General features: G+C 46.8%; 2 protein-coding genes across 2 annotated transcripts; one reads left to right on the top strand and one right to left on the bottom strand.

Moving 5' to 3' along the window:
* Window positions 1–1,420: 1,420 nt before the first annotated feature.
* On the bottom strand, window positions 1,421–16,166 carry LOC121328380 (netrin-4-like). The gene is made up of 10 exons (XM_041273011.1): window positions 15,107–16,166; window positions 11,808–12,334; window positions 9,683–9,952; window positions 8,040–8,166; window positions 7,361–7,549; window positions 6,758–6,971; window positions 5,024–5,157; window positions 4,085–4,153; window positions 3,757–3,927; window positions 1,421–2,844 (listed from the first exon to the last, which is right to left on the bottom strand). Exons 1-10 carry the CDS (start codon window positions 15,171–15,173, stop codon window positions 2,708–2,710), a joined length of 1,905 nt encoding a protein of 634 aa, XP_041128945.1. The 5' UTR covers window positions 15,174–16,166; the 3' UTR covers window positions 1,421–2,707.
* A 2,436-nt stretch (window positions 16,167–18,602) lies between these two features.
* uroc1 (urocanate hydratase 1) lies at window positions 18,603–58,700 on the top strand. Its single transcript, XM_041274736.1, is given in 21 exon segments — window positions 18,603–18,956; window positions 21,628–21,758; window positions 25,605–25,698; window positions 27,144–27,203; window positions 33,886–34,014; window positions 34,509–34,570; window positions 35,761–35,827; window positions 35,915–36,058; window positions 40,411–40,499; window positions 42,122–42,184; window positions 44,600–44,779; window positions 46,585–46,682; window positions 47,345–47,417; window positions 48,816–48,852; window positions 48,855–48,942; window positions 53,227–53,297; window positions 53,608–53,706; window positions 55,166–55,265; window positions 55,648–55,729; window positions 57,682–57,781; window positions 58,220–58,700. Coding segments are annotated over 21 exon segments (2,034 nt in total). The 5' UTR covers window positions 18,603–18,830; the 3' UTR covers window positions 58,361–58,700.
* The last annotated feature ends 2,248 nt before the right edge of the window (window positions 58,701–60,948 follow it).

The following is a 60,948-nucleotide window of genomic DNA, read 5'->3' as shown; positions in this document are numbered from 1 at the left end:
TATATAATGAGTGAGATGAGCCTCGCAGTGTAGAAATCTCTTTCTCGCAGTCAGTGTATTCAGTGTGTGTGTGTGTGTGTATATATAATGAGTGAGATGAGCCTCGCAGTGTAGAAATCTCTTTCTCGCAGTCAGTGTATTCAGTGTGTGTGTGTGTGTGTATATATAATGAGTGAGATGAGCCTCGCAGTGTAGAAATCTCTTTCTCGCAGTCAGTGTATTCAGTGTGTGTGTGTGTGTGTATATATGAATGAGATGAGCCTCACAGTGTAGAAATCTCTTTCTCGCAGTCAGTGTATTCAGTGTGTGTGTGAAATCTCATATATATTACTCACTCTACTCGGAGTGTCACATCTTTAGAGTGTATAGCGTCATCACATAAGTCACACACAGCCACACAGTGTATATATTACTCACTCTTTCTCGCAGTCAGTCACATAAGTGTGTGTGTGTGTTTGTGTATATATAATGAGTGAGATGAGCCTCGCAGTGTAGAAATCTCTTTCTCGCAGTCAGTGTATTCAGTGTGTGTGTGTGTGTGTATATATAATGAGTGAGATGAGCCTCGCAGTGTAGAAATCTCTTTCTCGCAGTCAGTGTATTCAGTGTGTGTGTGTGTGTGTATATATAATGAGTGAGATGAGCCTCACAGTGTAGAAATCTCTTTCTCGCAGTCAGTGTATTCAGTGTGTGTGTGTGTGTGTATGTGTGTCAGTGTGTGTGTGTTTGTGTATATATAATGAGTGAGATGAGCCTCGCAGTGTAGAAATCTCTTTCTCGCAGTCAGTGTATTCAGTGTGTGTGTGTGTGTGTATATATAATGAGTGAGATGAGCCTCACAGTGTAGAAATCTCTTTCTCGCAGTCAGTGTATTCAGTGTGTGTGTGTGTGTGTATATATAATGAGTGAGATGAGCCTCACAGTGTAGAAATCTCTTTCTCGCAGTCAGTGTATTCAGTGTGTGTGTGTGTGTGTGTGTATATAATGAGTGAGATGAGCCTCACAGTGTAGAAATCTCTTTCTCGCAGTCAGTGTATTCAGTGTGTGTGTGTGTGTGTATATAATGAGTGAGATGAGCCTCGCAGTGTAGAAATCTCTTTCTCGCAGTCAGTGTATTCAGTGTGTGTGTGTGTGTGTATATATAATGAGTGAGATGAGCCTCGCAGTGTAGAAATCTCTTTCTCGCAGTCAGTGTATTCAGTGTGTGTGTGTGTGTATATATAATGAGTGAGATGAGCCTCGCAGTGTAGAAATCTCTTTCTCGCAGTCAGTGTATTCAGTGTGTGTGTGTGTGTGTATATATAATGAGTGAGATGAGCCTCGCAGTGTAGAAATCTCTTTCTCGCAGTCAGTGTATTCAGTGTGTGTGTGTGTGTGTGTATATATAATGATTGAGATGAGCCATCGCAGTGAGATGAGCCTCGCAGTGTAGAAATCTCTTTCTCGCAGTCAGTGTATTCAGTGTGTGTGTGTGTATATATAATGAGTGAGATGAGCCTCGCAGTGTAGAAATCTCTTTCTCGCAGTCAGTGTATTCAGTGTGTGTGTGTGTGTGTATATATAATGAGTGAGATGAGCCTCGCAGTGTAGAAATCTCTTTCTCGCAGTCAGTGTATTCAGTGTGTGTGTGTGTGTGTATATATAATGAGTGAGATGAGCCTCACAGTGTAGAAATCTCTTTCTCGCAGTCAGTGTATTCAGTGTGTGTGTGTGTGTATATATAATGAGTGAGATGAGCCTCGCAGTGTAGAAATCTCTTTCTCGCAGTCAGTGTATTCAGTGTGTGTGTGTTGTGTGTATATATAATGAGTGAGATGAGCCTCGCAGTGTAGAAATCTCTTTCTCGCAGTCAGTGTATTCAGTGTGTGTGTGTTTGTGTATATATAATGAGTGAGATGAGCCTCGCAGTGTAGAAATCTCTTTCTCGCAGTCAGTGTATTCAGTGTGTGTGTGTTTGTGTATATATAATGAGTGAGATGAGCCTCGCAGTGTAGAAATCTCTTTCTCGCAGTCAGTGTATTCAGTGTGTGTGTGTGTGTGTATATATAATGAGTGAGATGAGCCTCGCAGTGTAGAAATCTCTTTCTCGCAGTCAGTGTATTCACAGCATGGCTAGTTTTATGATAATGGTGCTCTATGTCGACACACTGTTTTACAGGCACACTGTTCTGCACAGTACCTCCATTACAAACCACACTACCTCCATTACAAACCACATCTCCTTGCGAGGATGTCCTGGATACACATCAGAAGACACGGAATGTTTCAGAAGGGGGATTTCAGAGAATTATGTTTCAGAAGGGTGATTTCAGAGTCGTGTTTCAGAAGGGCGATTTCAGAGTCGTGTTTCAGAAGGGCGATTTCTGAGTCGTGTTTCAGAAGGGCGATTTCAGAGTCGTGTTTCAGAAGGGCGATTTCTGAGTCGTGTTTCAGAAGGGCGATTTCCGAGTCGTGTTTCAGAAGGGTGGTTTCAGAGCAATATTTATCAGCAAGTTTAAAAAACCCTCAAGCAGGCTGTTGCCTTTCCTTATCTTGCTGCACCACTGTGACCATCAGAACACATTTTAAAAAAGAAACGAACGAATGAACGAACAAACAAACGATGTAGAAAATAAACATGGTTTTAGTTCAGGTGGGAATGCCCTGGTCCTGCAGGACTGCGACAGCCTGGTCTCAGTTCGGTAGCTGCAGGGGCGAGGGGGGGGGCTCACTTGCACCCTGATTGGAGGATATCCACGACCTGCTTCCCGACAGAACCCTTCCACGGCTTCACCAGGCTGTTCATGTTGACCAGGAGCTTGCTTGTCCTGAAATCCTCGTGTCCAGCGATCAGGTAATCCGTTCCTGTTAAAACATGGAGCCACATGTCAAGCATACCGTGTGTTAGAAACCTCATAGGTCATCTCAGCCAATCGGATTCCAGTATCGCTGCCCAATGGTAAGATTCCCGCTAAGCTTCGAATCTTCAAACTCCCGATGTTCTTTGGAGTTGATAATGTCTATAACACCACCCATGCTTTCTAGATAATACATTCCCATGAAGAGCAACAGCACTGAAGATAGGTTACCTGCAGGGTAAATATACTTCTAGATATACTTCTCAGCATGCTGCTCTATTGAGTGCTGAAGTACAAGAGTAAACCCCAAAGCCTCTTAAAAGAAACTGCCTTGAAAAATAGAACGAATGCAAATCGGGCTTAATTTTCTGAATTAGGTTAAGGAGGGCAATGGGTTTATAAAGTGTGTGTTAGCTAACACTTTAAAAGCCTTTCTCTTTTTCATTTGTAGAGTCAGATTATTTTACCCAAGTTTTCTCCATATTTTAGAATTGACAATTTTATGATCGCTCATAGCAGCATTCACCTCTTTACACCCAGGACAGCAGAAGTCGGCTTGTGAATCTGCACTCCCCTGACTCCCCCTGTCTTTACCAGGAGAGACAACTGGGTTCATGAGGTGAGATTGAGGTATCTTACCTGGGTTCATGACAGGGCAGGGGAGATGGAGGTATCTTACCTGGGTTCATGACAGGGCAGGGGAGATGGAGGTATCTTACCTGGGTTCATGACAGGGCAGGTGAGATGGAGGTATCTTACCTGGGTTCATGACTGGGCAGGGGAGATGGAGGTATCTTACCTGGGTTCATGACAGGGCAGGGGAGATGGAGGTATCTTACCTGGGTTCATGACAGGGCAGGGGAGATGGAGGTATCTTACCTGGGTTCATGACAGGGCAGGGGCGATGGAGGTATCTTACCTGGGTTCATGACAGGGCAGGTGCAGCCTCTGTTGGTCCAGGACTCTGGGTAGATGCTCCTGTTTCCCGGTGATATTTTCACCTTGCCTGCCCTCATGACCTTCTTCACCTTGACGATGGCCTCTGCGTGCGTGCCCTTGTCGTGGGCGGACAGAATCTTTGCCTTGATCACTTTCCAGAGAAAGAACACGTTGACACAACGTAACATACACTAATTCATCCAGAGCAGCAAGAGCAGCTAAACCACTGACTTTTAACACAGGTAAAGAGATGCTTCTGGAAATGCACCTTTAGACACACACACAGACCGGGACACGCACACACTTACCGTAAGCATATTTCATCTTGCAAAAATCCGGGATGCCTCCAAGCATTTTCTCTTTGCATATGCACTTCTCTAGCGTGCCAAAACCAGAAAGCAGAGAGTGAGCGGGGCGGGGAGAGAGGGGGGTAGACAGAAATATTTGGTTAGGTTTGCATTAAACCAGACGCACGCATGCACAGTATGTCACAGGTATGCAGCCGTGCCCTGGGGAGAGCGGTGGAATTCCTCTGCTCAGGGATTGACTTCAGGAGCAGCTTCATAGGACAGAATCGCGTTTGCTTTTCACTTCGTTTCAGATTGTTTTTGTGTTTTCTGGTCATATATTGTTTAGGTTTCAAGCTTCAGTCCATCCGTAACTCCCACTGAAATGGCATTGTGCTTTAAAAGATGAGCGTGCCAATACAACGAAGCATGTCAAAAAGAGCACCTACACAGTAACCACTCCACTGACTGTCAGTGTGGCAGATTTCCCCTGAATCACCTGTCTGTGAGGACCGTCGGCTGATTGGACCCTGTTGAAATGGCTTTAAAAATCAGTCTGATTTGTTTCCATTAGAAGCAGACCAAGATCAAACTGGTCAGAACTCTGTCAGCTCTAGTTAGGCTTCGCTGTCATGCATTGTGATTTGCATTAACTTTGACAGAACTGATGCAAAACCCTTCTAAAAGTTTACCACAATATATTTGCATCACCATTTTTCATTTAACCTTGGTTTTCTCATGCTGTTGGACTGTATTGACTGCTTTTCCATGGGTTCCCGAGGCTTGTCTTGTTATGTTTTGCCATTGCTTCCAATGGTTTCCCATGCTTGCCTGTGCTTTACTACATTTTGCTATGCTTTTGCCACTGTTTACCGCAGTGATTTTTACAAGGGAAGGGCCATATACAAAAACATGGAGTGTAATAGACAGGGTGCATTATTCCTTGTCTCGTTCACCTACCAGGGTGCCTCAGGGCTGAAAAACCCTGCTCATCCTCCCAGGTCCACTCCCCTTCACTCTCATTGGTCGGAACGTGAGTGAGGTCAGGAATGCGCCCTCCAATAGGAACACTGAAAAACGGCTCGTGGTCAAAACTGCAACAAGGGCGAAACAAACAAACACATAAATAAATGCATGAGCCTTCCTGTCTATCTGCCTCTAGAATGCAGTCTGCTTTTGCACTGCACAGCTAGCGTACAGCACAGTGCTGTTTTCCTGTCCTAATCTATCTGCCTCTGGAATGCAGTCTGCTTTTGCACTGCACAGCTAGCATACAGCACAGTGCTGTTTTCCTGTCCTAATCTATCTGCCTCTGGAATGCAGTCTGCTTTTGCACTGCACGGCTATCATACAGCACAGTGCTGTTTTCCTGTCCTAATCTATCTGCCTCTGGAATGCAGTCTGCTTTTGCACTGCACGGCTAGCATACAGCACAGTGCTGTTTTCCTGTCCTAATCTATCTGCCTCTGGAATGCAGTCTGCTTTTGCACTGCACGGCTAGCATACAGCACAGTGCTGTTTTCCTGTCCTAATCTATCTGCCTCTGGAATGCAGTCTGCTTTTGCACTGCACGGCTGCAGCATACAGCACAGTGCTGTTTTCCTGTCCTAATCTATCTGCCTCTAGAATGCAGTCTGCTTTTGCACTGCACGGCTAGCATACAGCACAGTGCTGTTTTCCTGTCCTAATCTATCTGCCTCTAGAATGCAGTCTGCTTTTGCACTGCACGGCTAATACAGCACAGTGCTGTTTTCCTGTCCTAATCTATCTGCCTCTGGAATGCAGTCTGCTTTTGCACTGCACGGCTAGCATACAGCACAGTGCTGTTTTCCTGTCCTAATCTATCTGCCTCTGGAATGCAGTCTGCTTTTGCACTGCACGGCTAGCATACAGCACAGTGCTGTTTTCCTGTCCTAATCTATCTGCCTCTGGAATGCAGTCTGCTTTTGCACTGCACAGCTAGCGTACAGCACAGTGCTGTTTTCCTGTCCTAATCTATCTGCCTCTGGAATGCAGTCTGCTTTTGCACTGCACGGCTAGCATACAGCACAGTGCTGTTTTCCTGTCCTAATCTATCTGCCTCTGGAATGCAGTCTGCTTTTGCACTGCACGGCTAGCATACAGCACAGTGCTGTTTTCCTGTCCTAATCTATCTGCCTCTGGAATGCAGTCTGCTTTTGCACTGCACGGCTAGCATACAGCACAGTGCTGTTTTCCTGTCCTAATCTATCTGCCTCTAGAATGCAGTCTGCTTTTGCACTGCACGGCTAGCATACAGCACAGTGCTGTTTTCCTGTCCTAATCTATCTGCCTCTGGAATGCAGTCTGCTTTTGCACTGCACGGCTAGCATACAGCACAGTGCTGTTTTCCTGTCCTAATCTATCTGCCTCTGGAATGCAGTCTGCTTTTGCACTGCACGGCTAGCATACAGCACAGTGCTGTTTTCCTGTCCTAATCTATCTGCCTCTAGAATGCAGTCTGCTTTTGCACTGCATGGCTAGCATACAGCACAGTGCTGTTTTCCTGTCCTAATCTATCTGCCTCTGGAATGCAGTCTGCTTTTGCACTGCACGGCTATCATACAGCACAGTGCTGTTTTCCTGTCCTAATCTATCTGCCTCTGGAATGCAGTCTGCTTTTGCACTGCACAGCTAGCGTACAGCACAGTGCTGTTTTCCTGTGTGCTCCCCCACCTGTCCAGACACTCCCCAGTCTTGGTGTCACAGTCCCGGGCACAGTCACACGGCCGACAGCCACTCTCCCCAAACCCCCAGTATCCCATCATGCAGCGGGCGCAGTTGGGACCCGCCACGCCCGGCTTGCAGTAGCAGTAGCCGCTCCGGGGGTGGCACTTCCAGAGCCTGGAGAGGGAGCCGTTGGTGGAGCCCACAGGGTGGCAGGAGCAGGCTGGGAATCAAAAACCAAAACCCATTGAGAAACAGCAGCAGGGGGCTATGGGGATGGCTCCTACTGCATAGCACTTTCAGCTATTCCAGGTTTTACTAAAAGCTTCATTAGCCCCAGTGTGTTTAGGTAACAAGCTCAGGTGTGTCCTATTAAACTCGTAGTAAAACCAGGAATGGATCAAACTGCTATGCAACAGGAGTCTTATTTCCATCCCTGTGCTATCGGAATACCAGTGCAATGGTATTAAGCTGATATGAATAATTTGTCTAGAATGTTTTTGTGTTAATAAACTGCAGAAATGCAAGCTAAAGCATAGTAAAAAAAAAGCATGTACAAATTCACAAGAATGACCTGGAAGTGATGGGTGACTGTAAATTGATGGCACTCACGTTTGCAGGCGTCGGGGGAGGACATGGGCTTGGCCTGGTCCCTGTAGAAGCCAGCCTGGCATCGCTGGCACCGGCGCCCCTTGGTGTTGTGCTGACAGCCATCGCAGACCCCGCCGCTGCGCTTCCCCGAGGCCAGCCACACACCGCTGTCGAAGTGGCAACTGTCAGCGTGGCCGTGGCACTGGCACTCTGCACCAGGGGAGAGGAGAGGAACGATAAACCACATCCATCCGTAGCTGCTAAACACACGACAGTGCTCACAAACACCAATAGAAATGGACATTCAATTTCCAAAGGTTTCAACTAGAAGAAATGTTGAAATGTTTGTCACTGAAATTCAGTTTCTTTTAGTAGTAGTGCACACTGGATTAAAGACTGTGGAGTTGCTTAATGAGACAGCTCTCCGGAGAGGGGGCCAGGGTCTTGTGTAGATTGAGAGTGTGAGTCGACACGGTGAGGAAGAATCTTCTCTTTCTCTTTGGTCAGATAAAGGGGCCGATTGATTGACTGATGGATTCAGTGATTGACTGGCTAATGGATTCAGTGATTGACTGGCTGATGGATTCAGTGATTGATTGATGGATTCAGTGATTGATTGGCTGATGGATTCAGTGATTGATTGATGGATTCAGTGATTGATTGGCTGATGGATTGATTGACAGACAGACAGAGCACTCACTTTTGCACTCGTTTGGCGCCCCTGTTTTCCCATCGCCTGGTCTCCATGGGAGGTCATTGTAAAGAGGTGCACACGTCTCACAGTGCTCCCCTGCGGTGTGGTGCTGGCAGAGGCAGCTCCCGTGAACCTGGGGAACACACAGCAAACCAGGACATGCATGACAAAGCAGTGCTGTACAGCAGCAGTGCGCTTTGCAGGGCTGTGGGGATAAGGGTGACTCTACCATGACTGCTAAGCTAAAAAGCCAGCAGTTACAGTATATTGCAATGTACAGAACACTTATTCCTTTTGTCCAGTACAGTCATTTGTAAAACAGGTTACATGGTGCGTTGTCCTTGTTTTTTCCTCCATGCCCCTCTAGTGTGCGCGTGCAGACGGGGGAGGCTGCGTGTTCCCAAACCCCCCAAAGCACTCCAGCTGACTGGCTTCAGTGTCCCGAAGGAGGACTGCAGTGTGAGGAACCAGAAGTGTCTTTTGATTTCTTTCTAGAGATGTAATCAGATCAGGCAGTCGTGGGACAGGCTAATGGACTCTGCTGAAGCAGCTGGGACTCCAGGAGTCTAAAGTGCCCCCCCCCCCATCAGCTCAATGCATGTGTGTCCCGAGCCCAGCCTGTCCAGAGCTCCTGCATGTTTAATGAGGGCTCCTGCTCCAGCTGGGGGTCCAGCAGGTCAGGTCAAGGGGCTGGCTGAAGGTCAGGCAGGAGGTTACGGCTCGAGATTTGATTTGAACTCAGCTAGCAGCCTGGCCAGCAGCCAGTAATGTCTCAGAAGATGCATTATTTCATCAAACACACGAGGATACAGTGAGAGGTCCATGCTGGTCTGCAGCAATGCAAAAATACACTTCAATGTTAATCAACAGCAGGGAGGACTTGCATGAAGCGTCCCATATAAAAAAAGAAACCAACTAAAAAACGAGAGAACGCTGAACCTTACAAAAGAGCGCCTCAGTAAAAATGTGGTAGTGTAATAAAGCATAGACAGGCACTGTAAGGTTAAGCAGGGTAAACCATACATGGGAAAAACAGAAATACAGTGGCAAAGTAAACTTTATTCAAGGGACGTTAAACCCCACGACAGCTTGCTCTGGGTTCAGATTATCAGCATCCCCCGAATATGCGTCTGCACAGAACTACAAACATGAATGGATGGAACAGCCCTGGAGCTACAAGCTGCTCCTGATTGCAATCACATCCAAACACACTGAACAGCAGGACCGGCTTCCTCACAGAGCTCAGCTCAGGGTGGTCTTGCATTTTAAATAATTCTCACAATCAAATGAAACAGTGCACTTATTGTTTTTGTTAACTGCAGGAAAGGAATTAGACTTCAGGAAACCACGATTCCCTTTGAATTAACTCTGGCTTGTGACTCTTTATTTCTCGCTTTCTTTAATGTTGCAGAATCTTCTTAACTGGCTTAGCTGGGATTTGACTGGGACTGTTTCAGCTCAGGGTGAGAGCGGAGGACCCGCCTCTCCCTCTGCTCTGACAAGCTGTTTTCCTTTCATAGTAATGAACAGCGAACCGTTTCAAAGGCAGAGTAACAAAAACCAAACACAAACATAACAGAAGCCGTACTGAACAACGATTACCAGAGATTTGCACGCACACCGTATATAAAAGACGAGACCATGCGTACCATGCTGCCCTCCCTCCTGGTCCCTGGCGCAGGCTGGCAGTCCTCGGCGTGCCCGTTGCAGAAGCAGCTCCCGCGGGCGATGAGGTCGTACACAGCGTAGTGAGCGGAGTGCTGTGGCTTGTGCAGCGGCTCGGCGGGGCTTCCCCGGCACGGGCACTCCTGCCTCTTCAGAAGCCGCAGCCGCAGGGTGGTCAGCTTGAGCAGGTCCTGGGCCTCCGCGCTGTAGGGGTCCTCAACCCCGTTCCCAGGAGTCAGGGCTCGGAATATCACCTGCACAGACAGCAGGGAGGGATTAGGGAAACACAGCAGAAACACAGACCATGAGAAGCTCACCGCGGTGTTATCACCTGCACGGAGAGCAGGGAGGGATTAGGGAAACACAGCAGAAACACAGACCATGAGAAGCTCACCGCGGTGTTATCACCTGCACGGAGAGCAGGGAGGGATTAGGGAAACACAGCAGAAACACAGACCATGAGAAGCTCACCGCGGTGTTATCACCTGCACGGAGAGCAGGGAGGGATTAGGGAAACACAGCAGAAACACAGACCATGAGAAGCTCACCGCGGTGTTATCACCTATTAGGGAAACACAGCAGAAACACAGACCATGAGAAGCTCACCGCGGTGTTATCACCTGCACGGAGAGCAGGGAGGGATTAGGGAAACACAGCAGAAACACAGACCATGAGAAGCTCACCGCGGTGTTATCACCTGCACGGAGAGCAGGGAGGGATTAGGGAAACACAGCAGAAACACAGACCATGAGAAGCTCACCGCGGTGTTATCACCTGCACGGAGAGCAGGGAGGGATTAGGGAAACACAGCAGAAACCCAGGAGAGCCCTGAGAAGATCACCACAGTGTTATCTATGTTCCAAGAGTTTACTGTTTATTGTAGTGTACTGTGATAGAAGCACAGCAACATTTTGTAAAGCATGGTGAAAGTTTGTTTTTTTAACATGCAGTTTTCTAATTTTTTTGTTAAACTGTGCTGTTACCAGAGCTTTCCCTGGTTTGCTGTGCCTCTGTGGGCTTTACAGTGCTTACCTATGCTTTTCCATGGTGTATTACACTCTGCTATGGTTTTACTATTGGGGTTCATTAAAGGGAAAAAAGAAAAATTAAAAAAGTGTACAGAAATGAGTGCCCTGGACACTGCAGGCTTAAACCCACATGTGCCTCATGTGATTCTTTACTATTGATCAGCTGGCTTTTCATTATCCTCCTTGCCTGCCGAGCTGTCATTGGCTTTTAAAAATAATAGCATTTGTCTTGTTTAAGCAAACAAACCCAGCAGAACTGTTCCACCTCTTTTACATGTTACTTTGAGCTGCAGACTGCATTAATAAATGCTTCCTGTCTATTTATCCTCTCGGGAGCGACACACATTGCTTTCTCTCCCCTTCGTCTGTGACGGAACACCTGCAGTTCCTGGCACGGGGCCAGCCCGCCATGCCAAACCTTCCCTGGCCCTCCAGGTGAATGGATTGCTTGTGAATTTAAAGAGGGCCATTGCAAATCAGGATTTAAAACAACAGTTTGCATTGTGTTCGTCCAGCTAATGGGCAGGCAAGGCGTTCTTCAGACCCCCTGCACCAAACGAGAGTGTGAAGATGCACTGGGAACCTCGTGTTACAGAAGACTGAGCCATGGAACCCCCGCACTGTGCCCCTGCTCCAATCCCAGCTGATCCACTCCACTTTCCTTCTCTGTCCCTTTCTGTCAATTGCTGATTGCACTTGCTGTCTGCAGCGAGCATTTTGCACGTACAGTAAATACAATAACTAAGCTTCTCTTCTCATTGAAAAACATGTGTCTTTCACCCAGCAAGCCTGTGCTGGTTTAATTGCATTGTGTGTGCTGTTACTGTCGCTTGCAACCCTTACTTTTGCAATAGGATGCGTTGTTGATATACAATTTGTCTGCTCCCTGGGGTCAAGATAAGTGTTATGTGAGGAAAGTGCAGCTCTTGTGTTTTTTTTTATTTTGGTTTTGTGATATATATATATAAAACAGTCCCTAAATCCTGGACTGAATGCAGCAGCGCTCGTGTGAATCTCAAGCTGTGACAGGTGTTGGCACTACAGTATATTGAACACCATGAAAACAATAAGAAGCCCCTACCTCTCCCTTGGTGCAGGGCAGGGCATGCGAGTAGCGGGAGGTGCACAGAGACCCCGCGTGGCTGGTGTCGTCGGGGATGCCGAACGTCTCACTGCAGTTCACAGCGAAGTGCTTATAGGGTCTCCAGGACCGGCCGTAGTCCTGAGACCTCTCGAGGGTCATGGCTGCGGGCCGCGGGGAGCGGAACAGCACGATCACGTGGGTCAGGTAGAACTCCGTCTCCAAGTCCAGGCGAAGCTCCTCCCGGTTGACGCCCGTCGCCGACTGCCACCACGTCCCCGGGTTCAAAAAGAAGTTGTCGGTCATGTCTGCCGCGTGGTGGGCATGCCCGGGGTGCTGGGCGTTGCACTTGCCGCATTTGGGCCGCTGGCAGGAGGAGAGTTCCGGGTCCGGGTACGAGCAGTAAAGCTCTGTGCCGTTCTGCCCACAGCTGCTCAGGGTGGACACCGTCCTGCCGGTCGCTAGGTTACCGACAGAGGGGTTGCAGGAGCGTCCATCGCAACGAGACACCAGCAGTGTCCTGAGATCTGAGGAAACAAACACTGAGTCACAGGAGCTGCTCTGACAAAGCCCTGCAGCAGCAGCTTCTGTCAGTACTGCTTATTATACACAGGGTGTGAAGCCCTCTCTCTGCTGCTGTGGGGAGACAACACGTTCCAAACTGAAGGATGTCATCATCTAACCTGGAACTACATCTGGTACACCAGAGTGAGCCCATTAACCAGCCCCCCTGCAACACTGACTCATTCTGAAGTGGTGTTTCTTACATTCACTAGAGCTGGCCCTGACATGCCTGCTCTTGGTTCCTTCCCTGTTTTTAAATTGTTTAACCCAATGAAACCTCCATCCAAACCCTGTAGTAGTAAAGTGTATAACTGAACCTGCTAGACTGGACTGGAATGACCCTCCCGGACTGGGACTGGACACCCCTTCACTGGAGTGGAATGACCCTCCCGGACTGGGACTGGACACCCCTTCACTGGAGTGGAATGACCCTCCCGGACTGGGACTGGACACCCCTTCACTGGAGTGGAATGACCCTCCCGGACTGGGACTGGACACCCCTTCACTGGAGTGGAATGACCCTCCCGGACTGGGACTGGACACCCCTTCACTGGAGTGGAATGACCCTCCCGGACTGGGACTGGACACCCCTTCACTGGAGTGGAATGACACTCCCGGACTGGGACTGGACACCCCTTCACTGGAGTGGAATGACACTCCCGGACTGGGACTGGACACCCCTTCACTGGAGTGGAATGACCCTCCCGGACTGGGACTGGACACCCCTTCACCGGAGTGGAATGACCCTCCCGGACTGGGACTGGACACCCCTTCACCGGAGTGGAATGACCCTCCCGGACTGGGACTGGACACCCCTTCACCGGAGTGGAATGACCCTCCCGGACTGGGACTGGACACCCCTTCACTGGAGTGGAATGACCCTCCCGGACTGGGACTGGACACCCCTTCACTGGAGTGGAATGACACTCCCGGACTGGGACTGGACACCCCTTCACTGGAGTGGAATGACCCTCCCGGACTGGGACTGGACACCCCTTCACTGGAGTGGAATGACACTCCCGGACTGGGACTGGACACCCCTTCACTGGAGTGGAATGACCCTCCCGGACTGGGACTGGACACCCCTTCACTGGAGTGGAATGACACTCCCGGACTGGGACTGGACACCCCTTCACTGGAGTGGAATGACACTCCCGGACTGGGACTGGACACCCCTTCACTGGAGTGGAATGACCGTCCCGGACTGGGACTGGACACCCCTTTACTGGAGTGAAATAACACTCCCGGACTGGGACTGGACACCCCTTCACTGGAGTGGAATGACACTCCCGGACTGGGACTGGACACCCCTTCACTGGAGTGGAATGACACTCCCGGACTGGGACTGGACACCCCTTCCCTGGAGTGTCGCAGGGGTGTTCAGGTTAATGGTTACACAGTGTAGTGTATCTGGTGTACTTTAGATTAGACTTGAATCTGAGAGCCTGATTGAGGCCACAGAAGTGCTTTCAACTTCTTTAATGAGTTTCCCCAGGACTGTGTCCCTGCTCCAGAATCCTACACACCGTGGATAACCCCCGACGTCATTGTGTGAATAAAAGCCACCTTACTCTGTCAGTACAATAGGGCCCATTGTCACTGTGCGTGTATTTCAAAATGACCTGAAGTGGTGCATCTCACTCGGCTCAGGCGGATGCAGCATCACCCTACAATAATACAGCAGTATAAAGATCTGCTACTGTTTACACCAGGGGTCTCCAATCCTGGTCCTGGGGGGCTGCTGTCCCTCCTGATTTTTGTTCCAACTGTAACTTATTAAATTGGACTAATGAAGTGCTTATTAGAACCTTAATTGGTCCAATTAATTCATTTAGTGTACAGTTAGAACAAAAACCAGGGCTGCAGCCCACCATTCAAACAGCCCCGTGCATCTTTACTCTGCAGCGTTGAACTGTGGTCACCCCAGCGGCTCGTCCAAGGTGTGTTCATTCTGCTCTGTGGAACCAGCAGCAAGCCGCTCTGCACATGCGATCCTTTCCGATCTGTCGTTACCCGCACCGCCACTCATCATGAACGGTACATGGCAGCCCAGCGATGAAAATAACATTCCCACTGCAAAGCAGTCTGATCCACTCCTGGTTTCACCGATGAGTTTACACACCTGAGCTTGTTACCTGTGCACTGGGACTGTATTGAAACGTCACTGCGCTAGGAGTCTTATTTACACTCTGACATGCGGTAGGTTTGATTGAAAGCTGGGCATATTTCAAACGTCCCGACAGGCTGTATTCTTTTGTTGTGGTGGGAACACTAATGCGCGACTGTCACTCATTTCATTTATACGGCATTTGTAAGATGAGGAATCATTCATATTGACTGGTGACTCCGTGCTTTTACAAGTAATTCAGACAAAATGCTATAACCATCGCATCTGTGACGTTTCAAACTAAACGACAGCGGTCGATTAAACCCAGATCTAACGCAGGGTTACGGCGTGCTGCTTAAGCTGCGCCGCTCCATATAAACACACTGAAGCCACGCAGGCAGAATACTGACTATCTCAGTAATGTATACGAGCGGCAGCAGCAGCCCGCATTCACCGAGGACCGGGCACATTTCATGTTAGATTATTTCGTTCCCGTATACGTCAGAAATGAAGAATACCAATACAATTTCATACAATAGTTTAGAGCGCATATAAGTAATGGAATACCAGGTGCGTCGTGACATACTCAGTATTCCATCAGCCGTTCTGGAAAACCCCATTCCCTTACCTGGTACACCTTGCACGCAGACAAAATACTCCAGCAGCACGAGCAGGGGGATTCCTGTGGGATGCATGTCAAATTAAATGCCTCTACCAATACTCATGAAAAATAAACCAACAAGCAAACTAAATAAACCAGTAAACACCACGGTGATACGGAGGGATCTGGATGGGGGGGGGGGGTGTCTGCTTTGTTTCAGTCCAGTTCAGGGTGTCTTCGCTTACCCACTGACACATCAACTGAGACTGCGAGGGGTACAATAACACAGCCTCAAAATCGCATTGTCATTCGCTCATCCATAGAGATACATGATGCACCGGACCCAGTGATCCCGAATCTACCCTAAAATGTTCCGACCCAGTGAACTGTGGGAGCTCCAAGTCCCCTCCCGTGCCGGTTAATTATATCATAGCTCTGTTCGGTTGAAGCAGTCGTGTATCTGCATGCAGTAGAGACGCTGTGGTATGTTTGGATTTCTGTCGTGTATTACACCATCCTGTCGCGTCTCATTCAGGTACAGCGCTCACATCCAAATACGCACAGCTGAGGTCCTTTCGATTAATCAGCGTTATTCACAGACTCTTCATCTAAGCGGCTCTTGGTTGCGCTGTGCACGCTCAGTGTCAGTTCTTCCTGGTATTTTAGTTATTATGTATTTATTTTTGTATCCCAGTACATAATATCATGTGATGGCAGTTACAGAAAACCCGTTCTGCTTTTTTAAAAGGCACCTGACTGATCCGCTGTTGTTTCCTTCTGCATTCCGAGAAGTGCTCCCATAAAATGAAATACAAACATAACTGGGGAAATATATAAATATATACAATAACATGGACACACAGTTCAGGAGTGGTTCGTTGCGGGTGACAGCAGGCGAGTTTAAATGCACTGAACGAAACGCTTGCTGCTGTTAACTGCGCGGCGCTGCTCTCTGTCGATGAAGCCGTCGCTCCGCTGCTCTCTGTCCCGTTGCGTCTCGCTGGCTCCCCGCTGCTGTGGCGTGCTGTTCTTCCAGCTGTCACTGTTTCAAAGCGCTGTTATCAAGCGGGTCTGCTGCCTCTTGAAATGAAATGCTCGACACGTGGACCACAGCTCCGCCCCCTACACTGATGGTATTGAAGCCGACAGGCCCCGCAGCGCCGCCTAGGAGAAACCTTACCTCATTGCATTCCAGTCTATTCACTAAGTGTATGATTGGTGTGCAGAATTATATAGAATTCTTGAGTTCATCACTGATATCTTTTCTTAACAGCCTCCCTCTGCTCTGTGCTAGTGGAGCAGAGCACAGAATGAGAAAGGGAGGCTCTTATACTCTCTGAACAACTTCCCTCTGTGCTGGTGGAGCAGAGAAAGAGAATTAGGGGGTTCTTATGCTCTCTGAACAACCTCCCTCTGTGCTGGTGGAGCAGAGAAAGAGAAGGGGAGGCTCTTATACTCTCTGAACAACCCCCTGTGCTATTGGGGGCTAGACTGAGACCAGCCTCTGTGAGCTGAGCTGGAATTGAACCCTGGTCTCCAGGAGGCATGAGAAGCTAGTGCAGTAGCCCACTGCTACGCTTAAGAAAAACGGTTCAAACAGTGCCTAATCCTGTCCAAGCGCTCAAAGAGAGCTGTGGTATGAGCCGCTGTCACAGGGAGTTCATGAGCAAGGTGAGTCTGCGTTGTGCAGCTCTGGAAATCTCGTTGGTTTCTGTATGATAGTGGCTGCTGTTGTGGAAATCCTGGTGCTAAGTGACCTGCTATCATGACCAGCAATCAGCTCAAGCAACTTGTCAGCATTCGCTCGAGAGAGTCACTTAGCTGCTAGACCCAACTTTAAAGAATTTAACCTGCATGCAAAAGTCAGGACTGCAAACCACACTAGCCACTAAAGTATTTCCTGCACCCTGAGGAAGGCAATGCTAAAGAGAAATGTGTGTTTTTTTAACCACTAAAGTATTTCTTGTTGTGAGTTGTGCGGTTTCCTAGCATTTATTGTCATATTGTTTTTAACCACAACATCCCACAGTTGACTTTTGGGATGCAGCGCAATTCTGGTCTGTTAAAATTGCAAATATGGGAAGCAGAAATACACTTTTCCAAGGGTCGGTCCAGGCAGCTCTTGTGTTTTCTTAACCTGGGTAACATACAAAAACAAACAGGGTCAGTGAGTCAGTTAAAAATGATTGTTTTGCAACACAGAAACCTTAATGGATAACCTGGATATCCTGCTGATGCAACTTAGTCTAATAAACTCCCTCCCCCCCTCTTCCCTTATAAAAGCATTGCACTGTGGAATAAAGAACAGGCAAGGCATGGTAAAGCACACTGCAGGGGATCATTGTAAAGCACAGGCAAGGCATGGTAAAGCACACTGCAGGGGATCATTGTAAAGCACAGAAAGGCATGGTAAAGCACACTGCAGGGGATCATTGTAAAGCACAGGCAAGGCATGGTAAAGCACACTGTAGGGGATCATTGTAAAGCACAGAAAGGCATGGTAAAGCACACTGCAGGGGATCATTGTAAAGCACAGGCAAGGCATGGTAAAGCACACTGCAGGGGATCATTGTAAAGAACAGGCAAGGCATGGTAAAGCACACTGTAGGGGATCATTGTAAAGTACAGAAAGGCATGGTAAAGCACACTGCAGGGGATCATTGTAAAGAACAGGCAAGGCATGGTAAAGCACACTGTAGGGGATCATTGTAAAGTAAAACAGGCAAGGCATGGTAAAGCACACTGCAGGGGATCATTGTAAAGCACAGGCAAGGCATGGTAAAGCACACTGCAGGGGATCATTGTAAAGAACAGGCAAGGCATGGTAAAGCACACTGCAGGGGATCATTGTAAAGCACAGGCAAGGCATGGTAAAGCACACTGCAGGGGATCATTGTAAAGTACAGAAAGGCATGGTAAAGCACACTGCAGGGGATCATTGTAAAGCACAGGCAAGGCATGGTAAAGCACACTGCAGGGGATCATTGTAAAGCACAGGCAAGGCATGGTAAAGCACACTGTAGGGGATCATTGTAAAGTACAGAAAGGCATGGTAAAGCACACTGCAGGGGATCATTGTAAAGCACAGGCAAGGCATGGTAAAGCACACTGCAGGGGATCATTGTAAAGCACAGAGAGGTGTGGTAAAGCACAGAGAAACATTGTAAAGCACAGAGAGGTGTGGTAAAGCATATTAAAAAATGAGAAACTAACCCTTATTAAAGATCCCCGGAGTGAAAGCACAGCGCGGTGTAATACAGCACAGTGTGATAAAACTAAGAGAAACATTTGATATAGTTCTTGTTTTGTAATTGCTTTTTTAATTGTTGATAAAGACAGATGGAAGATCAACACTGAAAGCCCTGGACCTGGTACAATTTCATGAGGCTCAGTGTTCTGCTGCTCTGTTTATCAATGATTACAGAACCGCTGTGCCTTTGCACACCCTGAAGTAATTATTAATTTCTGGGGGGGCGACGATGCCCTATCAGTGGAGGGGTGGAGAGGCTTACACACACTGAGCTTCTGGGCAGGTAAAGTCAGGAGTCTCACTGCTACACTGAGGAACACTGTGCCGTGTCTGTGATATCAGACTGTCGCTGCTACACTGAGGAACACTGTGCCGTGTCTGTGATATCAGACTGTCGCTGCTACACTGAGGAACACTGTGCCGTGTCTGTGATATCAGACTGTCGCTGCTACACTGAGGAACACTGTGCCGTGTCTGTGATATCAGAGAAAGCAGAGAAAGATGTCCAGTTTAAAGGAGGTCTGCAGAGGCTTGCCTTTGAACCCTCTACCCCCAAACCAAGGAAGAAGCAGCCGGGTACCCCACGCTCCGGTCAGGGTCCCCAACCTGACACCCCAAGAGGAAAAGGTAACTCTTCTATTGGTCCAGTTCACTGTATCATTACAGCCGGCGTTCATCTCCGGCACCGAATCGTTATTCATTCATCATGTACTTTTATTTATTCATGTTTTAATTTTCAGTACAAAATCCACAGCAGTGATTCAGTATCAGTGGAATTTCTAATGAAACGAGTGGCAAACTTTTCTCAGGTTAGATTGAAATAATAACATAGATATGAAACTTGTCCGCTGTACAAAGTATGGACATTGTTTTTTTAATTGAAGAGAAAATAATAATAATAATAATAATAATAATAATAATAATAATAATAATAATAATAATAATAATAATAATTCTAGCTGTTTTGCAACAAGTTTCTTTGCATAAACAAAGTTGGGGAAATGTGTTTTGATCCAGTTAAAGATGAACAGTCCAAACAGTTTGCCCCATTCTCTTAAACCATGTGGTTAATCATTGCTGCAGTGAGAGATGTGTGTGTGTGTGTGTGTGTGTGTGTGTGTGTGTGCGCGTGTGCCTGTGTCTCAGTGTGTGCGTGCACGTGTCAGTCTTGTTTGTGTGTGTGTGCGTGCATGTGTCTCAGTGTGTGTCTCTCTGTAACACTGGTGTTGAAACAGGGCTCTTTACACAGACCACGAGACAGGGCCCTGTTCACTGACCTGTACCCACCACTTTCAGGATTTTTTTTTTTTTTTGAAGGACTGTTTGAGAGTTTAAAACATTCTCTAGGTAGTAAACGGTGCTTTGAAAAATGGGGAAGCATTGTAAAGCACAGAGAGGTCTGGTAAAGCCTAGGGAAGCATTGTAAAGCACAGAGAGGTCTGGTAAAGCACAGGGAAGCATTGTAAAGCACAGAGAGGTCTGGTAAAGCATAGGAAGCATTGTAAAGCACAGAGAGGTCTGGTAAAGCATAGGGAAGCATTGTAAAGCACAGAGAGGTCTGGTAAAGCATAGGGAAGCATTGTAAAGCACAGAGAGGTCTGGGAAAGCATAGGGAAGCATTGTAAAGCACAGAGAGGTGTGGTAAAGCATAGGGAAGCATTGTAAAGCACAGAGAGGTCTGGTAAAGCATAGGGAAGCATTGTAAAGCACAGAGAGGTCTGGTAAAGCACAGGGAAGCATTGTAAAGCACAGAGAGGTCTGGTAAAGCATAGGGAAGCATTGTAAAGCACAGAGAGGTCTGGTAAAGCATAGGGAAGCATTGTAAAGCACAGAGAGGTCTGGTAAAGCATAGGGAAGCATTGTAAAGCACAGAGAGGTCTGGTAAAGCATAGGTAAGCATTGTAAAGCACAGAGAGGTCTGGTAAAGCACAGGGAAGCATTGTAAAGCACAGAGAGGTCTGGTAAAGCAGATTTAAGAACATGGCAAACCATGCATGAGAAAAACTGCAAAATTATTGGCAAATTTACCATGCCTCCATCCTGACTGCCAGCCCTGTGGTCATAACCACAGGGCAGGAGTAATCTGAGATTACCCCGGGAATAACAAAGAGGAATTCAGCTCATTTCCTCAGCGTGAACAATCCCATCACCATCAAAGGGACACAGTATATGAGAAGATGTCTACTCCCATGTCAGTGGTATCAGTATTCCGAGATGTTATTCTCACTGCTGTCAACACCCCTGATATTACAGTATAGCAGAGAGTAGAGACTGCCATTGAGATTCCTTACATTAAACTCAGTGCTGAGTTAACAAGCAGTTTTGTAGCATCATTGAAGTCTTTCCAATACATCTTAAAAGGAGTTGACATTCTGAACCCTAAGCAATACATTTAACCAGGACCAGAGGACCACAGCTGGAATTTAAATCTGATTAAAATTTAGGGGAAGGAGACACTACAGTCCACACACAAAGAGTGTTGAGGGGATGGAATGGGTTACCTAGTCATGTTGTTAAAGGAGACTCTTCTTCACAGTGGTGAGGGGATGGAATGGGTTACCTAGTCATGTTGTTGAAGGAGACTCTTCTTCACACAGAGAGTGGTGAGGGGATGGAATGGGTTACCTAGTCATGTTGTTGAAGGAGACTCTTCTTCACACAGAGAGTGGTGAGGGGATGGAATGGGTTACCTAGTCATGTTGTTGAAGGAGACTCTTCTTCACACAGAGAGTGGTGAGGGGATGGAATGGGTTACCTAGTCATGTTGCTGAAGGAGACTCTTCTTCACACAAAGAGTGTTGAGGGGATGGAATGGGTTACCTAGTCATGTTGTTAAAGGAGACTCTTCTTCACAGTGGTGAGGGGATGGAATGGGTTACCTAGTCATGTTGTTGAAGGAGACTCTTCACACAGAGAGTGGTGAGGGGATGGAATGGGTTACCTAGTCATGTTGTTGAAGGAGACTCTTCTTCACACAAAGAGTGGTGAGGGGATGGAATGGGTTACCTAGTCATGTTGTTGAAGGAGACTCTTCCTCACACAGAGAGTGGTGAGGGGATGGAATGGGTTACCTAGTCATGTTGTTGAAAGAGACTCTTCTTCACACAGAGATTGGTGAGGGGGTGGAATGGGTTACCTAGTCATGTTGTTGATGCTCAATCACTTGGATCTTCTAAGACCTGACTTGACTTGACTTGAGTTCTGAGATCAATCAGCTGCTAGAAACCGGTCGAGCTCCGGTGGTCCGAATGGCCTCCTCTCGTTTGTAAAAGCTCTTCTGCCCTTCTGCTCTCATCAGCTGGCCCTGCGCAATGCCCTGCGGTACTTCCCTCCTGCCGTCCACGAGGTTCTGGCCGAGGAGTTTGCTGAGGAGCTGCGGTTGTACGGACACATCTACATGTATCGCTTCTGCCCAGGGATCCCCATGAGGTGAGGCTGCTCGTGTATTACAGCACGGGCGCTGGAGCACTAACACTGTTTTCTTTGGTTAGCTTAACTCTGAAACAAATATACAATAGTGAGCTCCTATTGCATAATAGCTGTTAAGTAATACCTTACATTGTGGCTCTAGTTACTGTGTATTTACAGAGCAGTTACTTACATGTGTGCTTACACATCATTACAATGTTATTATGCATGGTTACAATGTACTTAACGTGTACATGTTTTACACAGTATGCAGTGTATTTGCTAAGTAACTACTATAGAAATACACAGTAAATAGAGACACTTCATGTAAAGTGTTTATAATCAACTTGCTTTTATGAGGCAAGGTCGCTTTGCTGCTTTAACAGGACGATAAAGGATGTTGGTATAAATCTATTTTTTGTAAATGATATTAAAACCAGTACAATGGGATAGCTAGTCGTGTGGTTGAGACAGAGTCACTGGGATCCTTTGAGACCTGACCTGACAGAGTTCTGAGATCAGTCAGCTGCTGGGAAGCGGCGCGCTCTGATGAGCCGAATGCCCTCCTCTCATTGGGTATTTTCTGATCTTCTTATTTTATGCCTCCCGCTCCAGAGCTTCATGTCTTTTACCTTGGCCTAATCACCCCCATTAACAAGGAGTTAGTGTTTCTTAAAAGAGTTCTCTGAGAGATTATCCTGTCCAGCAAGTGCAAACTGGAGGAACCCAGAGCAGGCTTTATAGAAGAGTGGGATTGAACCCAGAGCATGCTTTGTAGAAGAGTAGGATTGAACCCAGAGCAGGCTTTGTAGAAGAGTAGGATTGAACCCAGAGCAGGCTTTATAGAAGAGTGGGATTGAACCCAGAGCAGGCTTTGTAGAAGAGTGGAATTGAACCCAGAGCAGGCTTTGTAGAAGAGTAGGATTGAACCCAGAGCATGCTTTGTAGAAGAGTGGGATTGAACCCAGAGCATGCTTTGTAGAAGAGTGGAATTGAACCCAGAGCATGCTTTGTAGAAGAGTGGGATTGAACCCAGAGCATGCTTTGTAGAAGAGTGGGATTGAACCCAGAGCATGCTTTGTAGAAGAGTGGGATTGAACCCAGAGCATGCTTTGTAGAAGAGTGGGATTGAACCCAGAGCAGGCTTTGTGGAAGAGTGGAATTGAACCCAGAGCAGGCTTTGTAGAGAGTGAGATTGAACCCAGAGCAAGCTTTGTAGAAGAGTGGAATTGAACCCAGAGCAGGCTTTATAGAAGAGTGGAATTGAATCCAGAGCAGGCTTTGTGGAAGAGTGGAATTGAACCCAGAGCAGGCTTTGTAGAAGAGTAGGATTGAACCCAGAGCAGGCTTTGTAGAAGAGTGGGATTGAACCTAGAGCATGCTTTGTAGAAGAGTGGGATTGAACCCAGAGCAGGCTTTGTAGAAGAGTAGGATTGAACCCAGAGCATGCTTTGTAGAAGAGTGGAATTGAATCCAGAGCAGGCTTTGTAGAAGAGTGGGATTGAACCCAGAGCAGGCTTTGTAGAAGAGTGGGATTGAACCCAGAGCAGGCTTTGTAGAAGAGTGGGATTGAACCCAGAGCAGGCTTTGTAGAAGAGTGGGATTGAACCTAGAGCATGCTTTGTAGAAGAGTGGAATTGAACCCAGAGCATGCTTTGTAGAAGAGTGGAATTGAACCCAGAGCAGGCTTTGTAGAAGAGTGGGATTGAACCCAGAGCAGGCTTTGTAGAAGAGTGGAATTGAACCCAGAGCAGGCTTTGTAGAGAGTGGGATTGAACCCAGAGCAAGCTTTGTAGAAGAGTGGAATTGAACCCAGAGCAGGCTTTATAGAAGAGTGGAATTGAACCCAGAGCAGGCTTTATAGAAGAGTGGAATTGAATCCAGAGCAGGCTTTGTGGAAGAGTGGAATTGAATCCAGAGCAGGCTTTGTAGAAGAGTGGAATTGAACCCAGAGCATGCTTTGTAGAAGAGTGGAATTGAACCCAGAGCAGGCTTTATAGAAGAGTGGAATTGAACCCAGAGCAGGCTTTGTGGAAGAGTGGAATTAAGCCCAGAGCAGGCTTTATAGAAGAGTGGAATTTGAAACAGTCAGAAGAGCCTCCTTGACAAGCTTCTGCTAGAGCATGGAAAAAGAAAATTTGTAATTCTAATTAGCGAGACATTCCTGGAATTAAAAAAAGCTCTTTTAAAGAGGATTACTTCCATTCCTTTGGAAGGGATTGAGGAATTCTGTGCGTCTGAGAAGCCAGTGGGCTGCTTGTGTTTGTGTAGGTGTGATTGCAGCTGTAGGTGCTAATCTTGGGTTATTCAAGCTCGTGCTGATTTAGCTGAGATTTAGCTATAAGCTGAGCTTATAGATACAAAGGATGCAGACGCATCTATCTTATTTCATCTTTATATTTAACCAGGGGAGTCCCATTGTGTTTAAAATCTCTTTTTTCAAGGGAGACTTGGTCAAGAAGGTGGCATATCATACAAATAAAACCTCCCCACACAAATTCAACTGAACCCCACCAATACAAGCATGTTAAACACATTACAAAAAACGATTTAGCAGCATTGGACAAAACCAAACGGCCTCAGCTACATAGATGTCAGTGAATGTGTTCGAACTCCTTCAGGGATATCAAAACATTGAGCTTCACTTCAATACTGCCAGGCATGCCGGCTGCTCTACCTCACTGGGGGGGGGGCATTGGAAGTGGAAGCTGGATCCTGGATCTGTATAACAGTTTTCATCCCATTTAAACCTGTAGAGCTGCCAGCATGACTTATTTGAAAGCGTCCTTCGTATGGTGTTTAGTCTCCAGCTGCTTATCTCTACCCATATGTACATGTGCAGCGATGCAATGATGCAGTTCTGTGTGGCTGCAAGGATTCTTTCTTATGACACAGAGACAATGAAAGAACGTGTGCCGTGCTTGATGCCAGGTCCACTTGGGTGCTATTGAAGCCAATACCCTAACCCTAACCCTAACCCTAACCCCAGCCCTAATCCTAGCCATAACCTTAGCCCTAACCCTAACCCTAACTCTAACCCTAACTCCGGTCTCAGTAGGATGTACCTGAGCTCCAGATGCTGGGTTGCATCTTCCTTTATACATGAGAGAGTTTCATTTCTCAAGCACAAGACAATTTCTGTTTCTACATGCATAGCTCTCAGAAAGATATTATTATTAAGCAGATAAAAAGCAGATAATATACCGTGAGAATGGAAGACAGAGGGCACAGCTCCAGTTGCTTTGGTCCTTGCAGGATATGTTTTCACTGGTGTTGTGGGTTTCTGTGAGATTCTGTGGAGTTCTGTCTCTGCTTATCCTATGCCCCTGACAGTAAGCTCAGAATAGATACTGTTACACTGCACTGACTCCTGACACACAAGAAGAAGAGAAGACAGAAATTGGTAGAAAAATCCTCCACTGTCTTTCATTGTGCAGCATACGCTTTAATAAAGATTACAAAATAATCTTACACCTGAAGGGACAGCAGCAGCCTCAACATAGACAATATTTTCAGAATCGCAGGATAACACTGAGAACATGAATTATAAAATGTGCATATCACCACTGTACTGTGACGCACTGTATAGAGCCCTTTTTGGCATTTGCACAATGTGTTCCGTAGGTAGTTATTTCTATACAGCACGCACGTGAGGGGACCGTGCATGCATTTACAGATCCACTGCCGCATGATTCAGAGATGCAAAGGAATCTCCTTACTTGTTTTTTTCTAATGCTTTAATATGTGCTGTTTCTGTGCTGGAGCCAGCATGGGTGTTTACATCTCACACCATCATGCAGGATTCCCCTTGGAGATTAGATGCATTTCTCAAGAGAGCTCATGATAACAGCGGCTTCTTTATTCCAGGGCCTATCCTATCAACAGCTACCCCTGCAAGACCAAACAAGCGGCTGCTGTGATGCTGATGATCATGAACAACCTGGATCCCTGTGTAGCTCAGGTAGGCACCCTGTCACTGTACTGTGTGTTAACACACCTGGATCAGGTGTGCACTCTGACACGGTGCACTGTGCTGTGTGTTAACACACCTGGATCAGGTGGGCACTCTGACACGGTGCACTGTGCTGTGTGTTAACACACCTGGATCAGGTGGGCACTCTGACACGGTGCACTGTGCTGTGTGTTAACACACCTGGATCAGGTGGGCACTCTGACACGGTGCACCGTGCTGTGTGTTAACACACCTGGATCAGGTGGGCACTCTGACACGGTGCACTGTGCTGTGTGTTAACACACCTGGATCAGGTGGGCACTCTGACACGGTGCACTGTGCTGTGTGTTAACACACCTGGATCAGGTGGGCACTCTGACACGGTGCACTGTGCTGTGTGTTAACACACCTGGATCAGGTGAGCACTCTGACACGGTGCACTGTGCTGTGTGTTAACACACCTGGATCAGGTGGGCACTCTGACACGGTGCACTGTGCTGTGTGTTAACACACCTGGATCAGGTGGGCACTCTGACACGGTGCACCGTGCTGTGTGTTAACACACCTGGATCAGGTGGGCACTCTGACACGGTGCACTGTGCTGTGTGTTAACACACCTGGATCAGGTGTGCACTCTGACACGGTGCACTGTGCTGTGTGTTAACACACCTGGATCAGGTGGGCACTCTGACACGGTGCACTGTGCTGTGTGTTAACACACCTGGATCAGGTGGGCACTCTGACACGGTGCACTGTGCTGTGTGTTAACACACCTGGATCAGGTGGGCACTCTGACACGGTGCACCGTGCTGTGTGTTAACACACCTGGATCAGGTGGGCACTCTGACACGGTGCACTGTGCTGTGTGTTAACACACCTGGATCAGGTGGGCACTCTGACACGGTGCACTGTGCTGTGTGTTAACACACCTGGATCAGGTGGGCACTCTGACACGGTGCACTGTGCTGTGTGTTAACACACCTGGATCAGGTGGGCACTCTGACACGGTGCACTGTGCTGTGTGTTAACACACCTGGATCAGGTGGGCACTCTGACACGGTGCACTGTGCTGTGTGTTAACACACCTGGATCAGGTGGGCACTCTGACACGGTGCACTCTGACACGGTGCACTGTGCTGTGTGTTAACACACCTGGATCAGGTGGGCACTCTGACAGTGTGGATCATAATTATAAAGCCCTTAGGGATAGGTTCCCTGTTCTATCAAATTATACAAGTTTTGAACCCTCTTTTTTATTTTGCACAGAGACTTCTTCAGTTAAACAGACTTTTGAGGTCTTGTGTTTGTATATTACAGTTAATCCAATAAACTCTTCAACTCTGTTATCGTAGTTCCCTTGAATAATTACCACTGGATTAAATAGCGTTCTCGACAGTTCCAGAGTGTAAACGCACCTTCCAGTAAATGCTGTCTGTGTTGTTTGTGTGTTTCAGTTTCCCCAGGAGCTTGTCACCTACGGTGGAAATGGCCAGGTGTTCAGTAACTGGGCTCAGGTAAGAAGACAGACACCATGGTATTGCTGGTCAGTGCTGGGTGTTTGCAGCTCCTGGATATGGTGGAACAGACATTTCAGGCAGTGTCTTCATTATTGCACTAAATAAAGAATTAGAGGAAGCGTTAGTTTACTTGACCTAAGTTACTTGACCTAAGTTTTACCCAAAAGCTGCAAATGCCTTAACTAATAATACTCCAGTATAAAACTCAGTGGCCTCTGGTTTAGTTGCAGGAAGATTAGTAAACGAAGGAGACGGGCAATTTGCCCAGAGTGGAAAATCAGGCCAGTGTTTTGACATTGGGCTTTTTCTTCTGTATTTAAAGGAGTGTAAGCCAAAGCTTTAAAATCCATTTCTTAATTCACATTATCACTGCCCGCCCCTCCAGCCCTTTCCTTGGGTGGAAGAAGATCTTTTGTTTCTTTTAGAAATACGCTTCAATAAATTCAACGACAAGCGTTTCAGATAGAAGTGTTTTTCAATGTCTTCAGAAACAAGCCACTGAAAAAGACTCCCCGTCAAAAGGGTTGGCATTGAAAGTTTATTTTAGTATTTCTAAGTTCCGCACTCTTGAGAAGTGGGTGGTTATTCAGGATATACAAGCATCACGCTGGCATCACCACAGCAACCCAGTGCCATGAAGAGAGAGGGAGGTTAGTTTGAAGAGTGCCATGTGGAGAAGAGGAAGAGTTTTGGGTGGTCAGACCTGGATAAACCACAGGATAACATCTCAGCTATTCAGTGCATCTGTGTCTCATTACAATTATAAGGTTCTGCCAGATAAGCATGTCTCATTCTAAAGCAAACGAAACCAAAGACTTCTCATGAGGATCTTGAAAAAACATGCCCTTTGGCAGAATTTTACACCTGAATACAACTTGACAGGCTCAAGATTGTTTTGGCTTCCTGGTAGCTCATCACTTCCTGTGCTGTGTAGGAATGGGGGGGCAGTGGTTTCATCACTTCCTGTAGGAATGTGGGGGGGCAATGGTTTAAGCTTTAAATCCGCTGCATGGTCTGAAAAAAACAAAACAAATAACAAACAAACAGAAGCACTTGAGCGTTGCAGATTTAATACTGGTCCAGTGTGATCACACATATAGAGTGCTGACTGGGTCTGAGTATAAGACCCTATAACCACACTGACATGGATGTAAGCGCTACACACCGCGGCGCTAAGAAGATTTTACCCATGAGCTTCATTTCTAATGCTGTATAACGGGGCAGCAGGATTATAACGGGGCAGCACTTTATTCTTTCAGCACTGGATCTGTGTTCCTACTTACGGGGCAGCACTCAGCTGATGCTGGAGGAAAATGCAGCACTTCTGATGCTGTATGGGGGTCATGACTGAGCATGCTGTCTTATAACTGGCTCTGCTGTATAAAACTGTATAAAGGGGCAGCACTGGATCTGATGCTGTATAACGGGGCAGCACTGGATCTGATGCTGTATAACGGGGCAGCACTGGATCTGATGCTGTATAAAGGGGCAGCACTGGATCTGATGCTGTATAACGGGGCAGCACTGGATCTGATGCTGTATAACGGGGCAGCACTGGATCTGATGCTGTATAACGGGGCAGCACTGGATCTGATGCTGTATAACGGGGCAGCACTGGATCTGATGCTGTATAACGGGGCAGCACTGGATCTGATGCTGTATAACGGGGCAGCACTGGATCTGATGCTGTATAACGGGGCAGCACTGGATCTGATGCTGTATAACGGGGCAGCACTGGATCTGATGCTGTATAACGGGGCAGCACTGGATCTGATGCTGTATAACGGGGCAGCACTGGATCTGATGCTGTATAACGGGGCAGCACTGGATCTGATGCTGTATAAGGGGGCAGCACTGGATCTGATGCTGTATAACGGGGCAGCACTGGATCTGATGCTGTATAAAGGGGCAGCACTGGATCTGATGCTGTATAACGGGGCAGCACTGGATCTGATGCTGTATAAAGGGGCAGCACTGGATCTGATGCTGTATAACGGGGCAGCACTGGATCTGATGCTGTATAACGGGGCAGCACTGGATCTGATGCTGTATAACGGGGCAGCACTGGATCTGATGCTGTATAAAGGGGCAGCACTGGATCTGATGCTGTATAAAGGGGCAGCACTGGATCTGATGCTGTATAAAGGGGCAGCACTGGATCTGATGCTGTATAACGGGGCAGCACTGGATCTGATGCTGTATAACGGGGCAGCACTGGATCTGATATTGTCTGTCAGTCTGTCTACATGGCAAACACGGTACAGACCCTGAGTTTACTGCAGACTTTCATCATTGCCCATACCTCCTACATCTGCTTTGTGTTCCTCATGCAAGGCGTCCTTCTCATTGTCACGCGATCGAATGCACATCAGCCTGCCTGTCGCCCCTGACTGTGTCGCTACAGTGAAAGCTATAGCACTGGAACATTAGCCTCAAAGCGGGTCTGTGCTGCGTCTATAAACACGTGACGATTACAGATGGAATTTCAGCCAGTAATCATATACAGCATCAATCACACAAGGGGGTTGTTTTTTTTTTCATTTGAAATGAAATGGTTCGTTGGGATGGGATTTGCCTGCAGGGTGCAGATTGGGCACGGCACTTTACTGTATCACCTGATATGGGAGCCTGGCTTTGAATAGGGTTTGAAAGCATTCTTCTGCCCCAAATCTTCGTGCACAAGGAGTTCATTGTGTTAGAACGCAATCTGCTTCTTCACCAGTTTGGTTTCCATCCTGTTTCCACCAGCTCTGCTCTTCTCCAAGGAAATGGACTTCACTGTTAAAAATCCAGCAAAGAACAACACAATCCAACGTGCTGCTGTATCTGCTCCTGCACGAACCTGCCTTGATTTTATAACATTTATAGAAAGCGGGATGGATTTCAAACATGCCGAAGTCTTGCTCTGTATTATAGTACGATAGCACTGGGAGTCAGCAATCGAAAGGTCAAATGTCTAGAATCAGACACAAGTCCACCCTATGAAGTGCCCACCCAGCCCATTCCAGAGGTTTGCCATGCTGAGGACCCCTGTGAAGTGCCCACCCAGTCCATTCCAGTGGATTGCCATGCTGAGGACCCCTGTGAAGTGCCCACCCAGCCCATTCCAGTGGATTGCCATGCTGAGGACCCCTATGAAGTGCCCACACAGCCCATTCCAGAGGATTGCCATGCTGAGGACCCCTGTGAAGTGCCCACCCAGTCCATTCCAGAGGTTTGCCATGCTGAGGACCCCTGTGAAGTGCCCACCCAGCCCATTCCAGAGGATTGCCATGCTGAAGACCCCTGTGAAGTGCCCACACAGCCCATTCCAGTGGATTGCCATGCTGAGGACCCCTGTGAAGTGCCCACCCAGCCCATTCCAGAGGATTGCCATGCTGAAGACCCCTGTGAAGTGCCCACACAGCCCATTCCAGAGGATTGCCATGCTGAGGACCCCTGTGAAGTGCCCACCCAGCCCATTCCAGTGGATTGCCATGCTGAGGACCCCTATGAAGTGCCCACACAGCCCATTCCAGAGGATTGCCATGCTGAGGACCCCTGTGAAGTGCCCACCCAGTCCATTCCAGAGGTTTGCCATGCTGATGCGCCAGGGAGGCCACAGCAATCTGGCTGCAGCAGATTAGAAAAAAGATTAAGGCATATTTCAAACGTTATATCTTTTAAAGTTGCCGCAGCTGGTTGAACTTGTATGATCTTTTTCATTCTTCCAAAAGACTGCAAATCCACAGAGGGGGGGGCCTGAAAGAGAGAGAGTGAAGCAGAGGGAGAGAGAGACATGAGAGAGAGGGAGTCAGCTGTCATCTCGAGTGATAAAGATCTCAAGCCATGCTCTCTGAATTATTAACGCTTCTTAAACTGCAGGAGAAATAGGTTCTTTAAAGCAGAGGAGCATTGCGGGCAGTCTTTCATCTTCAAATAGAAGAAACTGCCAGACTGAAAGATGAAACTTTATTAGATCAGATATCTGTGCACAAAAAACTGACAGCTTATAACTGAGCTGTGCAACTCATTACAATGCTCTTATATTCATTAAACATTTAGGTGTATATATATATATATAATATATATATATATATATATATATATATATATATATATATATATAGAGAGAGAGAGAGAGAGAGAGAGAGAGAGAGAGAGAGAGAGAGAGAGAGAGAGAGAGTGTAAGTAATTCATCAACAGTGTATTTAAAAAATAACAGAACAATGAATTTTGACAAAGGCTTGATATGTATAAAGCATACATTATGGAACAATGCAATTCTCATTGAATTAGTTTAGCACTGCTGATTTATTTGAACGCATCCATGTTTTCTTTAACAGCAGCCCAAAACATTGTTATTCCTGAAAGCAGCTTGGTGTGTGGTGTCCTGTGTAGAATTCATGTACCCGTTCGTTTGCAGTTTATCTGCGGTGTGTTCCTGCCTCGCTGTGCTTCACTACTAAGATACCCTTACCCTCTCACGTGCCAAAGCATGCATTTCACAACCCGCCTGGCACTGCGTGCTGCCTGTCGGTGTGGCATGAAGATTGCCATGCACCTAACCTGTAAGCACATGCTGATCGGTGCATTCCTCGCATATCTGATCCCGATTCCACTGTTCAGACAGTTATGTGGTGAGCACATCTCCCTGGCATGAGACCCAATGGAGAGAACGCACATCCCTGCAGTCACAAAAGAAATAACTTGGCGTTTATGGTGAAAAAATAAAACCCTTCTCTTTTTTTCCCTGTCAGTATCCCCGAGCAAACCTGACACTAAAGAAAAGTTTAAACTCCGGCACCCCTCTTTTCTCTTCAGGTGTGTGGTTAAGTGCGAGGTGTTTGCATCGGAAGCATTTCTTCTGGACCCAGTTGAAATGGAAAGGGTGGTTAGCGGTGCCTGATTCATTTGCATGCTTTTCATTTTGCGGGTTCGCTTGGCAGTGAAGCAGTGAACACCCCATTGCTTCTGGAGTTTTGATTGGTTGTGCATAAGAAATCAAACCACTGCAACGGAAAACCTAGAAAAATTGTCAAAATAGGCAAATTACTGATGATCTAATTGATTTATCCGGTGTTTGACTCGTGTTTCTCTGCTCAGTGATGCTCTATCTGATCCTGTGTTTGACTCGTGTTTCTCTCCTCAGTGATGCTCTATCTGATCCTGTGTTTGACTTGTGTTTCTCTCTTCAGTGATGCTCTATCTGATCTTGTGTTTGACTCGTGTTTCTCTGCTCAGTGATGCTCTATCTGATCCTGTGTTTGACTCGTGTTTCTCTCCTCAGTGATGCTCTATCTGATCCTGTGTTTGACTCGTGTTTCTCTCCTCAGTGATGCTCTATCTGATCCTGTGTTTGACTCGTGTTTCTCTCTTCAGTGATGCTCTATCTGATCCTGTGTTTGACTCGTGTTTCTCTCTTCAGTGATGCTCTATCTGATCCTGTGTTTGACTCGTGTTTCTCTCCTCAGTGATGCTCTATCTGATCCTGTGTTTGACTCGTGTTTCTCTCTTCAGTGATGCTCTATCTGATCCTGTGTTTGACTCGTGTTTCTCTCCTCAGTGATGCTCTATCTGATCCTGTGTTTGACTCGTGTTTCTCTCTTCAGTGATGCTCTATCTGATCCTGTGTTTGACTCGTGTTTCTCTCTTCAGTGATGCTCTATCTGATCCTGTGTTTGACTCGTGTTTCTCTCTTCAGTGATGCTCTATCTGATCCTGTGTTTGACTCGTGTTTCTCTCTTCAGTGATGCTCTATCTGATCCTGTGTTTGACTCGTGTTTCTCTCCTCAGTGATGCTCTATCTGATCCTGTGTTTGACTCGTGTTTCTCTCCTCAGTGATGCTCTATCTGATCCTGTGTTTGACTCGTGTTTCTCTCTTCAGTGATGCTCTATCTGATCCTGTGTTTGACTCGTGTTTCTCTCCTCAGTGATGCTCTATCTGATCCTGTGTTTGACTCGTGTTTCTCTCCTCAGTGATGCTCTATCTGATCCTGTGTTTGACTCGTGTTTCTCTCCTCAGTGATGCTCTATCTGATCCTGTGTTTGACTCGCGTTTCTCTCTTCAGTGATGCTCTATCTGATCCTGTGTTTGACTCGTGTTTCTCTCTTCAGTGATGCTCTATCTGATCCTGTGTTTGACTCGTGTTTCTCTGCTCAGTGATGCTCTATCTGATCTGTGTTTGATCAGTGATGCTCTATCTGATCCTGTGTTTGACTCGTGTTTCTCTCTTCAGTGATGCTCTATCTGATCCTGTGTTTGACTCGTGTTTCTCTCTTCAGTGATGCTCTATCTGATCCTGTGTTTGACTCGTGTTTCTCTCTTCAGTGATGCTCTATCTGATCCTGTGTTTGACTCGTGTTTCTCTCCTCAGTGATGCTCTATCTGATCCTGTGTTTGACTCGTGTTTCTCTCCTCAGTGATGCTCTATCTGATCCTGTGTTTGACTCGTGTTTCTCTCTTCAGTGATGCTCTATCTGATCCTGTGTTTGACTCGTGTTTCTCTCCTCAGTGATGCTCTATCTGATCCTGTGTTTGACTCGCGTTTCTCTCTTCAGTGATGCTCTATCTGATCCTGTGTTTGACTCGTGTTTCTCTGCTCAGTGATGCTCTATCTGATCCTGTGTTTGACTCGCGTTTCTCTCTTCAGTGATGCTCTATCTGATCCTGTGTTTGACTCGCGTTTCTCTCCTCAGTTCTGGCTGGTGATGCAGTTCCTCTGTGAGATGACGGAGGAGCAGACGTTGGTGATGTACAGTGGGCACCCCGTGGGTCTGTTCCCCAGCCACCGCGACGCCCCGCGGGTCGTCATCACCAACGGCATGGTCAGGATCACACTCTAGTCATGTGCTTACGGGGCTGAGTCCAGGGATTCGAAATCAACCAATCGCGTAAAGGATTTGCCACAATCCCAGTCACAATGTAGATGTGCATTTCACAGAGTAACTATTTTGATGTGTAATGGTAGAAACCCCCCCTGCATTGCATCAGCCACCAGATCTATAGGGGTGATGCCAGGAGATCCAGGGATAGGGGGGGTGGATTGCCCCCCCAGGAGGATTCTTCAGGGCTGTAAAATGCTCTAAAATGTTGTATACAAATCCAGCTGTAATGACAGGGTACAGATTGATCAAAGCAACACCGTGGTTTCTCATTTTAAAGGTGACCAGATTGAAATCCACTCCCCTGCCTCTTTTGAGCTGCAGTCCCCCCTTGCTGCACGTTCAATCCACGTTTCAGATCAGTCTGATCAAACTCCAGCCCCACACGATGATTCATAGTTCAGTTTAATATGTTCCTGTGCTCTTCCCTGTTCCAGGTTATCCCCAATTACTCCTCCAGGGACGAGTATGAAAAGATGTTTGCCTTGGGGATCACAATGTAAGGGAGTATTCACACTTTGGTAACACTCTTTTTGGAAGGCGGTATGGTCATGACTTCCATTTTCCCCCTGAAACAATTTCCCTAGCACTTGAATTCCTGTAGGTAGAACAGAAGGCTTTTGATTCACAGCCTTATGAAGGGGAGCGCTGCATGAAAAAAAGAAAACTGCATGTATGGAAGATACAGGTCTTGATTTTAAAGAAAAAATAACGTTTTGAATCAAAAATAGTATAACTCAACCTAAAATGAAACTGTATCTTTTTTATTGTTGGTGGTGCGAGGGATGGTGTCTGTTTTAAGAGAATTCTTGGTGGCACTGTAATGTCTGGAGTGTGGATTTAATGGTCCTGTTAAGCCCACGTGATTCATTTCAACAGGATTCTGAACTCCAGGACGCTGCATTGCTCGCATGCTTCTTACATGTCATATCTAATTGAAAGAGCTTCAAGCTGTCTGAGGCTGAAGACAACACTGCACTGACTTCACGACAAACCAGGGATTGGCTTCCCAGAGTGGGCTTTGTGATCTGCTATTCCTGGTTACCTAGAAAACATTTTTGGGAATCTGTTCAATATTTTGTCCGCTGTTTACCACCAGTATATTAAGGATAAGCCATCAATATAATAAGCACCCCGAGATTTTGGGGGGTGTTATAGTAGAGAGACCAATACCAGCCCCATGATACGAGTATCAATGTGAATGAACGCAGGCAAGTCTGGCCCTTCTTTACCAGGATCTTAATTGTTCAGCTGATCCAATCAAACCTCCATTGGGGTTCTACAGCAGTTAGCTACTTTATGCATTCCAAACCCATTGTTCAGCTGATCCAGTGAAACCTCCATTGGGGTTCTACAGCAGTTAGCTACTTTATGCATTCCAAACCCATTGTTCAGCTGATCCAATGAAACCTCCATTGGGGTTCTACAGCAGTTAGCTACTTTATGCATTCCAAACCCATTGTTCAGCTGATCCAATGAAACCTCCATTGGGGTTCTACAGCAGTTAGCTACTTTATGCATTCCAAACCCATTGTTCAGCTGATCCAATGAAACCTCCATTGGGGTTCTACAGCAGTTAGCTACTTTATGCATTCCACACCGTGTCAACCCTGCTGCAGCCTGGTCCTCTGTAATGACATGAAGATGCCTTTGGCTCTGTCAGACTCTCACAGCTGTTTCTCATGGCAGGTACGGACAGATGACGGCAGGAAGTTACTGCTACATTGGGCCACAGGGAATCGTCCACGGCACAGTGGTGAGAATTAGGGTCACTCGAAGTTTTACGATTCACAGTTTGAAGCAATGTTTTCTTCTTGATGTGCTTTGCCATGCCTCTCTGCAGCTCACCGTGTTGAATGCTGCCCGGAGGTACCTGGGCTCCAGTGATCTGGGGGGGAAGGTGTTTGTCACGGCCGGTCTGGGGGGGATGAGCGGGGCTCAGGCCAAGGCAGCGGTCATCGCCGGGTGCATCGGGGTCATCGCAGAGGTGAGGTCACGACGGGGTCTCCGGGTTACTGTTACGTATTAATGTTATTCCGGGTTACGTGCTCACGTTATTCCGGGTTACGTGTTCACGTTATTCCGGGTTACGTGTTCACGTTATTCCGGGTTACGTGTTAATGTTATACGTGTTAATGTTATTCCCGTGGTTATTCCGGGTTACGTGTTAATGTTATTCCGGGTTACGTGTTCACGTTATTCCGGGTTACGTGTTCACGTTATTCCGGGTTACGTGTTCACGTTATTCCGGGTTACGTGTTCACGTTATTCCGGGTTACGTGTTAATGTTATTCCGGGTTACGTGTTAATGTTATTCCGGGTTACGTGCTCACGTTATTCCGGGTTACGTGTTAATGTTATTCCGGGTTACGTGTTCACGTTATTCCGGGTTACGTGTTCACGTTATTCCGGGTTACGTGTTCACGTTATTCCGGGTTACGTGTTCACGTTATTCCGGGTTACGTGCTCACGTTATTCCGGGTTACGTGTTCATGTTATTCCGGGTTACGTGTTCACGTTATTCCGGGTTACGTTATTCCGGGTTACGTGCTCACGTTATTCCAGGTTAAATGTTCATGTTATTCCGGGTTACATGTTCACGTTATTCCGGGTTACGTGCTCACGTTATTCCGGGTTACATGTTCACGTTATTCCGGGTTACATGTTCACGTTATTCCGGGTTACGTGCTCATGGCAGCGTACAAGGCCCTGTTTTTGATGTTTGCGATTGGAAACTCTTGATCACACAAAGCGCATAAATAAAAAGAAAGTACTGCTTTATAGAATCAAACGTTTATTCAATGAAGCGCTAGGGTTAGGGTTTGCTGAACAGCAAAGGCAATACAATCTCTAATTCCAGTATGCTGTTGATTCAGTGCAGCAGTGATTCTATGAATTGGTTTTCACAGTGCTGTTATACAGCTCCTCGAAGGGGGTTGATAGTTCTGTTCTTACCGTTTAGAACACTGGGAGCGTAACGCTTCATTTCACTAAAAGATCAACATGGCCAGACGTCTAAACAGAACAAACGACTTTAAAGAAAAACCCTGCAAGGATCGAACGAGAACGACTGAGCGCAGCCTGTGCAATGCCAGCGCTAATGTGTTTAATAACGTCTCTCACAAAACTATTAGCAAGGAAGTCATTAAATGCAACAGAGCTGAAACGAACCCGCCTTTTGTGCTTCTGCTTTGTAATTCTAAAACTCAAGACTGTTGATAGGGCTGTCAGGCTGGCAGCTCGAGTCAGGGAAACCTGAACCGAGGAGATTGCAGAGAACATTTCTTTGGTTCTGTATTGCTTCAATTAGCACAGCATTTCAGTTTGAGTTGCATGTAAGCCTGGCAAAACCTAAGAGATCAGCGAACGTTATTATATTGGCTATTAAAGCGAACCCCATTCGTGTCAGGTTCAGGACAAAAGGGAAATGTCAGGCAAGGAATTCTGCACTGGCACTCTTTCCACTGACAATAAAGAGCTGTCCAAATTAGCACCATATGGATGCATGCGAGTCGTGTTGCAAGTAATTCCCAGTCGCTTTGAATGTTAGGAAAACACAGTTTAAAGAGAAGAACAAGAAAGAAAAGCCTGGAGAATTGAACACTCAAGGAATGGGATCATGGCTGTTTTTGTTGGATGCTTGTCACATTTAAAGTGGTTGCATATTCTTTGGCTGTGTATTGCAATGTGTTGCAAAGCGTTGTGGTCAAACTGAAAGTGCAGTTGTAATTGAAGGAGATTCAGTATGTTTTCTAAATGTAATAATTATTACAAAAATGAGACTGGTTTGATTGACCACAGAAAAAATGAAAGAAGCTTTCTAGTTTTCTGTTAAAGTCAGCTTGCTGGAGCTAGATATATGCAGTCTGTTGTGCAAAAAAACAAAAACCTGGCATGTTTTCTGACAGAACCGCAGAAATGTGGAAACCCATAGAGATGAAGCACCTGGTACCTTTGTTTCACCAGACAGCCCTTTCTACTTATCAGCCTGGATCCTGCCTTTCCATAATGAATACAAGAGTATAAAACACACATCCATACCACGCACATGCTCTTTATAGGAAAGGCTTGCGACAGTGATAGCAGAGGCAAGGCTGCCAGCAATGTGGGTTTAATAGAGGCTTCACGTTCTCCCCCTCCTGCTTTGTGTGTTCACTCTGGCTCTCGACTGATGTTAATTGCCATTGATTTATTTAATACTTGCTGACGAATACTTCTTAAAGGCAATTCTGAGCCTGAGCATCAGCACAGCCCTGCTCTCAACCAATTCAGCAGCAATGGGCTTTTTCATTCAGAGGCTCTGCTTTAAACAGATTCATTTCTGAAGTAACAGCTGCTTTGATAAATGACCATGAGAGCTGCACAGCTGTAATCTCGGTCCCCGGTCAGGTTCCTGCAGTTGGCAGAGGGCAGGAATGACAATTGCCTGCTTTGTGAACATTAATAACCCTGTTCGACATTGAGTTGATTATAATTCACATTGCGTTGATTATAATTCACATTGCCTTGATTATAATTCACATTGCATTGATTATAATTCACATTGCATTGATTATAATTCATATTGCGTTGATTATAATTCATATTGCGTTGATTATAATTCATATTGCATTGATTATAATTCATATTGCGTTGATTATAATTCACATTGCGTTGATTATAATTCACACTGCATTGATTATAATTCACATTGCATTGATTATAATTCATATTGCGTTGATTATAATTCACATTGCGTTGATTATAATTCATATTGCATTGATTATAATTCATACTGCGTTGATTATAATTCACATTGCATTGATTATAATTCACATTGCATTGATTATAATTCATATTGCATTGATTATAATTCATACTGCATTGATTATAATTCATATTGCATTGATTATAATTCACATTGCATTGATTATAATTCATATTGCATTGATTATAATTCATACTGCATTGATTATAATTCACATTGCTCTGATTATAATTCACATTGCATTGATTATAATTCATATTGCGTTGATTATAATTCATATTGCATTGATTATAATTCATACTGCGTTGATTATAATTCACACTGCGTTGATTATAATTCACATCGCATTGATTATAATTCATATTGCATTGATTATAATTCATACTGCGTTGATTATAATTCACATTGCTCTGATTATAATTCACATTGCATTGATTATAATTCATATTGCATTGATTATAATTCATACTGCGTTGATTATAATTCACATTGCTCTGATTATAATTCACATTGCATTGATTATAATTCATATTGCATTTGGTGTCCGGATGGTCCTCTTGTGTTCAGCACCCATTTTAATGAGTAGCAAAGACCCCGGAGGAGTATTCCAAGCGAAGTTGTGCCTCAATAAGCTTGAATATCCATGATAAGCCATGTCCCCATTGGAGCCTATTAGCAGCAGTACACTTACTCTATAATAACAATGTATAATATCACTGAGTGTGGATCTGCACTCACAATGTATAATATCACTGAGTGTGGATCTGCACTCACAATGCATAATATCACTGAGAGTGTGGATCTGCACTCACAATGTATAATATCACTGAGAGTGTGGATCTGCACTCACAATGTATAATATCACTGAGAGTGTGGATCTGCACTCACAGTGTATAATATCAGTGAGAGTGTGGATCTGAACTCACAATGTATAATATCACTGAGAGTGTGGATCTGCACTCACAATGTATAATATCACTGAGAGTGTGGATCTGCACTCACAATGTATAATATCACTGAGAGTGTGGATCTGCACTCACAATGTATAATATCACTGTGAGTGTGGATCTGCACTCACAATGTATAATATCAGTGAGAGTGTGGATCTGCACTCACAATGCATAATATCACTGAGAGTGTGGATCTGCACTCACAATGTATAACATCACTGAGAGTGTGGATCTGCACTCACAATGTATAATATCACTGAGAGTGTGGATCTGCACTCACAATGTATAATATCACTGAGAGTGTGGATCTGCACTCACAATGTATAATATCACTGAGAGTGTGGATCTGCACTCACAATGTATAATATCACTGAGAGTGTAGATCCACACTCAGAATGTGAGTGACAAAGCATTCAAAGCATTTAACGTATAAAAATATATTATGAAGAATGATCACTCAGTTGAAGCAGAAATTGCTGGCATGTGTGAACAAAATAAAACCCTGAACACCAGACCCCACATCCGCTACCTTTTGATCTGACAGGTGAGAATTAGTCAGTTTGCAAATGCTGAACCGTGTGAAAGAAAAAGATTTTGCTGTTGAGTAAAAGAAGGATTCAGGTGTGCTGGCTTGTGTTTCAGGTGGACCAGGCTCCTCTAAAGAAGAGGCACGAGCAGGGCTGGCTGATGGAGATTACCAGAGACCTGGACCACTGCATTCAGAGGATCAGGTGGGGCTGCACAGCTACAAATCTACCTGAAAGACGTTCTGAGAACGAGCATGAGGGGATCCCCTGCAAAAAATACAGCAGTGCAGGGAAATGAATGGGATATGCATCTGAAATGAATGGGATGTGTATCTGAAATGTGTGGGATATGCATCTGAAATGAGTGGGATATGCATCTGAAATGAATGGGATGTGTATCTGAAATGAGTGGGATATGCATCTGAAATGAGTGGGATATGCATCTGAAATGCATGGGATATGCATCTGAAATGAGTGGGATATGCATCTGAAATGAATGGGATATGTATCTGAAATGCATGGGATATGCAGTGGGATATGCATCTGAAATGCATGGGATATGCATCTGAAATGCATGGGATATGTATCTGAAATGCATGGGATATGTATCTGAAATGCATGGGATATGCATCTGAAATGCATGGGATATGCATCTGAAATGCATGGGATATGTATCTGAAATGCATGGGATATGTATCTGAAATGCATGGGATATGTATCTGAAATGCATGGGATATGTATCTGAAATGCATGGGATATGTATCTGAAATGCATGGGATATGTATCTGAAATGCATGGGATATGTATCTGAAATGCATGGGATATGTATCTGAAATGCATGGGATATGTATCTGAAATGCATGGGATATGTATCTGAAATGCATGGGATATGTATCTGAAATGCATGGGATATGTATCTGAAATGCATGGGATATGTATCTGAAATGCATGGGATATGTATCTGAAATGCATGGGATATGTATCTGAAATGCATGGGATATGTATCTGAAATGCATGGGATATGTATCTGAAAATGGGATATGGAAATGCATGGGATATGTATCTGAAATGCATGGGATTTGTATCTGAAATGAATGGGATATGCATCTGAAATGCATGAGATATTCATCTGAAATGCATGGGATATGTATCTGAAATGCATGGAATATGTATCTGAAACTGTAACAGTTACCCTGCAGGTCTCATTGTGGTTACACTTTTTCCATCAAGGGCAGTGTCAGATCTAAATAAACACTGCCACAGATTGATCATGTGGCCTCTGAGTCCCTAGTGCTTTGTTTGTTTTTGATCTGCTGTTTTGAGTGCCAGTGCACTGAGCTGCTGCATTGCACTGACACTGTGATTACAAGGCATGCTTTAGCCTACACAAGGATATCAAACAGTGTCTCTCCCGGTAGAAAGAAGCTGGTTCTGCACACACTCCCCGACTGAGACTGCTAGTCAGAGGTACTTCCTGGTGATTGATTTCATCCTGAACTCTATCAGGGTTACTCCTCAAGAGATCAGTCATTGACGTGAGCACTCGGTTCATGCTTTTCAAAGTACACACCACGAAACGCTTTGACATTGCATTAGAGATGATCCTCTGCAACGAAAAGAGGTACCCAGAGATGTGCAGTGGATGCTGGGTGCAAAATACGAGCCGTTCTCTTTGAAACGTGTTGTAATGAACCCTTTTTAAAAGGCAGGTCTTGGGTAGACTGGAGGATATTGTTCAGCAGTGTGCAGAATAGCAGTTGTGAAGGAAACTAGACGTCGAGAATCTGGGATTGTCAGATGAAATTTACACTTTGAATGTGTTTCAGGGACGCCAGGAAGAAGAAAGCGCCCCTGAGCCTGGGGTACCATGGCAATGTGGTAGACCTTTGGTAAGTGTTTCCTGGGGTATTGGACAGATGATGTAATAGGTGGATGGGGGTGCTGGGGGGGTGTCACGTCTTTGATGAAGGTTGATTACGGGGTGGTGGGGGTAGTGGAGGGAGAGGGTGATCTGATACTGTAAAATTGTCCCAAACTGGATGATATAATGCTTAATGTTTGGTGAATAGGGTCTGGCTGTCAGTCTCGTTTCTCTTTGCACAGCAGAGATGATAATCGTTCCTGAATGGAATTTCATCTAATCTCTGGAAGGAGAGGGGTGTGGGTGTGTGTGAGGGGACATTACCTTGAATCAGTGTTAAGAGGTGACTGGTGGTATTGGTGAGACTGGGAGGCTTGATTGATATCCGCCCAGATAATCCTCTTCTACAGATCAGCTGCAATCGCAAGCCTGTGTGGAGATGGAGAGCTCCTGCATGCGTGTGTGGGTGTGTGTGGGTGTGTGTAATTCGTACTGCTGGCAGCACAGTTGCACAAACAATTTCTATGGAAGAAAATAAATGTTAAAAAAAGTTTATCTTCTAGTCATATAGACTTGAAAGAATAAAAAAGAATACAGCTCTGCAAATCAACAGAAATCATTTAGCATGGTTTGAGTACCCAAACTGCATAAGATAATAGCTTTATATAACAGTAAGAGACACGCCACACACAGCGCATTAGCTATTAGATTACAATGGATACTTTGCATGTCAGAAATTCCTGTACAAGAATTTGGTTTCTCACTCGGAGATCTCGGCTCCTCTGCAAACAGGGGAACTGGCTGCCCTACAAGTAGATGACAAAAAGCCTTCCTGGAACCTCCAGGGAAGTGATCCGACTTCAAAGAGCTCGGGGAAAGGCTCAAATCAAATTAAGGCAAAAAAACAAGCCCTGATGTAATGCCCTGACAGCAGCTGAGCTGGGAGTTCTCAGTGAAGCTGTCAGGACTGATTGGCTGTAACAGCAGCCCAGGCATCCTCAGCACTGCAGCCCCCAGCACTGTCCCCAGCTCCACCAGCACATGGGCACGCAGCAGCAGAGGAGGCACTGCAGCCCCCAGCACTGCCCCCAGCTCCACCAGCACATGGGCACGCAGCAGCAGAGGAGGCACTGCAGCCCCCAGCACTGCCCCCAGCTCCACCAGCACATGGGCACGCAGCAGCAGAGGAGGCACTGCAGCCCCCAGCACTGCCCCCAGCTCCACCAGCACATGGGCACGCAGCAGCAGAGGAGGCAGAGCAAGCATTCAGAGACTTTGCAAAGAGGAGGCAGAGCAAGCATTCAGAGACTTTGCAAAGAGGAGGCAGAGCAAGCATTCAGAGACTTTGCAAAGAGGAGGCAGAGCAAGCATTCAGAGACTTTGCAAAGGAGGAGGCAGAGCAAGCATTCAGAGACTTTGCAAAGAGGAGGCAGAGCAAGCATTCAGAGACTTTGCAAAGAGGAGGCAGAGCAAGCATTCAGAGACTTTGCAAAGAGGAGGCAGAGCAAGCATTCAGAGACTTTGCAAAGAGGAGGTAGAGCAAGCATTCAGAGACTTTGCAAAGAGGAGGTAGAGCAAGCATTCAGAGACTTTGCAAAGAGGAGGTAGAGCAAGCATTCAGAGACTTTGCAAAGAGGAGGTAGAGCAAGCATTCAGAGACTTTGCAAAGAGGACGCAGAGCAAGCATTCAGAGACTTTGCAAAGAGGACGCAGAGCAAGCATTCAGAGACTTTGCAAAGAGGAGGTAGAGCAAGCATTCAGAGACTTTGCAAAGAGGAGGTAGAGCAAGCATTCAGAGACTTTGCAAAGAGGAGGTAGAGCAAGCATTCAGAGACTTTGCAAAGAGAACGCAGAGCAAGCATTCAGAGACTTTGCAAAGAGGACGCAGAGCAAGCATTCAGAGACTTTGCAAAGAGGAGGTAGAGCAAGCATTCAGAGACTTTGCAAAGAGGAGGTAGAGCAAGCATTCAGAGACTTTGCAAAGAGGAGGTAGAGCAAGCATTCAGAGACTTTGCAAAGAGGAGGCAGAGCAAGCATTCAGAGACTTTGCAAAGAGGAGGTAGAGCAAGCATTCAGAGACTTTGCAAAGAGGAGGCAGAGCAAGCATTCAGAGACTTTGCAAAGAGGAGGTAGAGCAAGCATTCAGAGACTTTGCAAAGAGGAGGCAGAGCAAGCATTCAGAGACTTTGCAAAGAGGAGGTAGAGCAAGCATTCAGAGACTTTGCAAAGTGGAGGCAGAGCAAGCATTCAGAGACTTTGCAAAGGGGGGAGGATCTCTGCATGTTAAACACGTGGAAGGGAGTCCTGATTCGGACTGTGGGTTTATTTTGTTCCACAATCCGATAACTTAGTGCCCAGGTGTCTTTTATCTGGGGGAAACTATACATGCATTTGAGCAATAAGCAGAGCAAATTGTGATGTCTTTCTCTGGCTCATCCCACAGGGAGAGGTTGGTGCGTGAGTACGATACTACAGGAGAGCTGCTGGTGGACCTGGGCTCTGACCAGACCTCCTGCCACAACCCCTTCAGCGGAGGGTACTACCCAGTGGGGCTCACCGAGCAGGAGGCAGCCCAGCTGATGCACTCCGAGCCGGCCAGGTTCCGCAGCCTGGTGCAGGAGAGGTAGGACTGCGGGTACAATGAGGAATACTCCCAGTCTCATTCTAGAACTTTTATACAACAGGCATTCTGAGTACAGTCGAATTCTGGAACATTTCTACCACAGTCATCCCAAGATGGGTTGGGGATGGGGAATGGGTTAAGGTTAATGTTAAGGTTAGGTTTGGGTCGTATTGTAGGATCCCATCTTTAGGGTTCCCATCCCAGGTTTAGGGTGTATCCGGGTTCAGTAGGGTAAGGTAAGGTTTAGGGTTCCAGGTTAGGTTTGGCGTCCAACCGTCCAGGGTAGAGGTAAGGGTAGGGTTAGGGTAGGGTTATGGTATTAGGAGTAGGGTAGAGGTAAGGTTAGGGTTAGGGTTAGGTTTGGGGTTAGCAGTAGGGTAGAGGTAAGGGTAGGGTTAGGGTAGGGTTAGGGTGGTATTAGGAGTAGGGTAGAGGTAAGGTTAGGGTTAGGGTTAGGTTTGGGGTTAGGGGTAAGGTTGAGGTAAAGGTAGGGTTAGGGTAGTGTTAGGGGTAGGGTAGAAGTAAGGGTAGGTTACTCCCAATTAAGGTTTGGGGTTGGCCAAAGGGTTCCAGGTTAGCGTTGGGGTTAAGGTTCGGTTTTCGTTAAGGTTAGGGTTAGGGTTGGTATTAAGGGTTATGTTTTGGGGTTAAGTTAGGGCAGACAACCCCAGGGTAGGGTTAGAGGTAGGGTAGAGGTAAGGCTAGCTTTAATGTTGGGGTTAGGGGTACAACCCAAGAGGTAGCGCTAAGGTTTGGAATTGGTTACAGTTTATGGTTTCACGTTTGGGTTAAGACTTTTGGGTGGGGGTTAGAGTTGGGTTGGGTTTGGTAGAGGTAAGGCTAGGTTTTGAGGTTGGGGTTAGGGTTGGGTTTGGTTTAGGGTTAGGTTAAGGTTAGGTTTAGAGTGGGGTTAGGGGTACGGTAGAGGTAAGGCTAGGTTTAGGGTTGGGTTAAGGTTTGGGTTGGGGTTGGGGTTAAGGTTTGGGTTAGGGTTGGGGTTGGGGTTGGGGTTAGGTTTGGGTTGGGGTTTGGGGTTTGGGTTGGGGTTGGGGTTGGGGTTGGGTTAAGGTTTGGGTTGGGGTTGGGGTTTGGTTTGGGTTGGGGTTGGGGTTAAGGTTTGGGTTGGGGTTGGGTTAAGGTTTGGGTTGGGTTTGGGGTTGGGGTTTGGGTTGGGGTTGGGGTTGGGTTGGGGTTGGGTTGGGGTTTGGGTTTGGGTTGGGGTTGGGGTTGGGGTTGGGGTTGGGGTTGGGGTTTGGGTTGTTTGGGTTAAGTTTTGGGTTTGGGTTGGGGTTGGGGTTTGGGTTGGGGTTAGGGTTGGGGTTGGGGTTTGGGTTGGGGTTTGGGTTGGGGTTTGGGTTGGGGTTAAGGTTTGGGTTGGGGTTGGGGTTAGGTTAGGTTTGGGTTTGGGTTTGGGTTTGGGTTGGGGTCAGGTTGGGGTTGGGGGTTTGGGGGGGTTGGGGTTGGGGGTTGGGGTTGGGGTTGGGGTTTGGGTTGGGGTTGGGGTTAGGGTTTGGGTTAGGGTTAGGGTTGAGGTTTGGGTTGGGGTTGGGGTTAAGGTTTGGGTTGAGGTTGAGGTTTGGGTTGGGGTTTGGGTTGGGGTTTGGGTTGGGGTTGGGGTTGGGGTTTGGGTTGGGGTTGGGGTTGGGGTTGGGGTTGGGGTTGGGGTTGGGTTGGGTTGGGGTTGGGTTGGGTTTGGTTAAGGTTTGGGTTGAGGTTTGGGTTGGGGTTGGGTTAAGGTTTGGCTTGGCGTTGACGATGAACTCATCACTAATTTTGTAGCGTTGGTGACCTTGTGTATTTTCTAGCCTTAGAAGACACATCGCTGCCATTAACAAGCTCGCGGACAAGGGCTTGTTCTTCTGGGACTACGGGAATGCCTTCCTCCTGGAAGCGAAGCGGGCCGGTGAGTCAGGGAGAGGCGTTGAAAAACATCGTCCCGCAGCTGCAAGTCACCAAGCAGAATCTCTCTGGGCACTGCAGTTTCCCGCATGCTTTTTGCCATGGTTATATTAGGCATTACCATAGTCTTCCCTGGATTGGGTGTGTAATACTCTTCTCTTTCTGGACTTTAGAATGCTTACCTATGTTTTACCATGCTTTTACTGTGCCATGCTTTCACTGTGCTTGGTTACACTGTGCCATGCTTTCACTTTGCTGTGCTTTCACTGTGCTTGGTTACACTGTGCCATGCTTTCACTGTGCTTGGTTGCACTGTGCTTGGTTACACTGTGCCATGCTTTCACTGTGCTTGGTTGCACTGTGCTTGATTGTACTGTGCCATGCTTTCACTGTGCTTGGTTACACTGTGCCATGCTTCCACTGTGCTTGGTGATACTGTGCCATGCTTTCATTGTGCTTGGTTACACTGTGCCATGCTTTCACTGTACTTGGTTACACTGTGTATGCTTTCGCTGTGCTTGGTTACACTGTGCCATGCTTTCACTGTTGTCAGCGTGTATAAGGGATGGACGAGGCAGGTTCTATGCAAGTGATTTCATCAGGATGTTCGTTTATGTTCACCTGATGTTCAGGTGACTGAAAGGGTAACCCTGTTCAATGTTGCAGGTGCTGATGTGGAGAAGCGTGGAGCTGGGAAGACAGAGTTTAAATATCCTTCCTACGTGCAGCACATCATGGGGTAAGCAGACTGTCTCTCTGACCTGGATCCTTGCTGCGTCTGACTGCGATACAGTAAGTGAGTGCAGCTTGCAGGCTGGGTGCTTCTGAACGAGATCAGTTAAACATTGGGTGAACATTATTTTTAGACATGCCTTTTCAGTTAGGATTCCCCCCCCACTGTAATCCTTGCTGTTTCCCAGGTGTGTTTAATAGTCCCAGTCCTTGGTGTGCTGGTTTGATTTGGGGCGCATTCATAGTGTGAGAATTTATATTCCTTGGACTGACTGATCGGAAGGGGCGTTAACCTCAAAGCATATTGTTAAGGCTGTGCTTGTTTTCTGAAGGCACGTGGATTCAGCGTTTAATACACAACGAGGGAAGGTCTTGTTCATGACCTCTGACATCATTTTGTACTTGTACTGACGATTCTGTTTTCAAGATTAGAAATACAGTGCCTGTTCCCAAACCTTGAACTCCATTTGTTTCCATAAAAGGATTCCAGATTAGCAGCAGTGTGCATTAGGGCCCGATAGCAGGTGATATGAAGCATTGTTTCAGTGAAACCCCTGCAAGGTATCATGCTTGCACCCCTTCATTTTGATCACGCACATCGGGGTACTACAGCGCAGAGTTTTGCAATGGCTGAACGATTTCTGATTACTGCAGCACAAGCTGCTGATTCTATTAGGAAGTTTGCAGTTTTAGCATTGATAGGAATACAGTTACTGATCAAAAATACACTTATGTGTTAAAAAAAAAAAAATCTTTACCATTGAATTGCTGATATATCAATAATTTTATTTTTGTAATACATTACCTATGCATACATTTTAGAGACCAGAAGTGGTGAACAGTGCCTCTCTCTCTCTCTCTCTCTCTCTCTCTCTTTTTTTCTCTCTCTCTCTCTCTCTCTCTCTCTCTCTCTCTCTCTCTCTCTCTCTCTCTCTCTCTCTCTCTCTCTCTCTCTCCCTCTCTCTCTCTCATCCTTCAGCCTTATCTCACGGAATGCCAAACATCCTCTCTCCGCTGGGTCTGCACCTCTCTCTCTCTCAGCATGGACAGTGCTGGGGGACCTCAGCAAAGGAGGTGGGTAGAGGGGCAGTCAGCATGGGCAGTGCTGGAGGACCTCAGCAAAGGAGGTGGGTAGAGGGGCTCTCTCTCTCTCCTGCTGGAGGACCTCAGCAAAGGAGGTGGGTAGAGGGGCAGTCATCATGGGCAGTGCTGGAGGACCTCAGCAAAGGAGGTGGGGTGCATTAGTGGGGTGCGTTTCCCTCTCTAAACACACACTTGTTTGTTTGAATGTTTCAAATTCTTCATCCTTCAGCCTTATGAAAGGAAAGCACTGCACACTGCCAGAGCAAACAGGCACGGAATGCCAAACATCCGTTTAATTCCATGATCCTGCCCACATTTCCAGGGATATATTCTCCTTGGGATTCGGACCGTTAGAGGGGACCGCTGGGTCTGCACCTCGGGGGACCCTGAAGACCTGACCGCCACTGATGTCATCGCCTCGACAGTGCTGGAGGACCTCAGCAAAGGAGGTGGGTAGAGGGGCAGTCAGCATGGGCAGTGCTGGAGGACCTCAGCAAAGGAGGTGGGTAGAGGGGCAGTCAGCATGGGCAGTGCTGGAGGACCTCAGCAAAGGAGGTGGGTAGAGGGGCAGTCAGCATGGACAGTGATGGGGGACCTCTGCAAAGGAGGTGGGTAGAGGGGCAGCAGCATGGACAGTGCTGGAGGACCTCAGCAAAGGAGGTGGGCAGTGGGGCAGTCAGCATGGACAGTGCTGGAGGACCTCAGCAAAGGAGGTGGGTAGAGGGGCAGTCAGCATGGGCAGTGCTGGAGGACCTCAGCAAAGGAGGTGGGTAGAGGGGCAGCAGCATGGACAGTGCTGGAGGACCTCAGCAAAGGAGGTGGGTAGAGGGGCAGTCAGCATGGACAGTGATGGGGGACCTCTGCAAAGGAGGTGGGTAGAGGGGCAGTCAGCATGGACAGTGCTGGAGGACCTCAGCAAAGGAGGTGGGTAGAGGGGCAGTCAGCATGGGCAGTGCTGGAGGACCTCAGCAAAGGAGGTGGGTAGAGGGGCAGTCAGCATGGGCAGTGCTGGAGGACCTCAGCAAAGGAGGTGGGTAGAGGGGCAGTCAGCATGGGCAGTGCTGGAGGACCTCAGCAAAGGAGGTGGGTAGAGGGGCAGTCAGCATGGGCAGTGCTGGAGGACCTCAGCAAAGGAGGTGGGTAGAGGGGCAGTCAGCATGGGCAGTGCTGGAGGACCTCAGCAAAGGAGGTGGGTAGAGGGGCAGTCAGCATGGGCAGTGCTGGAGGACCTCAGCAAAGGAGGTGGGTAGAGGGGCAGTCAGCATGGGCAGTGCTGGAGGACCTCAGCAAAGGAGATGGGTAGAGGGGCAGTCAGCATGGGCAGTGCTGGAGGACCTCAGCAAAGGAGAGGTGGGTAGAGCAAAGGAGATGGGTAGAGGGGCAGTCAGCATGGGCAGTGCTGGAGGACCTCAGCAAAGGAGGTGGGTAGAGGGGCAGTCAGCATGGGCAGTGCTGGAGGACCTCAGCAAAGGAGGTGGGTAGAGGGGCAGTCAGCATGGGCAGTGCTGGAGGACCTCAGCAAAGGAGATGGGTAGAGGGGCAGTCAGCATGGACAGTGCTGGAGGACCTCAGCAAAGGAGGTGGTTAGAGGGGCAGTCAGCATGGGCAGTGCTGGAGGACCTCTGCAAAGTATTTTTGCACAGTCATTTTGCAGTTTTCCCCCACACTTTTCCCATGGTTATACTATGCATTTCCCATAGTTTACTCTGGTTTGCCATGTTTTTGAATATGATTTCCCAGACCTCACTGTGCTGTATTACAATGTGTTGTGCTTTTACTTTGGGACACTTTTATAGGGGAAGTTGGGGAACCACTCACAATGACTTCAAGCATCATAAAAAAAGTCAAGGGACAGAAACAGCGAAGACGTTTGAAGCTACATGAAAATTGAAATGCTGCTGTTTTTAACACACTGTGTTAATCCTGCTCATGTTCCCTCACGTGCTGATTCACTGACCTTGTCCTCAACATCACTGCATGCACTATAAATAAAGGGAAACGCTCCCTCAGCAGTGACATTGCGACTGGGGCTGTGTAACCCGCTGAGGCAGTCTGCTGGAGAACGGAGAGTCGGTTCCAGAGCGCGTGGCTCACACAGTTCATCTTGTTTCACATTTCAGATGTGTTGAGAATTCCACTCTGACGGGAGCCTGTGCGGTCATTGAGGGTTTTTCAGGCGTTATATTATTGGATCATAGTTCAAGATTACAGCAGGACTGCCCAGCGAGATCCTCTCCCCCCACACTACGAAATCCGATCATTTCTATGAAACTCTTTTGATCTAGCAAAGCGCTTTAAAAAAAACAATTGTATTGTCAAACAGCAAGCGGTACGAGATTGATGGAGGGCAGATGAAAGGAGGAGGAAGCGTGATTATTGGGTTTGTTTTTGCACTTGATGGTTCATGACTCCTTACCTTTGTGTGGGGGGGGGGGGGGGGGGGGGGGGGGGGGGGGGGTAATAACTTTGATCACAACGCTTTTATTGGAATTCAATCTAAACTGGTTTACTGGGAAAAGCCAGTGCAGTGTGGTCTACTCCTGTCACAGAAACAGGAAGACAAGAAAAAAGGTGAATCCACTCTTTCAGAGGAGCGCTTTTTATTAACAAATGAACAAAAATAACAACAACATGTTAACAAGCTAGTTGTTAACAGTGAAGGAAGTGAAAGAGTGCTGTTTTAAAAGAAGTGCGATGCCACTTTATTACAGAAGGGATTTGTGCTTTGAAGTGTCTCAGTACTCTTATGAAACTTTATCAGAGTCACAGGACAGCAAATTGTAAATCTCGAGTAGTATGGTGCAGCATGTTTAAAAAGCATGCTGAATGCATGGCATTGTAATGGGAAAAGCATGGGAAAACTCTACTGGGGTGAACCTTTTAAAGGGCTGGCCTCTGAAAGGCACGGCACTGCAGTTTCCTGCCTCTGGCTCTTCAGCCTGGCCCAGACATCTGGCAAAGGCTCTTAAACAAATGGCAGGTCATTCAAAATAACAAGGCTATCTAAAACAATATACCAAAGAGCATGGACTGCTTCATAACTGAAACAGCGTTAAACAGGGCTCAGTGGGCTTGTAGAAATCTACTGGAACTAGCTGTTTTTTCTTCCCTTTCCCTGTGGTTTTACTAAGCGTTAGCATGCCTCTATGTGCTTTACCTTGCCTTCACTGTGCTTTATCACACAAAATAAACTTTCTTTTTAGATAGATCTTTTTTTTATTTTGTTCAAACCTATTTCTTTCGCTGGTATGATTGATCTCACCCTGGGTAGCCTCACTTTATAATAAAACATGCAGCTGTCAGGACTCTGAATAGGAGAGGCATCCTGAATGAATCGGGCTGTTACAGCCGCTGGGAATGAGTCCCTAACTGAGGCATGCCCGGCCTGAGTGACAACACAGGTGCTGTAGCTCTCAATCAATCAATCCAGACCCCTGTGTGCTGTAGCTCTCAATCAATCAATCCAGACCCCTGTGTGCTGTAGCTCTCAATCAATCAATCCAGACCCCTGTGTGCTGTAGCTCTCAATCAATCAATCCAGACCCCTGTGTGCTGTAGCTCTCAATCAATCAATCCAGACCCCTGTGTGCTGTAGCTCTCAATCAATCAATCCAGACCCCTGTGTGCTGTAGCTCTCAATCAATCAGTCCAGACCCCTGTGTGCTGTAGCTCTCAATCAATCAATCCAGACCCCTGTGTGCTGTAGCTCTCAATCAATCAATCCAGACCCCTGTGTGCTGTAGCTCTCAATCAATCAATCCAGACCCCTGTGTGCTGTAGCTCTCAATCAATCAATCCAGACCCCTGTGTGCTGTAGCTCTCAATCAATCAATCCAGACCCCTGTGTGCTGTAGCTCTCAATCAATCAATCCAGACCCCTGTGTGCTGTAGCTCTCAATCAATCAATCCAGACCCCTGTGTGCTGTAGCTCTCAATCAATCAATCCAGACCCCTGCGTGCTGTAGCTCTCAATCAATCAATCCAGACCCCTGTGTGCTGTAGCTCTCAATCAATCAATCCAGACCCCTGTGTGCTGTAGCTCTCAATCAATCAATCCAGACCCCTGTGTGCTGTAGCTCTCAATCAATCAATCCAGACCCCTGTGTGCTGTAGCTCTCAATCAATCAGTCCAGACCCCTGTGTGCTGTAGCTCTCAATCAATGCAGACCCCTGTGTGCTGTAGCTTTCAATCAATTCACTCGTAGTGCTTCTTTGATGCAGGTGTACCCTTTAACCCTTCCAAACAAGCTCTCCAGTGGGGCACTTTGAAAGCTTCCAGTGGGTTTGATTACTTTGCCTGACCTGCCACCTCTGTGCTGCAGATGTTCCCAGACTCCCTGCCCCTGTTGCTGCTGTCCTGAGTTCCACCCCTCCCCGTGCTGCTCAGACCTCTCCTCGGTTTTCTCTTGGTGTTACTTGCCTGTCCGCCTGAGTAACCTCCAGTTTTACATCAAATTAACACCTCCCAGTCCCTCGGGCTGGCAGACTGTAATAGCCTTTTCTTCTAGTGTGTGTTTGAAAAAATGCAAGTGCAGCTACTTTCTTGGACGATCCAGCTTTATAAAATGAAACAGCTGCAAGAACAGAAAGGGTATCCTATCCTATATCCTATAAAAAAAAGAAGACTCCATGGGGAAGAAAAAGAAAATAGGAAAAGACATTAAGCGTCGCTCAGCACCGGTAGTAAACGAGTCACATTTGGAACCCATGCAATTCTTATTTCCTCATTTCAGTATCTGACTCGGTGAGACAGCAGTACGACGACAACATCCACTGGATACGGGAGGCTGGCAAGCACAACATGGTAAGAGCAAGATACGCCTGCGTTCACAGGAACACACAGTGTACAAGCCTCTGTAAGAGCGAGACACGCCTGCGTTCACAGGAACACACAGTGTACAAGCCTCTGTAAGAGCGAGACACGCCTGCGTTCACAGGAACACACAGTGTACAAGACTGTAAGAGCGAGACACGCCTCCGTTCACAGGAACACACAGTGTACAAGCCTCTGTAAGAGCGAGACACGCCTGCGTTCACAGGAACACACAGTGTACAAGCCTCTGTTTTCCTGACGCATTCAGTGTGAGACTCAGCGGTTCATGTTTGCATTGCAGGTGGTGGGGTCCCAGGCTAGGATCCTGTACTCTGATCAGAAAGGACGCGTCTCCATTGCGCTCGCCATCAACACGGCCATCGCTGACGGACGCATCAAGGTCAGTGTGCTGTTAGCTGCCTCACTTCTGTGGAGGGCTCTGTGCATTAGACCCGCTCAAAACCCGATGCATAGGGTAGCAGACTTCTCATCTTTCTATCTCTGATCTGACATCAGATGGCTGTGCTGTCTATTTATTCTTCATTATAACAGCTGTTTAGGTGCAGTCAGGCAGGCAGGCAGACAGTCAGTCAGGAGATCCCTGCTGACCATGTGCCCCAGTGAGAGAGTCTGTGCAGGAGGCAGCTGCGCAGTGCCCTCCTGCTCCTTCCTGCACCCCGGCTCTCTCCGTCGCAGTGTTCCAGGATTGATGCGATGGATTCCCACACCTACTCGCCCCCCCACTGCGGGTTGATATTCTTCCATTTTCCATTTCACTTGTAACACAAACGCTGCCATTAATGAGAAGAACAATGACATATTAGACAGCATAGCTGCAACACGAAATGGCAGGTCTGCACTCTCCACAAGCAGCTAGAGGTCCTGTGATTCTCATAGGAACTCACTTTGTGATCCAGAATGCTGCTTTGATGCGCCCGACTCTGTGTCAGAGCTGCCGTCTTAGCTGCTGCACATGATTTTGTTAAAGTGGCCAATCATAAGTGCCGATGTGTAGCATTAGGACAACTGACAAGGTCACAACACCTCATACCCGATACTGCCCAACCCACTGTCAAAACCTCCCGAAATCAGAATAAATAGCACCATTGTTTGTTTTTCATTTGACATAAAAGGTATTTCAGTAAGGAGAAGTCTCTCTCAAAGTACCTTTCCAAAGGCAGTTAAGTTGCAATGTTGGATCTCAGGTATGCACAGTGTGTGTGTGTGAGTGTGTTTGTGTGTGTGTGGTGGATCTCAGGTGAGCACAGTGTGTGTGTTGGATCTCAGGTGAGCACAGTGTGTGTGTGTGAGTGTGTTTGTGTGTGTGTGGTGGATCTCAGGTGAGCACAGTGTGTGTGTTGGATCTCAGGTATGCACAGTGTGTGTGTGTGAGTGTGTTTGTGTGTGTGTGGTGGATCTCAGGTGAGCACAGTGTGTGTGTTGGATCTCAAGTGAGCACAGTGTGTGTGTGTGAGTGTGTTTGTGTGTGTGTGTGTTGGATCTCAGGTGAGCACAGTGTGTGTGTTGGATCTCACGTGTGCACAGTGTGTGTGTGGCTCTAAGGTGAGCACAGTGTGTGTGTGGATCTCAGGTGAGCACAGTGTGTGTGTGGATCTCAGGTGAGCACAGTGTGTGTGTGGATCTCAGGTGTGCACAGTGTGTGTGTGGATCTCAGGTGTGCACAGTGTGTGTGTTGGAAGAGCCACACGTGTCACACACCACAACCTAGGAGTCCACTCGTGTGTGTGTGTGTGGATCTCAGGTGTGGACAGTGTGTGTGTTGGCTCTCAGGTGTGCACAGTGTGTGTATTGGATCTCAGGTGTTCTTGTTCCCCTGCTTGTTTTCCTTGCTGCTGCAGGCTCCAGTGGTAATCAGCAGAGACCACCATGACGTCAGTGGGACAGACAGCCCCTTCAGAGAAACATCCAATATCTATGATGGGTCTGCTTTCTGTGCAGGTACCTGCAGGGCTGTACCACACTGTAGGAATCACGAGATGCAGAGCACCATGCAATGTGCATCACGATACATGCAACGGTCCTGATGGGCTGCTGTTACAGTAGGATGCATATCAAGATCAAATAATCATTTTAAACAGGGTGTAGAATTTGGCTGGACAGCTTGATCATGACTCACTGATGAAAGCATTACTTGTTTTTAAGCCACTGTATCTGAATTAAATTGTCAGAAGCAAGAACATACTGTGGGGAAGGGTGGGGGTGAAGGTAGATCTCCTGTCCGCTGTAGTTCCCTCTCTCTAGTTGGATTGATATTAAATGCTGAGCCTCTGTACATTGTGTGTATGTATATGTGTGGAAGTGATGCTGATCTTGCTTGCAGACATGGCCGTGCAGAACTTTGTAGGGGATGCTTTCAGAGGCGCCACGTGGGTTGCACTGCACAACGGAGGAGGAGTTGGATGGTAAGACAGATCTCAAGGCAGCTTTGTTTCCTTGCAATCAATTGTATGAGTTTCATCTCTAACCAAGCCTGCCTCAAGCCTGTCTCTATCCAAGCCTCTCTAACCAAGCCTTCCTCTAACCAAACCCGTCTCCAAACCTGCCACTAACTAAGCCTGCCTCTAACCAAGCCTAAAGTAAACAGGTTGTTCTTACCTACTGCCTGCCTAACTAATCAATACTTTGAATCGTGCAGAAACGCACACACAAGGAACACAGGCAGTGCTTGTTCATTGGCAGAGCTTTGTTAACACTGTGTGACGCTGCAGTGGTGAATGAGGGCTTCCTTTGCTTTTGATCAGCTCACAGCATCTGGACTGTATCGAGGGTTATATAGTTAGTGCCCACATGTTGCTCTAATTAGTGTCCAATCCGAGCCCTGCTTTAATGAAGGAATCGTCTTTCAAGCTCTACTTCACTGTTACACAAGGGTTTGCTATTTACTGTGCATACTATTTTTCTCACCCTTATAAAAGTTCACCGCTGTGTTTTTGCAGTCTCCCCCCCATGCATTTCCCATAGTTTACCCTGGTTTGCCATGTTTATTAATAGCTTTACCATACCTCGCTATTCTTTACAATGTTTACCTATGAACATTTTAGACCACTTTGTGCTTTTAATTAGACGTCTTAAACAACTTCTCAAAAGTCTCATGCGTTTTACCATGTGTGTTCCTTTTATCTTAATATTTAAATGAATTGCATGTGTGGCATATTAAAGTCATCAATTAAATTAGACAATCACTAATTTGCCTATTTTTCAAGATTTTCGGTTCCAGTGGTTTGATTGCAACACAGCCAGTCCAGACTGCAGGAGCAATGAGGTGTTGTGGTGCATGTGTAGGGATGTACGGATGTAGGGATGTAGGGAAGGAGCTGTTGATAGGCAGCAGCAGGTCTGCTCAAGTGTGTCTCTATTGCAGTCTAGCACAGCGGTGTGAGTGTCCCTGTTAGAGGCCATTGGAAAACACATCTCCAAACGAAATGAATTCATGATGATGGTTTATTGCAGGGTGGGTCCACTAGATCAGTTTGAGACGTGCGTGCTCATTGCACAGCCTGAGGTCATTCATCAAAGGCTTCTATTTCCTGAGCACAGTTCACATTTCTGCAATTATTATACTTAATACTGTTGTTGCAGACTATTGTTGCCCGACCATAATGTTCTGTAAAATATGGATTTTATTATAAATGACATGCTGTTACTAATAACAGGCATGTGAAGGAGGTAACATGAAGAGCAGTATAATACAGTCCTGTGAGAGCAGTATAATGCAGAATGTACAGCGTGCCAGGCTGCTCTTTCCTGTGAGAGCAGTATAATGCAGAATGTACAGCGTGCCAGGCTGCTCTTTCCTGTGAGAGCAGTATAATGCAGAATGTATGATGTGCCAGGCTGCTCTTTCCTGTGAGAGCAGTATAATGCAGAATGTACAGCGTGCCAGGCTGCTCTTTCCTGTGAGAGTAGTATAATGCAGAATGTACAGCGTGCCAGGCTGCTCTTTCCTGTGAGAGCAGTATAATACAGAATGTACAGCGTGCCAGGCTGCTCTTTCCTGTGAGAGCAGTATAATGCAGAATGTACAGCGTGCCAGGCTGCTCTTTCCTGTGAGAGCAGTATAATGCAGAATGTACAGCGTGCCAGGCTGCTCTTTCCTGTGAGAGCAGTATAATGCAGAATGTATGATGTGCCAGGCTGCTCTTTCCTGTGACAGCAGTATAATGCAGAATGTACAGCGTGCCAGGCTGCTCTTTCCTGTGACAGCAGTATAATGCAGAATGTATGACGTGCCAGGCTGCTCTTTCCTGTGAGAGCAGTATAATGCAGAATGTATGACATGCCAGGCTACAGATGCTTGTAAATATTCCAGACGGGTGCAGGAGTTAGTTATCATGGACCTGCTTTGTCTCCGAAGGGGAGAAGTCACTAACGGTGGGTTTGGGCTGGTTCTCGACGGCTCTGGGGACGCTGCAAGGAGAGTGACAATGATGCTGAACTGGGATGTTTCTAATGGGGTGAGTCCCGTCCTGCAGCCATTCCCAGCTGCACCCCTCAGGGGCCGTTCAGACCACTACTACAGTAATGGCAATCTGGAGAATCTAGCCCAGTGTGCACTACAATGCAATGTGCTTCAATCCCTGTGGTTTGTGGTTTTACGATTTGATGTAAAGCTGCACAGTGTATATACACTATATATACACTATATATATATATATATATATATATATATATATATATATATATATATATATATATATATATATATATATATATATATATATATATATATATATATATATATATATATGTATATATATATGTGTGTGTGTGTGTGTGTGTGTGTGTGTGTGTGTGTGTGTGTATGCTGTGATTTGGTCCTGCTATCTGTACCTGTGCATTTGATAAAAGGAGGCTGTCAAGCTGCCCTAAGTCTGTGTGGCATTTGTTCCCAGGTGGCTCGACGGTGCTGGTCAGGGAATGACAAGGCCTACGAGACGATCTGCCAGACCATGCGGGAGCACAGTGACCTGAGAGTGACCCTGCCGCACAACGTGGTGGACGAGGGGCTGCTGGACAGGGCTCTGCGGCACTGAGAGAGGAATCCAATCACAAACACCACGCGCCTGGCCGCTCCCACCTCTATCGGGGCTCTTTTCCAGCTTTGCAGCGTATCTGGGTTTGAAATCTTTAGGAATGCTTTTACAAGTGCAGCGGCAGTTTGATTGAATAGCACCGTAGAACAGCAAGATACAGATCAGGTGGTGTGCCGCTGCTGTCGTTTGATTGAATCTGTCCCTAATCTCTCTCTTCTCTTGGCTTTTCTCTCCTATATGTTAGCAGTTTCTAACGGTCTGGAATTGTAACCGGTGTTAATGTGCTCAAGTTTGGTTCAGGTATCACAGTAAATGAAACTATAATAAATATTACACTTTAGTTCTCTGTCTACCATTTCATCCACTTACATGCATGACTTTGGTAATGCACTAACCGCACTGATGGTACAGCTCGTGTGATAAAAACTGAACGCAAACTCCTGTGGATCAGTGTGTCCATTTCCTCACACAGCTCAGGAGAACTGAAGGTTCAGCGGGAGTCCTCCGATCCCAGGACTGAGCCAGCCTCCTCTTCTACACCTAGGAACTCACTCCCTCTGATAATCACAGTCCTGAGCCAATGCGACGCTCCCTCTGGTTAATCACAGTCCAGAGCCAATGCGACGCTCCCTCTGGATAATCACAGTCCAGAGCCAATGCCACGCTCCCTCTGGATAATCACAGTCCAGAGCCAATGAGACACTCCCTCTGGATAATCACAGTCCAGAGCCAATGCGATGCTCCCGCTGGGTAGTCACAGTCCAGAGCCAATGGCATGCTCCCTCTGGATAATCACAGTCCAGAGCCAATGCCAAGCTCCCTCTGGATAATCACAGTCCAGAGCCAATGCCACGCTCCCTCTGGATAATCACAGTCCAGAGCCAATGCGACGCTCCCTCTGGATAATGACAATCCACTTAAAGAGTTCAGTGTGTGAGAGCGGGGCTCGAGCATCCTTGTGAAGTGTTTCAGCACTAAGCTGTGGCTTCAGAACAGGTGTCATTAATTAGAGTAATCTTTTCCCTTATTGAGTATTAACAGAATGCCTGACCTCCATAGGAAACAGTGGGGGAGCAGTGCCCGGCTGCTGTATAATCACAAACACAGGCTCCGGGGCAGAGTGAAGAGACAGCACCTGTGACTGCTGCCTTTCTGTTTTAGAAGTGACCTCCAGACTGCTGTGCTGTACCCTGCAGGAGGGGCTGGGTGTGGCATGAACTGCAGGGGTTTCTGTATTGTGTAGCTCTGATGTTTACCATCATGCATTCTTCACCTTGTTCCACGCCCTCCAGCACAAGCTAGGCAGCTTGATGTGTTTTTAATGGGATCTGCATCACGCAAGCTGTTGGCACTGAAAATGAGAACACGTGAGGTGTGCCTGTTTTGTGATTTGCTTTGCAGGACTAGAGGGGTGGAGGCTTCAGGAGCTTCGCAAAGGGGCAGCAGTATGTAACCGGCAGGACAACTGCTGACGATGTATCACGGGAAAGAAGCACGATTCCGGGGAGGGCAATAAGACTCCCGTTGCATAGCAGTTTTACTATGAGTTTATTAAGACACAACTGAGCTTGTTGTCGCTATGCTGGTGCTAATCAAGCTGGAATGGGTGAAACTGCTATGCCATACGAGTCTTAATTCCAACCCTGTGACTCTGCTATGCACAATGAATTGCTCTACCCCTGCCCCCAAGGTGTCTATGGAGATATGGCTCCGTCCTGATCCAGGGAAGTGGAGGACAGACCAGATGAGATCTTTGATACACCCTGGCTGTCCTTGGTTGAGCAGGCAGTAGTGAATTTTACAACACAGCCCCCTCCAAAGGCTCCTTGGTGTTTTACGGCACGCAGCCCACATCACAGACAGCTCTGCGTCCAGCTTTGAACTTCACTGCAGAGTTCTCTTTGACTGGTTACTTCTGCACCTGTTTAATAGGGTTACATTGCTCTATAGTTTCATATGCAAACTCTACCAATTGTGCTTTTAAAACCATTATAATGAATCAGAAAGCGCTGTGCAGGTAATAAAAACAAACCATAAAACACTTGAGCGGTATTATTTTTTATGACACAGGAGAACTGTGTGACAGGGTGCAGCGCTCCGGGTGTTTTGTGCTATTCCTATTTGCTTGGGCATGTGGCATGCTTGTGCAGTGTTATCAATGAAAGAACTTCCACATGCGTGCCTTAACACAGAGACAAGGACGTGCCCGAAGATGCCTCTGTGTTAGAGGAGCATCACGCATATAAAACACGGCCCTCAGCTTCCAAGCATCCTTATAAAAACCAGGGCTAGAAACACAATATCAGGGTTACTTCCCGTTTCCCAGCCATGTGAGTGTCACCTGGTTAGAGTTCAAATACATCACTAAACACTAGCCAGAATCAGCACCAAACATACCCATGATAAGTGTGCCGTGCCAGAGGAAGAGAAACTGCCGAGGAGAGACCGTGCAGCTGAAAGTGTTAGAACAGCCTGCTGCTGGACTGTACCACCAGTTCTTATGGCAGATTGATAGATGGATGGATTTAATATATATATATATATATATATATATATATATATATATATATATATATATATATATATAT

This window comes from Polyodon spathula, chromosome 16 (assembly GCF_017654505.1).
Source record: "Polyodon spathula isolate WHYD16114869_AA chromosome 16, ASM1765450v1, whole genome shotgun sequence".
Lineage (NCBI taxonomy): Eukaryota > Metazoa > Chordata > Actinopteri > Acipenseriformes > Polyodontidae > Polyodon > Polyodon spathula.
Note: the sequence above shows the minus strand (reverse complement) of the source record. Positions and strands in the feature narration are given on the sequence as shown.

Coding starts and splice junctions, on each gene's coding strand:
- LOC121328380 (XM_041273011.1), bottom strand. CDS start 15,173: ATGCATCCCACAGGAATCCCCCTGCTCGTGCTGCTGGAGTATTTTGTC. Junction 8,167..9,682: donor CCAGGAGGGAGGGCAGCATG/GTACGCATGGTC, acceptor TGTGTTCCCCAG/GTTCACGGGAGCTGCCTCTG. Junction 4,154..5,023: donor TTCAGCCCTGAGGCACCCTG/GTAGGTGAACGA, acceptor TTGGCACGCTAG/AGAAGTGCATATGCAAAGAG.